This window comes from Dendronephthya gigantea, unplaced genomic scaffold, assembly GCF_004324835.1.
Source record: "Dendronephthya gigantea isolate DGI-Jeju-01 unplaced genomic scaffold, DenGig_1.0 000313F, whole genome shotgun sequence".
NCBI classification, from domain to species: domain Eukaryota; kingdom Metazoa; phylum Cnidaria; class Anthozoa; order Malacalcyonacea; family Nephtheidae; genus Dendronephthya; species Dendronephthya gigantea.
In genome coordinates, this window is record NW_021163323.1 from 60904 (window position 1) to 132134 (window position 71231).

At 37.5% G+C, this 71231-nt stretch overlaps 5 protein-coding genes and 2 long non-coding RNA genes across 16 annotated transcripts; all 7 read right to left on the minus strand.

The window, feature by feature from the left end:
• Positions 1 to 2153: 2153 nt before the first annotated feature.
• Positions 2154 to 2932, minus strand: LOC114541864 (leukocyte cell-derived chemotaxin-2-like). Its single transcript, XM_028561676.1, has 3 exons — positions 2759 to 2932; positions 2557 to 2662; positions 2154 to 2459 (listed from the first exon to the last, which is right to left on the minus strand). The coding sequence occupies exons 1-3, from the start codon at positions 2802 to 2804 to the stop codon at positions 2378 to 2380; spliced, it is 234 nt and encodes a 77-aa protein (XP_028417477.1). The 5' UTR covers positions 2805 to 2932; the 3' UTR covers positions 2154 to 2377.
• A 4200-nt stretch (positions 2933 to 7132) lies between these two features.
• LOC114541865 (leukocyte cell-derived chemotaxin-2-like) lies at positions 7133 to 13738 on the minus strand. Of its 2 annotated transcripts, none has more exons than XM_028561677.1 (3): positions 13401 to 13738; positions 13197 to 13302; positions 7133 to 7396 (listed from the first exon to the last, which is right to left on the minus strand). In XM_028561677.1, the coding sequence occupies exons 1-3, from the start codon at positions 13444 to 13446 to the stop codon at positions 7315 to 7317; spliced, it is 234 nt and encodes a 77-aa protein (XP_028417478.1). In that variant the 5' UTR covers positions 13447 to 13738; the 3' UTR covers positions 7133 to 7314. The 2 variants fall into 2 exon arrangements, with proteins under 2 accessions (XP_028417478.1, XP_028417479.1); XM_028561678.1 differs by lacking the exon at positions 7133 to 7396 and adding an exon at positions 12849 to 13099.
• A 4643-nt stretch (positions 13739 to 18381) lies between these two features.
• On the minus strand, positions 18382 to 41028 carry LOC114541859. 6 transcript variants are annotated; one of them, XM_028561667.1, is made up of 6 exons: positions 39666 to 41028; positions 37023 to 37953; positions 36819 to 36924; positions 31245 to 31404; positions 30065 to 30110; positions 29886 to 29959 (listed from the first exon to the last, which is right to left on the minus strand). In XM_028561667.1, exons 1-4 carry the CDS (start codon positions 39786 to 39788, stop codon positions 31374 to 31376), a joined length of 1191 nt encoding a protein of 396 aa, XP_028417468.1. In that variant the 5' UTR covers positions 39789 to 41028; the 3' UTR covers positions 29886 to 29959; positions 30065 to 30110; positions 31245 to 31373. The 6 variants fall into 6 exon arrangements, 5 of the variants coding, with proteins under 5 accessions (XP_028417467.1, XP_028417468.1, XP_028417464.1 ...); XM_028561666.1 differs by lacking the exons at positions 29886 to 29959; positions 30065 to 30110 and adding an exon at positions 18382 to 18560; XM_028561663.1 differs by having other exon boundaries at positions 36819 to 37953.
• LOC114541861 (E3 ubiquitin-protein ligase parkin-like) lies at positions 19524 to 26203 on the minus strand. The gene is made up of 6 exons (XM_028561673.1): positions 25945 to 26203; positions 24595 to 24742; positions 23570 to 23679; positions 23318 to 23404; positions 19765 to 19870; positions 19524 to 19667 (listed from the first exon to the last, which is right to left on the minus strand). Exons 1-5 carry the CDS (start codon positions 26116 to 26118, stop codon positions 19811 to 19813), a joined length of 579 nt encoding a protein of 192 aa, XP_028417474.1. The 5' UTR covers positions 26119 to 26203; the 3' UTR covers positions 19524 to 19667; positions 19765 to 19810.
• A 3652-nt stretch (positions 41029 to 44680) lies between the features above and the next one.
• Positions 44681 to 49809, minus strand: LOC114541862 (leukocyte cell-derived chemotaxin-2-like). 3 transcript variants are annotated; one of them, XR_003689376.1, is made up of 4 exons: positions 49788 to 49809; positions 49336 to 49446; positions 45023 to 45128; positions 44681 to 44925 (listed from the first exon to the last, which is right to left on the minus strand). XR_003689376.1 is itself a non-coding variant. In XM_028561674.1 (3 exons), the coding sequence occupies exons 1-3, from the start codon at positions 46021 to 46023 to the stop codon at positions 44844 to 44846; spliced, it is 240 nt and encodes a 79-aa protein (XP_028417475.1). In that variant the 5' UTR covers positions 46024 to 46179; the 3' UTR covers positions 44681 to 44843. The 3 variants fall into 3 exon arrangements, 2 of the variants coding, with proteins under 2 accessions (XP_028417475.1, XP_028417476.1); XM_028561674.1 differs by lacking the exons at positions 49336 to 49446; positions 49788 to 49809 and adding an exon at positions 45972 to 46179; XM_028561675.1 differs by lacking the exons at positions 49336 to 49446; positions 49788 to 49809 and adding an exon at positions 45227 to 45618.
• A 7207-nt stretch (positions 49810 to 57016) lies between these two features.
• On the minus strand, positions 57017 to 58751 carry LOC114541869. The gene is made up of 4 exons (XR_003689384.1): positions 58675 to 58751; positions 58417 to 58577; positions 57256 to 57301; positions 57017 to 57149 (listed from the first exon to the last, which is right to left on the minus strand). It is a non-coding gene; the product is annotated as an uncharacterized LOC114541869 (long non-coding RNA).
• Positions 58752 to 62490: 3739 nt separating this feature from the next.
• On the minus strand, positions 62491 to 65697 carry LOC114541866. Of its 2 annotated transcripts, XR_003689378.1 has the most exons (5): positions 65603 to 65697; positions 65032 to 65179; positions 63495 to 63604; positions 63245 to 63331; positions 62491 to 62749 (listed from the first exon to the last, which is right to left on the minus strand). It is a non-coding gene; the product is annotated as an uncharacterized LOC114541866 (long non-coding RNA). The 2 variants fall into 2 exon arrangements; XR_003689379.1 differs by lacking the exons at positions 63245 to 63331; positions 63495 to 63604.
• Between the last annotated feature and the right edge of the window lie 5534 nt (positions 65698 to 71231).

Genomic DNA, 71231 nt, shown 5'->3' on the forward strand with positions numbered 1-71231 from the left:
CTTTGGAATTCGCGCTTATATAGTTGTATTAAATCTTCGATCCTGTGCAAACTACGCGACGTGTCAACGCGCCCATACACGACCACATCATCTTGTTAAACGGCGAAATAGCAGCGATATTGTTAAAATAGGACCGAGTCTACATGTATTAAATATATTCTTACCCCAATTCAATCTAAACTTAATCGAACAGCATGAAAAGAACGGTTTATTTGTTCCTCTTGGAGGAATTGCCATATCATGCGAGCGAAATCGAATCGCGCATTGGAAAATTAGCCAAAGCTGTGCACCAAAACTCTTGGGAGATAAGACTGGGACGTAGATAAATACGGTCACATAAACATTTTAAATACTAGTATATTTCGCGCCATTACAGACTTGCGACGACGAAAAATAATAAAAAAAAAAAAAATAAAAAAAAAAAAACAAAAACAAAACAAAACCGGGGCGAATTTTCAACTCCGTCGCTGACGCCGGAGTAATAACAAATCTTTGAAATAGATTTTTTCATTGAGGAAGGTTTTAAATGAAACATGAAATAAAAAATTTGAAATAAGCTTTCTGCACCCCCTCCACCTAGGTTTTTTACCCCCCCCTACCACATAGGTTTTTCAGCTACAACCCCACCCTCCCCACCTGGGTTCTTCTGCCCCGGTCCCCCAGACCAAGAATCCTAACTGAGCCTCTGCCTCAAGAAATAGCTCAGTTACCAATTTTAAATATTAGCCTGTCTGTAAATGATGTCTGTGTCTGTCAGACTGCCACAGACCAAGTCATATTTTAAAATTTAACAATTAACAAGATTTGGAGAGATAGTTTTACTCTTTATTAAAACAAAACCCTGATTAACTAATATAAATTGGTTTGTCAACTAAAATAAAATTCTTGTTTCAAGTTTGCTCACAGATTGTTTTGTAATTTCACGTTTTCCATCGCGTCCTTGAAGGCTTTTAGTACAAGATTTACATTATCTTTTGTCCTGTTCAACGCCATCAGACCAACACGCCATATCTGAAAAATTTCACCACAAAAAGTAAGGTTTTTCACAGGGGAAAAAATTTACGATTATGGAGGGAATATCTGCGAATGTGGAGAAGAAAATTGTGAATATGGATACCTTTCCAGCAGATCTTCCAAGACCACCTGAAATATCCATATTATATCTGAAAAAGAAATTGATTATTCAATTCCCCCTCTTTACTGGACCTCTATGAATAACCCCCCTGCAAGTATTAAAAATATGACAGTTGGCAGAGGGGGATTTATTCCCAAGATTAACCACTCAGCAAGTACCGTAAATGAAAGAAATCACACCCCCTGCCCATATTAAAAATGAGGCTGTTAGCAGGGGGGTGATTGCCTCCATTTACAGTACTTGCTGAGTGAATGAACCACTTATGCAAAAAACTATGGAGTTGTTCTTCTGATAGGTATTCTGTGCCTACACTTTCTTTTACTTTTATTGTATTTTTATCTTCACTTGAAAGCACGACATGAAATTACCATTTAGACCAAACCCGGGGAGTGACAGGAGTCAATGACCAAATTCATTATTCATTCTGTTTCGAGAAATGCATTATAGTTTAAAATTTAGTTTAGCCGAATTCATATTAGAGGCGGGAAACTCGTCTTACAAGGTCAAGGAAAACAGGAAACTCGTCTTACAGGGGAAACTCCTCTTGGAAACTCATCTTAGACGGGAAACTCGTCTGATGTGAATCAGGCCACAGACGGGTTTCTCGTCAGAATTTTCCCGCCTAACTTTCCCGTCTAAACAAACGGTTAATTTGAACGGGAATCCCTTCTGGACGAGAAACTCGTCTTAAATTCGCATTTAGACGGATAAATCAGACGAGTTTCTGAAATATCAACACGGTCAAAGACAGAACAAGCGGGTAAAGCCCGCCGCACAAGAGAGCTATCAGCTGAGCTAACGACCTCGCGAGGCAGTTAACTCAGCCTGAAAACTATCCGCACACGATAGAAACTTGCCTCTCGACGCGAATTCCTCACGAAAAACTATCCGCACACGAGAGTAACTTGCTGAGCTAACAGCCTCGCGAGGTCTTTACCTCAGCTACCAGCTCTCGTGTGAGGCGCACTTAATTGAGAAAATAAACAAAATTATTATCGTAATAATCAGGATACCCTTTTTAGCATTACCCGACCCATTACACGTGTAAATTTTATATCCATTCCAAGTCATATTAAGACGGGTTTTTACAATCAACTTTCCTGTCTAAGATGAATTTCCCGTGCCTAATATGAATTTGGTTGTTAATGTGAGAGAGATGATACCTTCGGCTTCTCCGCTTCCTTGAATATACAATCCATTGTTATATGGTTTGTTGTTGTTTGAATAAGAACGTGATTTTCGTCAGATCTTCGCAGCAAATTGTGTCATGACAGAACTCCCTGGTTTGCAAATTATGTCGACACCATTGTGTGTACGAGAACCTCTGTATAATGATAAATTCACGTTAATTTAATTGTTTTGTAAGATTATAAGAATATTATCGATTTGCTGTGTTGTTACAAGGTTACATCTGGTCTTACCTTGGTGTTCCGAAATCACCACAACCCTGACTGTCACATTCACGGATTAAATTTCTACCATTTGAGCTGCAAAGCTGACCAAGTTTAAAACATTCAACCGCATTATCTAGAAAAAAATCCAGAAAAATACGATGAAGAATAACGAAGTGATACTTGAGAATTCTATGAACAAAGATATATATCACAATATGTATTCCAGTACCTGCAAAGACTAGGAATATAACAACGATCTTAACAACTCCAAACATCTTTGATCTGCTAAAATTTAATCTTCTAGCTTGAAATGGCTTTTCATCGATATAATGACCGCACTTATACAGGATGTTTAAAAAAACACAACACTTAATATTTATGAATATTTTGATACGCTATACGATCTTTTGTCATCAAAACGAAAGTGAATTTCATAAACACTTTGAAGTTGCGTTTTTCTTATTTACCACAGCTGTAGATCAATCCACAAGATATCCTGAACCATTTGTGTGTTGATGAAGACTCATTTAGATTGGAATATTATTGCACCGCAAAAATATTTAACTTGACTTAGACAGAGTAAAATACTAAAGTAGGTCACATCTGAGTGCATTGCAAGCTAATGGGTTAACAAAAGACACTGACAGATAGTTTTGTTAACTTATATTAACTGACTTTACTCTTCCACTGATGAGTAAAATCATCTGACACGATTAGGAAAAATCTAGGTTCATAATGCTGGACCATGCAGTTTGACCCATTCACTTGGCATACATAGCTCAGTGCGTTATACTCCAGTCCCAGTTCTCTCTCTCAGCTCGCGATATTTTTTAATTTATTTGTGGAAAACTGCAGCAAATTCCAGGAATTCCTGACAGCAAATGATGCATTTTATGCAAACACTTTATAAGGAAGAGATATTTGTCTTCATAAACTGATCATTTTGGAGAAGATTTCGAGAAAATACAAACACAGACATCTTCAAGAACGAACACTGTATCTATATTGAGTCTATACAGCGAGGTTTATACTACAGAGCGACAAACAACACAGAACTTGCTTTATTATTACGACACAAGAACGACGTGAAATATGGCTTTAGGTATACAAGGCTACGACGAAGAAAGGTTTGTGGACAAAATCAATCAAAATTTCCTCTGTCAGATTTGCTTCAACGTCTTGAAAGAGCCGGTTATGTGTTCGAGAAACCAGCATTCTTTTTGCCGTTGTTGTATTACGAAACATCTGGAAAATTCCCAAACATGTCCAACGTGTGCTGATGAACTGACCGTAGAGACTTTGGCCGAACCACAACGAATGATCAAAGATTATTTAAATGAGTCAAAAATTCGTTGCGTTTACATCGACAGAGGTTGTCAAGAGGTTGTAGAATTACAGCATCTTGACCGCCATGAAGATACATGTGGATATACACCAGCCGTTTGTACAAACCAAGGCTGTGGTTTAATTGTCAACAAGCGTGATCTTATTCACCATGAAAGTGAAGTCTGTGAATTCCGAAAGTTGAAGTGTCACTCGTGCGGAGAAATGACGAAAACTTTGGCAGATATGGAGGAAAGAATGGCGAATATCGAGAAGAATATGGCAACAAATAAAACAGTTGAAACTAAAATAACAAATTTACAGAAAAATATCACAAAAAATACCACAGGCACAGGCGCAGATATAAAAGCAGATATGGAAGGAAAACTCGAAGCGGTTAACAGCAAAGTCGATGGATTGAAAACAGCTTTGGTCAGAGCTTTTGATGAAATAAAGGACGTTCTTATAACGATGGAGGGCAAGATAGAAGAAAACACAAGAAAAGTAAGAAATAGACCAAGTGGTGATAAGAAAAATATTATTGTTGCTGGAGGTGATGGAACTAACACTGTAGAGATGTTTAACTGGCGCCAAAGAACATGGTTGCCATTACAATCAATGCCAAAGAGACGTTATGGAGCGACTTCATTTATTTATAACAATCATATGACTATAGCTGGGGGTGACTGTGATTGGTATGACATTGTTGATGATATGATTAGAATGAATATTGACCCAAACCCTGATCTCTCAACACACTGGAGCGACTGTCCTGTTAAACTACCTGATAAGTTGAAAAACCACAGCAGTGTGCTGTATAATGATCAGTTCATAGTCTCTGGAGGTGAAAAGAGAAATGTTTCATCTGACTTGATCAGATCAGTCCAGCTTGTTCCTCCCTATACTGTGAAGACCTTATCAAGAATGCCAGAACCAAGACAATATCACAGCATGGAAATATTTGATGATAATTTGTTGATAGTTGGTGGAACTACAACTCACAGATACAAAGACAACCTCAGCAGTGTTGCACTTTACGATATAAAGAAGAATGAGCTGAAACTGTTGTCACCACTGCCATATGAAGTAAGTGAGATGGCAACTGTAAGATGGGGAGACAACATTGTTGTTATTGGTGGCAAAGACAAACATGACAAGGCATTAGATACAGTTATCATTTACAATGTCAAGACAGAACAAAGTCACATGCTGCCATCAATGAGATGTAAGAGGTGGAGATGTACTGCAGTTGTTATTGAAAACAACATTGTAGTCCTGGGAGGGTGTGGTGGGCGAGGACCGCTGAAGTCAGTTGAAGGTTTCAACTTTGAAAGGTATTCTTGGGAAGAACTTCCAGAAATGTCTGAAGCAAGATACTCGCACACTGCTGTTGTTGTGTAAACAATATGTAAGGTATTAAGTGAAAACTCCTAACATATTACGAACATTTGAAATATTAAACTATAAGAGTTTCACAAAGTTATAGAAATAGATTGTAGCATTCTAAGTTGATTGTCAGACATATACTGATTTGTATTTTTGTGATTGAATTTAAACTGAGTCAGTTCTAGAATTATATATTAAGAACAATAACAAATCTTTGAAAAAGATTTTTTCATTGAGGAAGGCTTAAAATGAAACACAAAATAAAAGATTTGAAATAAGCTTTTCTGCACCCCCTCCACCTAGGTTTTTCACCCACCCCCCACCCCTCCCCACCTGGGTTCTTCTGCATTGGTCCCCCAGACCAAGAATCCTAACTGAGCCTCTGCCTAAAGAAATAGCTCAGTTACCTATTTTAAATATCAGCCTGTCTGTAAATGATGTCTGTGTCTGTCAGACTGCCACAGACCAAGTCATATTTTAAAATTTAACAATTAAAAAGATTTGGAGAGATAGTTTTACTCTTTATTAAAACAGAACCCAGATTAACTAATAAAAATTGGTTTGTCAACTAAAATAAAATTCTTGTTTCAAGTTTGCTCACAGATTGTTTTGTAATTTCACGTTTTCCATTGCATCCTTGAAGGCTTTTAGTACAAGATTTACATTATCTTTTGTACTGTTCAACCCCATCAGACCAACACGCCATATCTGAAAAATTTCACGACAAAAAGTAAGGTTTTTCACAGGGAAAAAAATTTACGATTATGGAGGGAATATCTGCGAATATGGAGAAGAAAATTGTGAATATGGATACCTTTCCAGCAGATCTTCCAAGACCACCCGAAATATCCATTTTATATCTGAAAATGAAATTGATTATTCAATTTTAACACTCTCCCTCTTTAGTGGGCCTCTATGAATCACCCCCCTGCAAGTGTTAAAAATGCGATGTTGGCAGGGGGGTAGTTCTTCCTAAGATTCATCACTCAGCAAGTACCGTAAATGGAAGGAATCACCCCCCTGCTCATATTAAAAAATGGGCTGTTGGCAGGGGGGTGATTGCCTTCATTTACAGTACTTGCTGAGTGAACGGAACCACTTATGCAAAAAACTATGGAGTTGTTCTTCTGATAGGTATTCTGTGCCTACACTTTCTTTTACTTTTATTGTATTTTTATCTTTACTTGAAAGCACGTCATGAAATTACCATTTAGACCTAACCCGGGGGGTGACGAGAGTCAATGACCAAATTCATTACTCATTCTGTTTCGAGAAATGCATTATAGTTTAAAATTTAGTTTAGCCGAATTCATATTAGAGGCGGGAAACTCGTCTTACAAGGTCAAGGAAAACAGGAAACTCGTCTTACAGGGGAAACTCCTCTTGGAAACTCATCTTAGACGGGAAACTCGTCTGATGTGAATCACGCCACAGACGGGTTTCTCGTCAGAATTTTCCCGCCTAACTTTCCCGTCTAAACAAACGGTTAATTTGAACGGGAATCCCTTCTGGACGAGAAACTCGTCTTAAATTCGCATTTAGACGGATAAATCAGACGAGTTTCTGAAATATCAACACGGTCAAGGACGGAACAAGGGTAAAGCCCGCCGCACAAGAGAGCTATCAGCTGAGCTAACGATCTCGCGAGGCAGTTAACTCAGCCTGAAAACTATCCGCACACGATAGAAACTTGCCTCTCGAGGCGAATTCCTCACGAAAAACTATCCGCACACGAGAGTAACTTGCTGAGCTAACAGCCTCGCGAAGTCTTTACCTCAGCTACTAGCTCTGGTGTGAGGCGCTAACTGAGAAAATAAACAAAATTATTATCGTAATAATCACGATACCCTTTTTAGCATTACCCGACCCATTACGCGTGTAAATTTTATATCCATTCCAAGTCATATTAAGACGGGTTTTTACAATCAACTTTCCTGTCTAAGATGAATTTCCCGTGCCTAATATGAATTTGGTTATTAATGTGAGAGAGATGATACCTTCGGCTTCTCCGCTTCCTTGAATATACAATCCATTGTTATATGGTTTGTTGTTGTTTGAATAAGAACGTGATTTTCGTCAGATCTTCGCAGCAAATGGTGTCATGACAGAACTCCCTGGTTTGCAAATTATGTCGACACCATTGTGTGTACGAGAACCTCTGTATAATGATAAATTCACGTTAATTTAATTGTTTTGTAAGATTATAAGAATATTATCGATTCGCTGTGTTGCTACAAGGTTACATCTGGTCTTACATTGGTGTTCAGAAATCACCACAACCCTGACTGTCACATTCACGGATTAAATTTCTACCATTTGAGCTGCAAAGCTGACCAAGTTTAAAACATTCAACCGCATTATCTAGAAAAATAAATCCAGAAAAATACGATGAAGAATAACGAAGTGATACTTGAGAATTCTTTGAACAAAGATATATATCACAATATGTATTCCAGTACCTGCAAAGACTAGGAATATAACAACGATCTTAACAACTCCAAACATCTTTGATCTGCTAAAATTTAATCTTCTAGCTTGAAATGGCTTTTCATCGATATAATGACCGCACTTATACTGGATGTTTAAAAAAACCCTACATTTAATATTTATGAATATTTTTATACGCTATACGATCTTTTGTGATCAAAACGAAAGTGAATTTCATAAACACTTTGAAGTTGCGTTTTTCTTATTCACCACAGCTGTAGATCAATCCACAAGATATCCTGAACCATTTGTGTGTTGATGAAAACTCATTTAGATTGGAATATTATTGCACCGCGAAAATATTCAACTTGACTTAGACAGAGTAAAATACTAAAGTAGGTCACATCTGGGTGTATTGCAAGCTAATGGGTTAACAAGAGACACTGACAGATAGTTTTGTAAACTTATTAACTGACAATACTCTTCCACTGATGAGTAAAATCATCTGGCATTAGACAGAGTAAAATACTAAAGTAGGTCACATCTGGGTGCATTGCAAGCTAATGGGTTAACAAGAGACACTGACAGATAGTTTTGTTAACTTATTAACTGACAGTATTCTTCCACTGATGAGTAAAATCATCTGACATTAGACAGAGTAAAATACTAAAGTAGGTCACATCTGGGTGCATTGCAAGTTAATGGGTTAACAAGAGACACTGACAGATAGTTTTGTTAACTTATTAACTGACAGTATTCTTCCACTGATGAGTAAAATCATGTGACATTAGACAGAGTAAAATACTAAAGTAGGTCAAATCTGGGTGCATTACAAGCTAATGGGTTAACAAGAGACACTGACAGATAGTTTTGTTAACTTATTAACTGACAGTATTCTTCCACTGATGAGTAAAATTCTGACATTAGACAGAGTAAAATACTAAAGTAGGTCACATCTGGGTGCATTGCAAGTTAATGGGTTAACAAGAGACACTGACAGATAGTTTTGTTAACTTATTAACTGACAGTATTCTTCCACTGATGAGTAAAATCATCTGACATTAGACAGAGTAAAATACTAAAGTAGGTCAAATCTGGGTGCATTACAAGCTAATGGGTTAACAAGAGACACTGACAGATAGTTTTGTTAACTTATTAACTGACAGTACTCTTCCACTGATGAGTAAAATCATCTGACACGATTAGGAAAAATCTAGGTTCATAATGCTGGACCATGCATTTTGACCCATTCACTTAGCATACATAGCTCAGTGCGTTATACTCCAGTCCCAGTTCTCTCTCTCAGCTCGCGATATTTTTTAATTTATTTGTGGAAACACGGCAGCAAATTCCAAGAATTCCTGACAGCAAATGATGCATTTTATGCAAACACTTTATAAGGAAGAGATATTTGTCTTCATAAACTAATCATTTTGGAGAAGATTTTGAGAAAATACAAACACAGACTTCTCCAAGAACGAACATTGTATCTATATTCAGTCTATACAGCGAGGTTTATACTACAGAGCGATAAACAACACAGAACTTGCTTTATTATTACGACACAAGAACGACGTGAAATATGGCTTCATATATACAAGGCTACGATGAAGAAAGGTTTGTGAACCAAATCGATCGAAATTTTCATTGCCAGATTTGCTTCAACGTTTTGAAAGAGCCGGTTATGTGTTCGAGAAACCAGCATTCTTTTTGCCGTTGTTGTATTACGAAACATCTGGAAAATTCTCAAACATGCCCAACGTGTGCTGATGAACTGACCGTAGAGACTTTGACCGAACCTTCACGAATGGTAAAAGATTTTTTAAAGGAATCGAAAATTCGTTGCGTTTACATCGACAGAGGTTGTCAAGAAGTTGTAGAATTGCAGCATCTTGACCGCCATGAAGATACATGTGGATATACACCAGCCGTTTGTACAAACCAAGGCTGTGGTTTAATTGTCAACAAGCGTGATCTTATTCACCATGAAAGTGAAGTCTGTGAATTCCGAAATTTGAAATGTCACTCGTGCGGAGAAATAACCAAAACTTTGGCAGATATGGAGGAAAGAATGGCGAATATCGAGAAGAATAATGTAACAATTAGAACAAAAATAACAAATTTGCAGAAAAATGTTGCCACTGTTGCAAATAATATGGAGAAAAACACGGCAGATTTAAAAGCAGATATGGAAGGAAAACACGAAGCGGTTAACAACAAAGTCGATGGATTGAAAACAGCTTTGGTCAGAGCTTTTGATGAAATGAAGGACGTTCTTATCACGATGGAGGGCAAGATAGAAGAAAACACAAGAAAAGTAAGAAATAGACCAAGTGGTGATAAGGAAAATATAATTGTTGCTGGAGGTGGACTAACTAATTCTGTAGAGATGTTTAACTGGCGTCAAAGAACATGGTCGCCATTACAATCAATACCAAAGTATCGTTATGGAGCGACTTCATTTATTTATAACAATCATATGACTATAGCTGGGGGTTGTGATGGGTCTGACATTGTTGATGATATGATTAGAATGAATATTCACCCAAACCCTGATCTCTCAACACACTGGAGTGACTGTCCTGTTAAACTACCTGATAAGTTGAAATTCCACAACAGTGTGCTGTATAATGATCAGTTGATAGTCTCTGGAGGTGATAATGGAAATGGTTTATCTGACTTGATCAGATCAGTCCAGCTTGTTCCTCCCTATACTGATAAGACCTTATCAAGAATGCCAGAACCAAGACAATATCACAGCATGGAAATATTTGATGATAATTTGTTGATAGTTGGTGGAAGTACAACTCGCAATTACAAAGACAACCTCAGCAGTGTCGTACTGTACAATATAAAGAAGAATGAGCTGAAACAGTTGTCCCCACTGCCGTATGAAGTGAGTGATATGGCAACTGTGAGATGGGGAGAGAACATTGTTGTTATTGGTGGCTTTGACAAACATTGCAAGACATTAGATACAGTTATCATTTACAATGTCAAGACAGAACAAAGTCACATGATGCCATCAATGAGATGTAAGAGGAGGGGATTTACTGCAGTTGTTATTGAAAACAACATTGTAGTCCTGGGAGGGTGGGGTGAGGATGAATACCTGAAGTCAGTTGAAGATTTCAACTTTGAAAGGTATTCTTGGGAAGAACTTCCAGAAACATCTGAAAGAAGGTGGCTGCACACTGCTGTTGTTGTGTGAACAATATGTAAGATATTCAGTGAAAACTCCTAACATATTATGAACAATTGAAATGAACTATAAGATTTTGACAAAGTTATAGAAATAGATTGTAGCATTCTAAGTTGATTGTCAGACATATACTGATTTGTATTTTTGTGATTGAATTTAAATTGAGCCAGTTCTTAGAATTATATATTAAAGAACAATAACAAATCTATAAAATAAATATTTTCATTGGGGAGGATTTAAAAAGAAACACCAAATAAAACATTTGAAAAAAGCTTTCTGCACCCCCTCCACCTAGGATTTTTCACCCCCTCCCACATAGGTTTTTCATACCCACACCCCATCCCACCCAGGTTTTTTCACCCCCACAACCACATACGTTTTTTCAGCCACAACCCCACCCCTCCCAACCTGGCTTCTTCTGCCCTGGTCCCCCAGACCAAGAATCCTAACTGAGCCTCTGCCTCAAGAAATAGCTCAGTTACCTATTTTAAATATCAGCCTGTCTGTAAATGATGTCTGTGTCTGTCAGACTGCCACAGACCAAGTATTTTTGAAATTTAACAATTAACAAGATTTGGAGAGATAGTTTTACTCTTTATTAAAACAGAACCCAGATTAACTAATAAAAATTGGTTTGTCAACTAAAATAAAATTCTTGTTTCAAGTTTCCTCACAGATTGTTTTGTAATTTCACGTTTTCCATTGCATCCTTGAAGGCTTTTAGTACAAGATTTACATTATCTTTTGTACTGTTCAACCCCATCAGACCAACACGCCATATCTGAAAAATTTCACGACAAAAAGTAAGGTTTTTCACAGGGAAAAAAATTTACGATTATGGAGGGAATATCTGCGAATATGGAGAAGAAAATTGTGAATATGGATACCTTTCCAGCAGATCTTCCAAGACCACCCGAAATATCCATTTTATATCTGAAAATGAAATTGATTATTCAATTTTAACACTCTCCCTCTTTAGTGGGCCTCTATGAATCACCCCCCTGCAAGTGTTAAAAATGCGATGTTGGCAGGGGGGTAGTTCTTCCTAAGATTCATCACTCAGCAAGTACCGTAAATGGAAGGAATCACCCCCCTGCTCATATAAAAAATGGGGCTGTTGGCAGGGGGGGTGATTGCCTTCATTTACAGTACTTGCTGGGTAACGGAACCACTTATGCAAAAAACTATGGAGTTGTTCTTCTGATAGGTATTCTGTGCCTACACTTTCTTTTACTTTTATTGTATTTTTATCTTTACTTGAAAGCACGTCATGAAATTACCATTTAGACCTAACCCGGGGGGTGACGAGAGTCAATGACCAAATTCATTACTCATTCTGTTTCGAGAAATGCATTATAGTTTAAAATTTAGTTTAGCCGAATTCATATTAGAGGCGGGAAACTCGTCTTACAAGGTCAAGGAAAACAGGAAACTCGTCTTACAGGGGAAACTCCTCTTGGAAACTCATCTTAGACGGGAAACTCGTCTGATGTGAATCACGCCACAGACGGGTTTCTCGTCAGAATTTTCCCGCCTAACTTTCCCGTCTAAACAAACGGTTAATTTGAACGGGAATCCCTTCTGGACGAGAAACTCGTCTTAAATTCGCATTTAGACGGATAAATCAGACGAGTTTCTGAAATATCAACACGGTCAAGGACGGAACAAGGGTAAAGCCCGCCGCACAAGAGAGCTATCGGCTGAGCTAACGACCTCGCGAGGCAGTTAACTCAGCCTGAAAACTATCCGCACACGATAGAAACTTGCCTCTCGAGGCGAATTCCTCACGAAAAACTATCCGCACACGAGAGTAACTTGTTGAGCTAACAGCCTCGCGAGGTCTTTACCTCAGCTAGCAGCTCTCGTGTGAGGCGCTTAACTGAGAAAATAAACAAAATTATTATCGTAATATTCACGATACCCTTTTTAGCATTACCCGACCCATTACACGTGTAAATTTTACATCAATTCCAAGTCATATTAAGACGGGTTTTTACAATCAACTTTCCTGTCTAAGATGAATTTCCCGTGCCTAATATGAATTTGGTTGTTAATGTGAGAGAGATGATACCTTCGGCTTCTCCGCTTCCTTGAATATACAATCCATTGTTATATGGTTTGTTGTTGTTTGAATAAGAACGTGATTTTCGTCAGATCTTCGCAGCAAATGGTGTTATGACAGAACTGCCTGGTTTGCAAATTATGTCGACACCATTGTGTGTACGAGAACCTCTGTATAATGATAAATTCACGTTAATTTAATTGTTTTGTAAGATTATAAGAATATTATCGATTCGCTGTGTTGTTACAAGGTTACATCTGGTCTTACCTTGGTGTTCCGAAATCACCACAACCCTGACTGTCACATTCACGGATTGAATTTCTGCCATTTGAGCTGCAAAGCTGACCAAGTTTAAAACATTCAACCGCATTATCTAGAAAAATAAACACAGAAAAATACGATGAAGAATAACGAAGTGATACTTGAGAATTCTATGAGCAAAGATATATATCACAATATGTATTCCAGTACCTGCAAAGACTAGGAATATAACAACGATCTTAACAACTCCAAACATCTTTGATCTGCTAAAATTTAATCTTCTAGCTTGAAATGGCTTTTCATCGATATAATGACCGCACTTATACAGGATGTTTAAAAAAACACAACACTTAATATTTATGAATATTTTGATACGCTATACGATCTTTTGTGATCAAAACGAAAGTGAATTTCATGAACACTTTGAAGTTGCGTTTTTCTTATTCACCACAGCTGTAGATCAATCCACAAGATATCCTGAACCATTTGTGTGTTGATGAAAACTCATTTAGATTGGAATATTATTGCACCGCGAAAATATTCAACTTGACTTAAACAGAGTAAAATACTAAAGTAGGTCACATCTGGGCGCATTGCAAGCTAATGGGTTAACAAGAGACACTGACAGATAGTTTTGTTAACTTATTAACTGACAGTACTCTTCCAATGATGAGTAAAATCATCTGACATTAGACAGAGAAAAAAACTAAAGTAGGTCACATCTGGGTGCATTGCAAGCTAATGGGTTAACAAGGGACACTGACAGATAGTTTTGTTAACTTATTAACTGACAGTATTCTTCCACTGATGAGTAAAATCATCTGATATTAGACAGAGTAAAATACTAAAGTAGGTCACATCTGGGTGCATTGCAAGCTAATGGGTTAACAAGAGACACTGACAGATAGTTTTGTTAACTCGTAAACTGACAGTACTCTTCCACTGATGAGTAAAATCATCTGACACGATTACGAAAAATCTAGGTTCATAATGCTGCACCATGCAGTTTAACCCATTCACTTAGCATACATAGCTCAGTGCGTTATACTCCAGTTCCAGTTCTCTCTCTCAGCTCGCGATATTTTTAATTTTATTTGTCGAAACTCCGCAGGAAATCAGTTCCAAGAATTCCTGACAGCAAATGATGCATTTTATGCAAACCCTTTATAAGGAAGAGATATTTGTCTTCATAAACTGATCATTTCGGAGAAGATTTCGAGAAAATACAAACACAGAGTTCTCCAAGAACGAACACTGTATCTATATTCAGTCTATACAGCGAGGTTTATACTACAGAGCGACAAACAACACAGAACTTGCTTTATTATTACGACACAAAAACAATCTGGAATATATGGAAGAAAACCTTGAAGTGGTTAACAACGAGGTTATCCTAACTGAACCTTGATATCCACACCTCCTAGCGATAAGCTCTGTCTATAAACTATTTGTTATGATTGATTTTTCTTGGTATAAAGTATCATTTTCTTCGAACTCATTTCCATATAATGAAATAAGAAATTCCTAGCAACATTAACACAACCAATTGCAAGTCAGTATTTGAATAGGAGATGCTGAGCTTTTGTTAGGAGACAATAATAATAATATAATTTTTTATACAACAAATTCCTGTCCACTAAACACTCTTTAAACACTTACGGAAGAGATATTTCTCTGCTGATCTAAACAGATAATTTTGCCGTAACGATTTAAGAAAATACAAATACAGACTTCTCCAAGAACGAACACTGTATCTATATTCAGTCTATACAGCGAGGTTTATACTACAGAGCGACAAACAACACAGAACTTGCTTTATTATTACGACACAAGAACGACGTGAAATATGGCTTCATATATACAAGGCTACGATGAAGAAAGGTTTGTGAACCAAATCGATCGAAATTTTCATTGTCAGATTTGCTTCAACGTCTTGAAAGAGCCGGTTATGTGTTCGAGGAACCAGCATTCTTTTTGCCGTTGTTGTATTACGAAACATCTGGAAAATTCTCAAACATGTCCAACGTGTGCTGATGAACTGACCGTAGAGACTTTGATCGAACCACCGCGAATGGTTAAAGATTTTTTGAATGAATCAAAAATTCGTTGCGTTTACATCGACAGAGGTTGTCAAGAAGTTGTAGAATTACAGCATCTTGACCGCCATGAAGATACATGTGGACATACACCAGCCGTTTGTTCAAACCAAGGCTGTGGTTTAATTGTCAACAAGCGTGATCTTATTCACCATGAAAATGAAGTTTGTGAATTTCGAAAGTTGAAGTGTCACTCGTGCGGAGAAATTACGAAAACTTTGGCAGAAATGGAGGAAAGAATCGCGAATATGGAGAAGAACATGGGGAAGAATAGTGTAACAATTGAAACTAAAATAACAAATTTAGAGAGAAAAATAGACAAAAATACCGCGGATTTAAAAGCAGATATAAAAGCAGATATGGAAGGAAAACACGAAGCGGTTAACAACGAAGTCAATGGATTGAAAATAGCTTTGGTCAGAGCTTTTGATGAAATGAAGGACGTTCTTATCACGATGGAGGGCAAGATAGAAGAAAATACAAGAAAAGTAAGAAATAGACCAAGTGGTGATAAGGAAAATATAATTGTTGCTGGAGGTGGAGGAACTAACTCTGTAGAGATGTTTAACTGGCGTCAAAGAACATGGTCGCCATTACAATCAATGCCAAAGAATCGTTTTGGAGCGCCTTCATTTATTTATAACAATCATATGACTATAGCTGGGGGTAGCTGTGCTGGGTGTGGCATTGTTGATGATATCATTAGAATGAATATTGACCCAAACCCTGATCTCTCAACACACTGGAGTGACTCTCCTGTTAAACTACCTGATAAGTTGGAAAGCCACAGCAGTGTGCTGTATAATGATCAGTTGATAGTCTCTGGAGGTCATAATAGAAATGGTTTATCTGACTTGATCAGATCAGTCCAGCTTGTTCCTCCCTATACCGTGAAGACCTTATCAAGAATGCCAGAACCAAGACAAGGTCACAGCATGGAAATATTTGATGATAATTTGTTGATAGTTGGTGGAAGAACAACTCACAGATACACAGACAACCTCAGCAGTGTCGTACTGTACGATATAAAGAAGAATGAGCTGAAACAGTTGTCACCACTGCCATATGAAGTGAGTGATATGGCAACTGTGAGATGCGGAGACAACATTGTTGTTATTGGTGGCTCTGACAAACATGGCAAGATTCTAGATACAGTTATCATTTACAATGTCAAGACAGAACAAAGTCACATGCTGCCATCAATGAGATGTAAGAGGAGGGGATGTACTGCAGTTGTTCTTGAAAAGAACATTGTAGTCCTGGGAGGATCTGGTGAGCAAGGAAAGCTAAAGTCAGTTGAAGGTTTCAACTTTGAAAGGTATTCTTGGGAAGAACTTCCAGAAATGTCTAAAGCAAAATCGTGGCACACTGCTGCTGTTGTGTGAACAATATCTAAGGTATTAAGTGAAAACTCCTAACATATTATGAACATATGAAATGAACTAGTTATAAGATTTTCACAAAATTATAGAAATAGATGGTAGCATTCTAAGTTGATTGTCAGACATATACTGATTTGTATTTTTGTGATTAATTTAAATTAAGTCAGTTCTTAGAACAATAATAAATTAAGTCAGTTCTTAGAACAATAATAAATTGATGAAAATTCATTGAGGAAGGTTTAAAATGAGACACCTAATAAAACATTTGAAATAAGCTTTCTGCACCCCCTCCACCTGGGTCTTTCCTACCCCCCTACCACCTAGGTTTTTCAGCCACAACCCCACCCCTCCCCACCTGGGTTCCTCTGCCCCGGTCCCCCAGACCAACAATCCGAACTGAGCCTCTGCCTCAAGAAAGAGCTCAGTTACCTATTTTAAATATCAGCCTGTCTGTAAATGATGTCTGTGTCTGTCAGACTGCCACAGACCAAGTCATATTGTAAAATTTAACAATTAACAAGATTTGAAAAGATAGTTTTACCCTTTATTAAAACAAAACCCTGATTAACTAATATAAATTGGTTTGTCAACTAAAATAAAATTCTTGTTTCAAGTTTGCTCACAGATTGTTTTGTAATTTCACGTTTTCCATCGCATCCTTGAAGGCTTTTAGTACAAGATTTACATTATCTTTTGTACTGTTCAACCCCATCAGACCAACACGCCATATCTGAAAAATTTCATGACAAAAAGTACGGTTTTTCACAGGGAAAAAAATTTACGATTATGGAGGGAATATCTGCGAATATGGAGAAGAAAATTGTGAATATGGATACCTTTCCAGCAGATCTTCCAAGACAACCTGAAATATCCATTTTATATCTGAAAATTAAATCAATTACTCCATTTTAACACTCTCCCTCTTTTATACTGGTTCCCTATGAATCACCCCCCTGCAAGTAATAAAAATTGTCGTGTTGCTAGGGGGGTAATCTTCCCAAAATTGAGCACTCAGTAAGTACCATTAATGGAAGAAATCAGACCCCCTGTTCATATTAAAAATGGGGCAGTTCGCAGGGGGGTGATTTCCTTCATATACCGGTACTTACACTTTCTTTTATTTTTATTGTATTTTTATCTTTACTTGAAAGCACGACATAAAATTACCATTTAGACCTAACGCGGGGGGTGAAGGAAGTATAATCATCAAATTCATTTATAATGGTAGTATAGACCAATTGCGAAACTTAGTAACCCGAAACTTACTAACCCGAAACTTAGTAATGGAAACGAGGCTTATTATGCAAAAACCAAAGAACCTTTGTTTCCTTTGCCAAAAATTTTCAACGTGATTCGCCGAGTGTTTGAGCAGTTTTATGGTAGTTTTCTGAATTTTCTATGTATTTGTTTACCTTAATTACAAAAATCAATATCACAGTTAGTCGAATACCAGATTTTATTTTGATTTGGCGTCTTTTCGCGGAGTTTTCCCGTTTTTTTCCTGGTCTACGCAATTGAGAAAAACATGGAAAAGGTCACAGCAAATTCAGGTAAGTCAACGTTTCTTCCAAATTATAATTTCACCAAGTTTTTGCACCTATAATAACAATTACAATTAAATTGACTTTTGCAAAATACAATGACATTTTCGTGCAAATAAAACCAAATACGGTAGAAATAACTACAAAACCGTGCTCTAATTTACCAATACAACAACTATTATTACAAATAGTCTTTTGGGTTTACGATTAAACCATTCTTATAAAGTTGTAAATGCAAATGCTGTGTTATTCCTGAGTAAGCAACTTCCTGCGATTTTCCTAACACTGAGCCTTCATCAGCGAACCCTGAAGACTTCGAAGGCGTGAAATAAAATATCTTTGCACTAAAACCTATAAAAAATGAATGAAGTGAATTACTCTAGTGCAATACACGGGTCTACGAGGTTGTCCTCAAGTCATGCAACAATAAACCTTCCATATTTCATTTTAATATTTATAGTTTTATTGTGGAAGATAATGAAAGCGAAAGAGAGAAATTGTGTACAAGTGAAATAGTCTGATTGTCTTTTAAATTGCCGTGGAAAACTCGTTTTCTTTCGAGAAATGCATTATAGTTTAAAATTTAGTTTAGCCGAATTCATATTAGAGGCGGGAAACTCGTCTTACAAGGTCAAGGAAAACAGGAAACTCGTCTTACAGGGGAAACTCCTCTTCGAAACTCATCTTAGCCGGGAAACTCGTCTGATGTGAATCAGGCCACAGACGGGTTTCTCGTCAGAATTTTCCCGCCTAACTTTCCCGTCTAAACAAACGGTTAATTTGAACGGGAATCCCTTCTGGACGAGAAACTCGTTTTAAATTCGCATTTAGAGTTTTAGACGGATAAATCAGACGAGTTTCTGAAATATCAACACGGTCAAGGACGGAACAAGGGTAAAGCCCGCCGCACAAGAGAGCTATCAGCTGAACAAACGACCTCGCGAGGCAGTTAACTCAGCCTGAAAACTATCCGCACACGATAGAAACTTGCCTCTCGAGGCGAATTCCTCACGAAAAACTATCCGCACACGAGAGTAACTTGCTGAGCTAACAACCTCGCGAGGTCTTTACCTCAGCTACCAGCTCTCGTGTGAGGCGCGCTTAACTGAGAAAATAAACAAAATTATTATCGTAATAATCACGATACCCTTTTTAGCATTACCCGACCCATCACACGTGTAAATTTTATATCCATTCCAAGTCATATCAAGACGGGTTTTTACAATCAACTTTCCTGTCTAAGATGAATTTCCCGTGCCTAATATGAATTTGGTTATTAATGTGAGAGAGATGATACCTTCGGCTTCCCCGCTTCCTTGAATATACAATCCATTGTTATATGGTTTGTTGTTGTTTGAATAAGAACGTGATTTTCGTCAGATCTTCGCAGCAAATGGTGTCATGACAGAACTCCCTGGTTTGCAAATTATGTCGACACCATTGTGTGTACGAGAACCTCTGTATAATGATAAATTCACTTTAATTTAATTGTTTTGTAAGATTATAAGAACATTATTTATTCGCTGTGTTGTTACAAGGTTACATCTGGTCTTACCTTGGTGTTCCGAAATCACCACAACCCTGACTGTCACATTCACGGATTAAATTTCTACCATTTGAGCTGAAAAGCTGACCAAGTTTAAAACATTCAACCGCATTATCTAGAAAAATAAATCCAGAAAAATACGATGAAAAATAACGAAGTGATACTTGAGAATTCTATGAACAAGGATATATATCACAATATGTATTCCAGTACCTGCAAAGACTAGGAATATAACAACGATCTTAACAACTCCAAACATCTTTGATCTGCTAAAATTTAATCTTCTAGCTTGAAATGGCTTTTCATCGACATAATGACCGCACTTATACAGGATGTTTAAAAAACGCAACACTTAATATTTATGAATATTTTGATACGCTATACGATCTTTTGTGATCAAAACGAAAGTGAATTTCATAAACAGTTTGAAGTTGCGTTTTTCTTATTCACCTCAGCTGTAGATCAATCCACAAGATATCCTGAACCATTTGTGTGTTGATGAAAACTCATTTAGATTGGAATATTATTGCACCGGGAAAATATTCAACTTGACTTAGACAGAGTAAAATACTAAAGTAGGTCACATCTGGGTGCATTGCAAGCTAATGGGTTAACAAGAGACACTGACAGATAGTTTTGTTAACTTATTAACTGACAGTGTTCTTCCACTGATGAGTAAAATCATCTGACATTAGACAGAGTAAAATGCTAAATTAGGTCACATCTGGGTGCATTGCAAGCTAATGGGTTAACAAGAGACACTGACAGATAGTTTTGTTAACTTATTAACTGACAGTGTTCTTCCACTGATGAGTAAAATCATCTGACATTAGACAGAGTAAAATACTAAAGTAGGTCACATTTGCTTGCATTGCAAGCTAATGGTTAACAAGAGACACTGACAAATAGTTTTGTTAACTTATTAACTGACAGTACTCTTCCACTGATGAGTAAAATCATCTGACACGATTAGGAAAAATCTAGGTTCATAATGCTGGACCATGCAGTTTGACCCATTCACTTGGCATACATAGCTCAGTGCGTTATACTCCAGTCCCAGGTCTCTCTCTCAGCTCGCGATATTTTTAAATTTATTTGTGGAAACACCGCAGCAAATTCCAGGAATTCCTGACAGCAAATGATGCATTTTATGCAAACACTTTATAAGGAAGAGATATTTGTCTTCATAAACTGATCATTTTGGAGAAGATTTCGAGAAAATACAAACACAGACATCTTCATGAACAAACATTGTATCTATATTCAGTCTATACAGCGAGGTTTATACTACAGAGCGACAAACAACACAGAACTTGCTTTATTATTACGACACAAGAACGACGTGAAATATGGCTTCATATATACAAGGCTACGATGAAGAAAGGTTTGTGGACAAAATCAATCAAAATTTTCATTGTCAGATTTGCTTCAACGTCTTGAAAGAGCCGGTTATGTGTTCGAGAAACCAGCATTCTTTTTGCCGTTGTTGTATTACGAAACATCTGGAAAATTCTCAAACATGCCCAACGTGTGCTGATGAACTGACCGTAGAGACTTTGGCCGAAGCACCGCGAATGGTAAAAGATTTCCTGAATGAATCAAAAATTCGTTGCGTTTACATCGACAGAGGTTGTCAAGAAGTTGTAGAATTACAGCATCTTGACCGCCATGAAGATACATGTGGATATACACCAACCGTTTGTACAAACCAAGGCTGTGGTTTAATTGTCAACAAGCGTGATCTTATTCACCATGAAAGTGAAGTCTGTGAATTCTGAAAGTTGAAGTGTCACTCGTGCGGAGAAATAACGAAAACTTTAGCAGATATGGAGGAAAGAATGGCGAATATCGAGAAGAATATCGAGAAGAATAATACAACAGTTGAAATTAAAATAAGAAATTTAGACAGAAAAATAGACAAAAACACGGCAGATATAAAAGCAGATATGGAAGGAAAACACGAAGCGGTTAACAACGAAGTCAGAGGATTGAAAACAGCTTTGGTCAGAGCTTTTGATGAAATGAAGGACGTTCTTATCACGATGGAGGCCAAGAAAAAAGAAAACATAGCAAAGGTAATAAATAGACCAAGTGGTGATAAGGAAAATATAATTGTTGCTGGAGGTATAGGAATTAACTCTGTAGAGATGTTTAACTGGCGTCAAAGAACATGGTCGCCATTACAATCAATGCCAGAGGGTCGTTATGCAGCGACTTCATTTATTTATAACAATCATATGACTATAGCTGGGGGTAGCTGTCGTGGTTTTTCTGGCATTGTTGATGATATGATTAGAATGAATATTGACCCAAACCCTGATCTCTCAACACACTGGAGTGACTGTCCTGTTAAACTACCTGATAAGTTGAATAACCACAGGAGTGTGCTGTATAATGATCAGTTGATAGTCTCTGGAGGTGATAATGAAAATGGTTCATCTGACTTGATCAGTTCAGTCCAGCTTGTTCCTCCCTATACTGTGAAGACCTTATCAAGAATGCCAGAACCAAGAAAATATTACAGCATGGAAATATTTGATGATAATTTGTTGATACTTGGTGGAAGAACAACTCACAGCCACAAAGATAACCTCAGCAGTGTCGTACTGTACGATATAAAGAAGAATGAGCTGAAACAGTTGTCACCACTGCCGTATGAAGTGAGTCACATGGCAACTGTGAGATGGGGAGACAACATCGTTGTTATTGGTGGTGCTGACAAACATGGCCAGTTCTTAAATACAGTTATCATTTACAATTTCAAGACAGAACAAAGTCACATGCTGCCATTAATGATATGTAAGAGAAGTGCATGTACCGCAGTTGTTATTGAAAACAACATTGTAGTCCTGGGAGGGTGTGGTGAGCAAGGAGAGCTGAAGTCAGTTCAAGGTTTCAACTTTGAAAGGTATTCTTGGGAAGAACTTCCAGAAATGTCTAAAGCACGATACTGGCACACTGCTGTTGTTGTGTGAACAATATGTAAGGTATTAAGTGAAAACTCCTAACATATTATGAACAATTGAAATGAACTATAAGATTTTCACAAAGTTATAGAAATAGATTGTAGCATTCTAAGTTGATTGTCAGACATATACTGATTTGTATTTTTGTGATTAAATTTAAATTGAGTCAGTTCTTGGAATTATATATTAAAGAACAATAGCAAATCTTTAAAATAGATATTTTCATTGAGGAAGGTTTAAAATGAAACTTCAAACAAAACAGTTCAACCTGGTTGGATCAGAGTTATTAGTTTCTATTAACTGTGGTTTGGATTAAAAAATTCAACTTTCCCAGAAGGATAAATAATTCTGAGAGACATAAAATGAAAGGGTAAACTTACGATGTTTCAGAGCATTTGATGCAGGGAATATTTCTGATGTTAGATTTCAACATTGATAACGGTGCCTACGACCTACTTTAGTATTTTACTCTGTCTAATGCCAGATGATTTTAATCATCAGTGGAAGAGTCAGTGTCTCTTGTTAGCCTATTAGCTTGCAATGCACCCAGATGTGGCCCACTATTGTATTTTAGGTCTGATAGGTGAATAACTTACAGCTGTTTTTCCCTGACAGTTTGTATTGGATTCACATTGTCCCTGCATGTGGCCTTTCGTCAATACATCATCCCAACCATTTGGACCCTTGCAAGAAACCATAAATATTGTGTAAACAAGATGTTTGTAGACATTCAAAAACTTTCACAGCAAGCTTGTAAACAAGTTGTAACAATGTCAACATTTTATAAAGTCTAAATATAAATCTGCTGGAGATTTTTTACAAATTGTTTATAAGGAAACAGTAAATACCTGTGATAGAACAAAGCTTCCTTCCTTGCAATTTGAACATCGACATCGCAATTTTCCTTGTGTTAGTTTCTTGCAAGTTTTACAATAAACAAAGAAGAAACTTTGCTTGCCTGAGATGAGAGAGTATGAAAAATATTGATTATTAAACGAACCCTGGTGTTAGAAAGAGCAGGGTTTTGTATTGATGGAGTATAATATAAGATTAGGAGGGTAAGATATATTAAAAGACATGTAGGGAAGGGTCAAGGGTGTATGGAAGGGGGGACTATACAGGAGGTTAAATTGATAGAAGGTCTATTAGAGAAGAGGTATAAAGGGAAGGTTATATTAGGAAGGGAGTATGGGGGAAGGGTTAGTTTAGAGAGTTATTTTAGAGGTGTATTATAGTCATGAGGGACATTCTACTAGGGAGGGGTATAAAGAGGGGGTTATTTTGGAGTTTTATTTAGAGACTGGAGTATTAGAGAAGTATATTAGAGAGGGGTATACTTACAGGGTGGGGTATAAAGAGTGGGTTATTTTAAGAGTATTATTTAGAGACTGGAATATTAGAGAAGTATATATTAGAGAGAGGTATACTTATAGGGAGAGGTGCAGGAAAGGAGTTGTTAGAGTGTTAATTGGAGAAGGATATTAGAGAATAGGTGTAAGGGCACATTAATTGGGAGGGGCATGAAGGGGGAGTTGTTATAGGGGGTTAATCAGAGAGAGGGTTATTCCGTAAGAGAGAAATCCTACAAAGGAGGGGTATGTGGAAGGAATTGTTATAGATATAGAGTTAGTTCAAGAGAGGGTGGGAGCGAGATAAAGAAGGGTTAATTTAGAGTCAGGCACTTGGAGAGAGGGGTTTTTAAAGAAGATTGAGGTGTATTTGTGAGGGATATACTACGGAAAGGTATAAAGAAATAGTTATCACAGTGGGGATGGATTGGAGGTATTTATTGATGGTGTGTATTAAACCAGGAAGAACACTAAAAAGAGAATGGTCACATCATTGAGAGGTTTATGAAAGATCTTGTCACCACCTGATTGTTGAGATTCACCATCTTCACCTTCGTCATCCTGTGTCAGTTTCACTTTCGTCAAACCATCATTCGCATTGTAAGTTGCATCAACTGAGATCTGACCAGATTTCTGAACAGCATGAATGACGCTGTGGTTCATCTCTGCATTCTATAAAAAAACACAGTTTCAGATCTCTGAATGCCAGACTGATTGTCAACTGACGGCAATTTAAAGACTGCTTTCCATTATGTTAACTTTGTCTGCATGGGTGAAACAGCCTTCAGAAAAATCTGCAGGTGCAGTTGTGACACGCCTCAAGAAAGAGAAGACAGCGCTATACCTAGAAGCTTAATTGACCTTTTTCATAATGACGTCAAATGCGGAAAGTCTGATGTTATATGAAGTTTCATTGGTTTGATAGTTTTGTGGAGCCAATCAAATTTCGTGTAACATCAGGTTTTCAGTGGTTGAGGTCAGTATAAGAAAGGTCTATTGTGGGCGTACATTCATATATTTGTTTATGCCCAACTTATTTCTTTTGTATGCTATTGTTCCTATCATATGTAAATATGAATGTACGAATATACACCCTTCAATTAAGCCCTCCAGCCACGGCACTGAGGCAAAGTTAATGTAATGAAAACCACCTTCAGGAATACAAATATTTCATGTTCTGAAACTTCACTTTCTGATGCAAGTTTAGAAAGCCAAGCAATTGAAAAATGGTAAAAATTTGTAGATCTTTCACTCAAACTTGCTTTAAAATCACTGGCTACCATAAAAAAGCCAACCAGATTTCTCTCTTTTTTTTGAAAGCCTAGCTGTGAACAGATCATCTATTGCAGTCAACTATCCAGTATTTGCAAAGAAATTTAAAAAGATTTCACTGATGAGGTTATAGTGCTAAATAATCTCAAATCTCAGTGAATTATTTTGTAAATACATTCACAATGCTAGTTGGTTCACTTTTGAACCATATTCCAAGACACCTGAAGCCTGGCTACAATCTGAGAATTTTGAGAATCATCTGAAAAATCCTGGAAACTGTCCATGAGTGAGAATTCACATAAGTTTGGGTCAGGTTTTAGTGGAGAAAGATGGTTTTGAAAAATGTCTTAAAGGATCATTTTATCAAGATTCAGACACTGTGATATTCTGAGATGGACTGACTCAAGCAAGACAAGCTGTATCATAATCTATATCTGATTTACTATAACGAAGATGGTCGCTTTAAACATCAAAATCCCGAACTAAAAAAAACCTCATTTATGAAATCATTTCAACATTTCACAGTAAAGCTTTCGTTATTTCTTTGAAAATTGTTATATAAATCACATTAAAAGCTTGATATTTTCCTAAAAATCACTCACCCCGAGTGTTAATTCATCGGGTAATTCTCGACCGGCAAAAATGATTTTAATTCCAGCAGTTTTGACATTTTTCTTGCGAGCAATTTCGTGTTTTAGTTGAGCGATTGTCCAGGATGGTTGAAAACGAAGGTTAAATGATTTGCCGTTGAAGTTTACGGTCACGTCGTGCGACATATTTCGCTAGAAAAGCTCGTGTATTTCCTTGCAATTGAGAGAAAATAATTCAAAATATTTTGCTTCAAAACGAAAGTTTGGAAACTGAAATGTTTGAAAATTGAAAGTTTAAAACGACGGTTGCTTCCACTTACCAAAACAAACTTCCTCTTTTTCCCTTGAAATTTCACTCCCTAGCAGTTTTCTGATCTCTTGGCACACTGGAATGTTCCGCGTTTTCTATGTTGGCAATCAATATAATTCCAGAGATTAGGTTAGGATTAGGGTTAAATTTAGGATTAGGTTTAACCCTATTTAACAATAAACATAGGACCTAATCTTAACCCAAATCGTAACATAATCTCAAATAACAATATTATTGTCTGACGGATAGTTTTTTTAACTCATTAACTGCCAAAACAAACTTCCTCTTTTTTCCTTGAAATTTCACTCCCTTGCAGTTTTCTGATCTCTTGGAACACTGGAATGTTTAGCGTTTTCGAAGTTGACAATATATGCGCAGAACGGACTTTACCTCATCTTTAAGATTAGGTTAGGATTAGGGTTAAAATTAGGAATGAGTCTCACCCTATTAAACTATAAACCTAAAACATAATCTTAACCCAATTCCTAAGATAATCCCAAAGATTAAATTCGTGTATTTAGGATTTAGTGAACATGGAGTTTTATATTAAAAACTATCGCAGCATCGTCAGCACTTTTGAAAGGTAAATTCGCATTTTAATAGAACAAGTTAAAGCTTTTAGAGTCGACTTAAATTACTGCAAAATAACATTTCTCTAAAATCTACTGAAAATATCAGAAAAAGGTTTCATTTGGCTCCAGCTCTCTCCGTCAGCTCGTAACATTTTCAAATTCATTTTTGGAAACACCGCATCAAATTCCAGGAATTCCTGAGTCCTGACAGGAGAGCAGCGTTCTCACTTTTAAGGAAATTTTTGTCTTATTTCACCAAGAGGAAATTTTGATCTTATTTCACCTTTTTAAGGAATTGTTTGAGGGTTTTTAAGGAATTGTTTGAGTTTTAACTAATATAAAACCAAAACAATTTTCCCGCCTTTTTAGTAAACTACACAAACTACACTAGGTCCCAGGCTTCATATCTGGGAACCCGGAGATTTAAGGAAATTTTACTCAATCTGAGGAATTTTTGTCCTTAGTCTAAGGATTTCTAAACAATAGGATGTGAGAGCCCTGCAGGAGAGGACGCGTCTTATGCAAATACTTTATAAGGAAAAGATATTTGTCTTCATAAACTGATCATTTTGGAGAAGATTTCGAGAAAATACAAACACCGACTTCTCCAAGAACGAACACTGTATCTATATTCAGTCTATACAGCGAGGTTTATACTACAGAGCGACAAACAACACAGAACTTGCTTTATTATTACGACACAAGAACGACGTGAAATATGGCTTCATATATACAAGGTTACGATGAAGAAAGGTTTGTGGACAAAATAAATCAAAATTTTCATTGTCAGATTTGCTTCAACGTCTTGAAAGAGCCGGTTATGTGTTCGAGAAACCAGCATTCTTTTTGCCGTTGTTGTATTACGAAACATCTGGAAAATTCTCAAACATGCCCAACGTGTGCTGATAAACTGACCGTAGAGACTTTGGCCGAACCTTCACGAATGGTAAAAGATTTTTTAAATGAATCAAAAATTCGTTGCGTTTACATCGACAGAGGTTGTCAAGAAGTTGTAGAAGTGCAGCATCTTGACCGCCATGAAGATACATGTGGATATACACCAGCCGTTTGTACAAACCAAGGCTGTGGTTTAATTGTCAACAAGCGTGATCTTATTCACCATGAAAGTGAAGTCTGTGAATTCCGAAAGTTGAAGTGTCACTCCTGCGGAGAAATAACGAAAACCTTGGCAGATATGGACGAAAGAATGGCGAATATGGAAAAGAACATAGGGAAGAATAGTATAACAATTGAAACTAAAATAACAAATTTAGAGCGAAATGTTGCACGGAATATCGAGAAAAACACGGCAGATATAAAAGCAGATATGGAAGGAAAACACGAAGCGGTTAACAACAAAGTCGATGGATTGAAAACAGCTTTGGTCAGAGCTTTTGATGAAATGAAGGACGTTTTTATCACGATGGAGGGCAAGAAAGAAGAAAACACAAGAAAAGTAGGAAATAGACCAAGTGGTGATAAGGAAAATATAATTGTTGCTGGTGGAGGTTTTTTGAATGAGTCTGTAGAGATGTTTAACTGGCGTCAAAGAACATGGTCGCCATTACAATCAATGCCAAAGGATCGTTGGGGAGCGACTTCATTTATTTATAACAATGATATGACTATAGCTGGGGGTTTCTGTGGTTTGTCTGGCATTGTTGATGATATGATTAGAATGAATATTGACCCAAACCCTGATCTCTCAACACACTGGAGTGACTGTCCTGTTAAACTACCTGATAAGTTGAAATACCACAGCAGTGTGCTGTATAATGATCAGTTGATAGTCTCTGGAGGTGATAATGAAAATGTTTCATCTGACCTGATCAGAGCAGTCCAGCTTGTTCCTCCCTATACTGTGAAGACCTTATCAAGAATGCCAGAACCAAGACAAGATCACAGCATGGAAATATTTGATGATAAATTGTTCATAGTTGGTGGAAGAACAACTGGTAGACACAAAGACAACCTCAGCAGTGTTGTACTGTACGATATAAAGAAGAATGAGCTGAAACAGTTGTCACCACTGCCGTATGAAGTGAATCACATGGCAACTGTGAGATGGGGAAACAACATTGTTGTTATTGGTGGCGTTGACAAACATGGCAAGACATTAGATACAGTTATCATTTACAATGTCAAGACAGAACAAAGTCACATGCTGCCATCAATGAGATGTGAGAGGTATGGATGTACTGCAGTTGTTATTGAAAACAACATTGTAGTCCTGGGAGGGCGTGGTGAAGATGGATACCTGAAATCAGTTGAATGTTTCAACTTTGAAAGGTATTCTTGGGAAGAACTTCCAGAAATGTCTAAAGCAAGATGCTCGCACACTGCTGTTGTTGTGTGAACAATATGTAAGGTATTAAGTGAAAACTCCTATCATATTATGAACATTTGAAATGAACTATAAGATTTTCACAAAGTAATAGAAATAGATTGTAGCATTCTAAGTTGATTGTCAGACATATACTGATTTGTATTTTTGTGATTAAATTTAAATTGAGTCAGTTCTTAGAACAATAATAAATCTTTGAAATAGATATTTTCATTGAGGAAGGTTTAAAATGAAACACCAAATAAAACATTTATAATAAGCTTTTCTGTTTCTCCCACCTGGGTCCCCCCCCCCTCCAAGCTAGGTTTTTTCACCCTCCTCCCACTTAGGTTTTTTCAGCCACAACCTCACCCATCCCACCTGCATTCTTCTGCCCCAGCCCCCCTACCACATAGGTTTTTCAGCCACAACCCAATGCCTCCCCACCTGGGTTCTTCTGCCATGGTCCCCCAGACCAAGAATCCTAACTGAGCCTCTGCCTCAAGAAATAGCTCAGTTACCTATTTTAAATATCAGCCTGTCTGTAAATGATGTCTGTGTCTGTCAGACTGCCACAAACCAAGTCATATTTTAAAATTTAACAATTAACAAGATTTGGAGAGATAGTTTTACTCTTTATTAAAACAAAACCCTGATTAACTAATATAAATTGGTTTGTCAACTAAAATAAAATTCTTGTTTCAAGTTTGCTCACAGATTGTTTTGTAATTTCACGTTTTTTATGGTATCCTTGAAGGCTTTTAGTACAAGATTTACATTATCTTTTGTACTGTTCAACCCCATCAGACCAACACGCCATATCTGAAAAATTTCACGACAAAAAGTAAGGTTTTTCACAGGGAAAAAATTTACGATTATGAAGGGAATATCTGCGAATATGGAGAAGAAAATTGTGAATATGGATACCTTTCCAGCAGATCTTCCAAGACCACCTGAAATATCCATTTTATATCTGAAAAAGAAATTGATTATTCAATTTTAACACTTTCCTCTTTACTGGACCTCTAATAATCACCCCCCTGTAAGTATTAAAAATGGGGTTGTTAGCAGGGGGGGACTCTTTCCCAAGATTCATCACTCAGCAAGTACCGTTAATGGAATTTCCACCCCCCTGCCCATATTAAAAATGACGCTAGTAGCAGGGGGGTGATTGCCTCCATTTACAGTACTTGCTGAGTGGATGAACCACTTATGCAAAAAACTATGGAGTTGTTCTTGTGATAGGTATTCTGTGCCTACACTTTCTTTTATTTTTATTGTATTTTTATGTTTACTTGAAAGCACGACATGAAATTACCATTTAGACCTAACCCGGGGGGTGACGGGAGTCAATGACCAAATTCATTACTCATTCTGTTTCGAGAAATGCATTATAGTTTAAAATTAAGTTTAGCCGAATTCATATTAGAGGCGGGAAACTTGTCTTACAAGGTCAGGAAAACAGGAAACTCGTTTTACAGGGGAAACTCCTCTTGGAAACTTATCTTAGACGGGAAACTCGTCTGATGTGAATCAGGCCACAGACGGGTTTCTCGTCAGAATTTTCCCGCCTAACTTTCCCGTCTAAACAAACGGTTAATTTGAACGGGAATCCTTCTGGACGAAACTCGTCTTAAATTCGCATTTAGACGGATAAATCAGACGAGTTTCTGAAATATCAACACGGTCAAGGACGGAACAAGGGTAAAGCCCGCCGCACAAGAGAGCTATCAGCTGAGCTAACGACCTCGCGAGGCAGTTAACTCAGCCTGAAAACTATCCGCACACGATAGAAACTTGCCTCTCGAGGCGAATTCCTCACGAAAAACTATCCGCACACGAGAGTAACTTGCTGAGCTAACAGCCTCGCGAGGTCTTTACCTCAGCTACCAGCTCTCGTGTGAGGCGTGCTTAACTGAGAAAATAAACAAAATTATTATCGTAATAATCACGATACCCTTTTTAGCATTACCCGACCCATCACACGTGTAAATTTTATATCCATTCCAAGTCATATTAAGACGGGTTTTTACCATCAACTTTCCTGTCTAAGATGAATTTCCCGTGCCTAATATGAATTTGGTTGTTAATGTGAGAGAGATGATACCTTCGGCTTCTCCGCTTCCTTGAATATACAATCCATTGTTATATGGTTTGTTGTTGTTTGAATAAGAACGTGATTTTCGTCAAATCTTCGCAGCAAATGGTGTGATGACAGAACTCTCTGGTGTGCAAATTATGTCGACATCATTGTGTGTACGAGAACTCTGTATAATGATAAATTCACGTTAATTTAATTGTTTTGTAAGATTATAAGAATATTATCGATTCGCTGTGTTGCTACTAGGTTACATCTGGTCTTACCTTGGTGTTCCGAAATCACCACTAGCCTGACTGTCACATTCACGGATTAAATTTCTACCATTTGAGCTGCAAAGCTGAGCAAGTTTAAAACATTCAACCGCAATATCTAGAAAAATAAATCCAGAAAAATACGATGAGGAATAACGAAGTGATACTTGAGAATTCTATGAACAAAGATATATATCACAATATGTATTCCAGTACCTGCAAAGACTAGGAATATAACAACGATCTTAACAACTCCAAACATCTTTGATCTGCTAAAATTTAATCTTCTAGATTGAAATGGCTTTTCATCAATATAATGACCGCACTTATACAGGATGTTTAAAAAAACGCAAAACTTAATATTTATGAATATTTTGATACGCTATACGATCTTTTGTGATCAAAACGAAAGTGAATTTCATGAACACTTTGAAGTTGCGTTTTTCTTATTCACCACAGCTGTAGATCAATCCACAAGATATCCTGAACCATTTGTGTGTTGATGAAGATTCATTTAGATTGGAATACTATTGCACCGCGAAAATATTCAACTTGACTTAGACAGAGTAAAATACTAAAGTAGGTCACATCTGGGTGCATTGCAAGCTAATGGGTTAACAAGAGACACTCACAGATGGTTTTCTTAACTTATTAACTGACAGTATTCTTCCACTGATGAGTAAAATCATCTGACACGATTAGGAAAAATCTAGGTTCATAATGCTGGACCATGCAGTTTGACCCATTCACTTGGCATACATAGCTCAGTATGTTATACTCCAGTTCCAGTTCACTCTCTCAGCTTGCGATATTTTTTAATTTATCTGTGGAAACACCGCAGCAAATTCCAAGAATTCCTGACAGCAAATGATGCATTTTATGCCAACACTTTATAAGGAAGAGATATTTGTCTTCATAAACTGATCATTTTGGAGAAGATTTTGAGAAAATATTAACACAGATATCCTCAAAAACGAACACTGTATGTATATTCAGTCTATACAGCGAGGTTTATACTACAGAGCGACAAACAACACAGAACTTGCTTTATTATTACGACACAAGAACGACGTGAAATATGGCTTCATATATACAAGGCTACGATGAAGAACGCTTCGAGACCAAAGTCAGTCAAAATTTCCTTTGTCAGATTTGCTTCAATGTCTTGAAAGAGCCTGTCCTGTGTCCGACAAACCAACATTGTTTTTGCCGTTGTTGTATTACGAAACATCTGGAAAATTCTCTAACATGTCCAACGTGTGCTGATGAACTGACCGTAGAGACTTTGACCGAACCAAATAGAATGGTAAAAGATGTGATAAATGAGTTAAAAATTCGTTGCAATTACATCGACAGAGGTTGTCAAGAAGTTGTAGAATTACAGCATCTTCACCGCCATGAAGATACATGTGGATATACACCAGCCGTTTGTACAAACCAAGGCTGTGGTTTAATTGTCAACAAGCGTGATCTTATTCACCATGAAAGTGAAGTCTGTGAATTCCGAAAGTTGAAGTGTCACTCGTGCGGAGAAATGACGAAAACTTTGGCAGATATCGAGGAAAGAATGGCGAATATCGAGAATAATAATAAAACAATTGAAACTAATATTACAAATTTAGAAAAAATATGGCGAAAATACCACAGTCGCAGATTTAAAAGCAGATATGGAAGAAAAACACGAAGCGGTTAACAACAAAGTCGATGGATTGAAAACAGCTTTGGTCAGAGCTTTTGATGAAATGAAGGACGTTCTTATCACGATGGAGGGCAAGATAGAAGAAAACACAAGAAAAGTAATAAATAGACCAAGTGGTGATAAGGAAAATATAATTGTTGCTGGAGGTTTATTCAATGAGTCTGTAAAGATGTTTAACTGGCGTCAAAGAACATGGTCGCCATTACAATCAATGCCAAAGTATCGTTATGGAGCGACTTCATTTATTTATAACAATCATATGACTATAGCTGGGGGTTGCTGTGGTGGGTCTGGCAATGTTGATGATATGATTAGAATAAATATTGACCCAAACCCTGATCTCTCAACACACTGGAGTGACTGTCCTGTTAAACTACCTGATAAATTAATTTCCACAGCAGTGTGCTGTATAATGATCAGTTGATAGTCTCTGGAGGTGATAATGGAAATGGTTCATCTGACTTGATCAGAGCAGTCCAGCTTGTTCTTCCCTATACTGTGAAGACCTTATCAAGAATGCTAGGACCAAGACAACGTCACAGCATGGAAATATTTGATGATAATTTGTTGATAGTTGGTGGAAGTACAACTGGCTATCACAAAGACAACCTCAGCAGTGTCGTACTGTACGATATAAAGAAGAATGAGCTGAAACAGTTGTCACCACTGCCGTATGAAGTGAGTGATACGGCAACTGTGAGATGGGGAGACAACATTGTTGTTATTGGTGGTGCTGACAAACATCGCAAGCCATTAGATAAAGTTATCATTTACAATGTCAAGACAGAACAAAGTCACATGCTGCCATCAATGAGATGTAAGAGGAAGGGATGTACTGCAGTTGTTATTGAAAACAACATTGTAGTCCTGGGAGGAACTGGTGGGCAAGGAGACCTAAAATCAGTTGAAGGTTTCAACTTTGAAAGGTATTCTTGGGAAGAACTTCCAGAAATGTCTAAAGCAAGATGGCAGCACACTGCTGTTGTTGTGTGAACAATATGTAAGGTATTAAGTGAAAACTCGTGACATATTATGAACAATTGAAATGAACTATAAGATTTTCACAAAGTTATAGAAATAGATTGTAGCATTCTAAGTTGATTGTCAGACATATACTGATTTGTGTTTTTGTGACTGAATTTAAATTGAGTCAGTTCTTAGAATTATATATTAAAGAGCAATAACAAATCTTTAAAATAGATATTTTCACTGAGGAAGGTTTAAAATGAATCACCAAATAAAACATTTGAAATAAGCTTTCTGCACCCCTCCCACCTAGGTCTTTCAGCCACAACCCACCCCTCCCCACCTGGGTTCTTCTGCCCAGGTTCCCCAGACCACAGAGCATACAGAGGTTTGACTTGGCATTAATTATGCGTTCCTAGCGGCCATGTTGTTAGCCAGTGCGCTAAAGAGAGGCCCTATCCCCCCCGAACATTATAAATAGCCATCGCTATATAAATAAACAGATCGTTCCCACTTGTATACTCTTCTATACTCTTCTAAAGGATAAGAACTAACAAAATCTGGTTTTGAGAAAAAAATTGAGCAACGTTTTTGTCAAAAATACGATTTTCCAGATAGTTCTGTCTCGGCTGTTTATATTCCATTATGTGTTCAAGCCGCTATATGCATGATTTCCCGGGGGGAGAAGGCCTCTCTTGAGCGCACTGGCTAAGCGAGGGGTACGCAAAATTAACGGCAGTGAAACCTCTGTATGCTCTGTGCCCAGACCAAGAATCCTAACTGAACCTCTGCCTGAAGAAATAGCTCAGTTACCTATTTTAAATATCAGCCTGTCTGTAAATGATGTCTGTGTCTGTCAGACTGCCACAGACCAAGTCATATTTTAAAATTTAACAATTAACAAGATTTGGGGAGATAGTTTTACTCTTTATTAAAACAGAACCCCGATTAACTAATATAAATTGGTTTGTCAACTAAAATAAAATTCTTGTTTCAAGTTTGCTCACAGTTTGTTTTGTAATTTCACGTTTTCCATCGCGTCCTTGAAGGCTTTTAATACAAGATTTACATTATCTTTTGTACTGTTCAACCCAATCAGACCAACACGCCATATTTGAAAAATTTCATGACAAAAAGTAAGGTTTTTCACAGGGAAAAAATTTACGATTATGGAGCGAATATCTGCGAATATGGAGAAGAAAATTGTGAATATGGATACCTTTCCAGCAGATCTTCCAAGACCACCTGAAATATCCATTTTATATCTGAAAAAGAAATTGATTATTCAATTTTAACACTCTCCCTCTTTACTGGACTTCGATGAATCACCCCCCTGCAAGTATTCAAAATGGGGTTGTTGGCAGGGGGTAGTCCTTCCCAAAATTCATCACTCAGCAAGTACCGTTAATAAAACGAACTACCCCCCTACCCATATTTAAAATAGCGCAGTTGGCAGGGGGGTGATTCCCTTCACTTACGGGTACTTGCTGAGTGACGGAACCACTTATGCAAATAACTATGGAGTTGTTCTTCTGATAGATATTCTGTGCCTACACTTTCTTTTATTTTTCTTGTATTTTTATCTTTACTTGAAAGCACGACATGAAATTACCATTTAGACCTAACCCGGGGGTGACGGGAGTCAATGACCAAATTCATTACTCCTTCTGTTTCGAGAAATGCATTATAGTTTAAAATTTAGTTTAGCCGAATTCATATTAGAGGCGGGAAACTCGTCTTACAAGGTCAAGGAAAACAGGAAACTCGTCTTACAGGGGAAACTCCTCTTGGAAACTCATCTTAGACGGGAAACTCGTCTGATGTGAATCAGGCCACAGACGGGTTTCTCGTCAGAATTTTCCCGCCTAACTTTCCCGCGTCTAAACAAACGGTTAATTTGAACGGGAATCCCTTCTGGACGAGAAACTTGTCTTAAATTCGCATTTAGACGGATAAATCAGACGAGTTTCTGAAATATCAACACGGTCAAGGACGGAACAAGGGTAAAGCCCGCCGCACAAGAGAGCTATCAGCTGAACTAACGACCTCGCGAGGCAGTTAACTCAGCCTGAAAACTATCCGCACACGATAGAAACTTGCCTCTCGAGGCGAATTCCTCACGAAAAACTATCCGCACACGAGAGTAACTTGCTGAGCTAACAGCCTCGCGAGGTCTTTACCTCAGCTACCAGCTCTCGTGTGAGGCGCGCTTAACTGAGAAAATAAACAAAATTATTATCGTAATAATCACGATACCCTTTTTAGCATTACCCGACCCATCACACGTGTAAATTTTATATCCGTTCCAAGTCATATTAAAACGGGTTTTTACAATCAACTTTCCTGTCTAAGATGAATTTCCCGTGCCTAATATGAATTTGGTTATTAATGTGAGAGAGATGATACCTTCGGCTTCTCCGCTTCCTTGAATATACAATCCATTGTTATATGGTTTGTTGTTGTTTGAATAAGAACGTGATTTTCGTCAGATCTTCGCAGCAAATGGTGTCATGACAGAACTCCCTGGTTTGCAAATTATGTCGACACCATTGTGTGTACGAGAGCCTCTGTATAATGATAAATTCACGTTAATTTAATTGTTTTGTAAGATTAAAAGTATATTATCGATTCGCTGTGTTGCTACAAGGTTACATCTGGTCTTACCTTGGTGTTCCGAAATCACCACAACCCTGACTGTCACATTCACGGATTGAATTTCTACCATTTGAGCTGCAAAGCTGATCAAGTTTGAAACATTGAACCGCATTATCTAGAAAAATAAATCCAGAAAAATACGATGAAGAATAACAAAGTGATACTTGAGAATTCTATGAACAAAGATATATATCACAATATGTATTCCAGTACCTGCAAAGACTAGGAATATAACAACGATCTTAACAACTCCAAATATCTTTGATCTGCTAAAATTTAATCTTCTAGCTTGAAATGGCTTAAAATCATCTGACATTAGACAGAATAAAATACTAAAGTAGGTCACTAGGTGACTCGTGGGTTTGGAAGTTTTGAGGAGAGACTTAACTGTGAAAACGCATTTTGTTGAACTGAGGACCATTCCATCGGCTAGCGTTAGGGCGTGTAATGTCTGGCACCTCTGGCCGGATAGTAGGGCCAGTAACATTATCAGCTTGTAAGAACAGTTTTTAAGGCTGATGTCTGGCAGTGGAATGGTAGATAGATATGATAACACAAGGTTGACATCCCATATCCCATTGTACTTGGGAAGGGATGGTCGTTTAGTATATACACCTTTAACCAAACGGCAAACCAGGAGATGAGATCCAAATGATGTTCCACCAGGTAACGTAATAACCGAAGCTAAGGCGGAGCGAGCAGTGTTTATTGCACTATAACCCAAGCCACCATCAAATAGTTGTCGTAGAAACTCTAGACCCTCTGCTAAAGGTGGTGAAATTGGATCAATCCCTCGTTGATGACAAAATTTGCTCCATTTCCTGAGGTAAGAGCCATACTGTCTTCGGGTCCCAACCTTCCATGACGACATGATAAGCTCACAAGTTTCTTGTGAAATGCCTTGGTTAGTGATGACCGCCCTGACAAGTGGCATATCATTAGTGTCAGAGTTTGGTGAAGAGGATGTACTGTCTCTGGCTGGCTTGGTAATGTTAAGGTTAATGGGTCCTTTGGTAGTAAAACCGGATGTTGTATCAGCATTCTCAACAACTGAGGGTACCAGGTCTGTGTGGGCCAATTTGGAACTATGAGAAGCCCTGTTGCCTGGTCCTCTCTGATTTTGCAAAGGGTTTGTTGAACTATGCTAAAGGGCGGAAAGGCATAGAAAATAACATTAGACCAATCAAAGTGAAATGCATTTACAGCATGTGCCTCAGGGTCTGGGTGGTAGGAAATATAGGGCTTTAATTGATAATTGATGCGTGATGCAAACAGGTCAATTTGGGGTGTGACACCTAGCTTAGCGACACTCTGGGTAAACAACTCTTTAGAGAGCATCCACTCTGTGTGGTGGTTATTTTGCCTTGAGGCCTTGTCTGCTTCTATGTTATCTATGCCTGGAATGTGAGCAATGCTCAGCCAAACAGAATGTTGGATGCACCAGCACCATATTTCAAATGTAATCTGGTTGCAAGCATGGGAGTGGGATGTGCCCATATTTTTAATGCACGAGACTGCAGTTGTATTATCTACCATTAGTTGAACATGTTTCCCTGAAACATTCATTTGGAACGATTGTAAAGTAAGATACACAGCTTTAAGCTCAAGGTAATTAATGTGTTCAGATGCTTCAGCAGGTAGCCAGGAGCCACTACAGGAGGTCTCATTAAGTACTCCCCCCCAGCCCACCATAGATGCATCTGTGTGAATGACACAATCTGGTTTCCCATGACTTATGTTACTGTATGATTGCTGAACATTGGCAATCCACCAGTTCAGCTCATTTATAGCTGGGACAGATAGATGCATCTTCTTGTCAAAATTCCCTTTTGAAGCCTTCAATGACCCAGTTTTATCCCACTCAATGTGTCGGTAATAAAGTGGGCCAAATTGGACCCCTGGGAAGCTTGAAATCAAGAGCCCGATCACTCTAGCCACTTCTCTGATAGGTACACCCTTAATATTAGAGTTTTTAAGACCTAGGCAAGCATTCTGTATCTTACAGGCTTGTTCACTGGTAAGCTTTACAGTCATAGTAATAGAGTTCAACAGGAAACCAAGAAAAACAATTTCCTGGGCTGGGACAAACACTGATTTCTTAGGGTGAGTCACAAACCCTACTGTGTCTAAAATAGATACTGTATCTATGACATTGTGTGTACAATCCTCATAAGTGTCGCCTTGAAGATAAGAGTCGTCTATATAGGCTGATGACTCGTGCCCCTGAGCACGAAGTGTTGCATATACAGGCTTGAGAAGTTTGGTAAATTTACGGGGGCAAACTGCTAGTCCATTTGGAAAACACACAAATTTATAAATTGTATTTTTCCATATGAATTTTAAGAACTTTTGATCAGGCTCTGCAATGGGTACAGTATAGTAAGCATCCTTGATGTCGATGGATGCCATAAAGCACTTGGGCTTCATCATGTTTATAACAGTTTTAATATTATCCATTTTAAAATGATGATATTCTACATCTCTATTAAGCCCCTTTAAATTTAGTATCATCCGGTAAGAACCGTCTTTTTTCTTTCGAACAAAAACATTAGAGAAATATTCGCCTGGTTCATGACAGGAGGTGGTGATAACACCCTTAGATAGCAATTTAGTAATCTCATCATCAATAACAGACTGTTCAAAACCCGATAGCGCGTAAGGTCTAGGACAGTCATTTTGAGTTGGCTGGTTCACAAAGTCTATGGATAAACCACTTACAGTATTAAGTATCTCAGAGTCTGAGGTTAGCTTCACCCACTCGTTATAGTAGTGCTTGAGTTGCCCTCCTCGAAAGGACTGTAATTTCTGTTCCAGATAAACACACAACATGGGACAAAATGTGTCAAACTCAGTTACCTGTTGTTTATAAGTTTGAAGCTTTGCGATGACGTCATTCACTTTTGTGGCCGTTTTTCCCGCTCTTTCTTTCTGTACTGTGGCTGCCTGTTGTTGTTGTAATTTGGGCGTCGGCCTTTCCATAAAAAATGTTTGCCCGTAGAGTATGCGGGTTGCGAATGTTGAGATCTAGCGCCTCTTTTGTCATATTGCGCCTTGTAATGGCGCGAGTGACTGCCGTCCACTGACTGAGCAATTCGATTAGTTGTTTTAATATTAGCTAGGCGTGACGGAAGGTCGTCGCCAAACAAAAGGCTCGTCGGTGGATGTTGCGTCGAGCAGAGTGTAGAATACTCTTGATTTAAACAAGGGCGTAAGTATTCACGTCTGCGGAGTGACAAATCGACGTTTGCGTGCCCCAAAAGTGCCAGGGCATCTGTGGCAGTTTTAATAAGCTCGTCCACCGATAAAGGCGTACTTTTTTGGCGTGTCTCGAGCAAGTTCTCAATACACTTTGTCACAGCTGTGCCAGCTTTAGTGATGGCATGTTGTACATTTGCGAGTCGCAAGTCTTGTTGTTTTTTTGCATGGCTTATTTGTCCCCAGATTTCTGGGTTAACTTTAGGAACAGCCAATTTTTCACAGTTAGGCGGGCGACCGTATTTGTCAAGTTTGTCTTTCAGTTTTGTGTCCGACATCTTCTCGGACCATCGTTTATTTACAATGTCCGCCAGCTGAGTCGGGAGAGGTGAGCCTAACGTCTCATCAGCATTAAACTCGTTCGCAATATCGTTCAAAAGGTCATCTTGAGCCTCTGGCGAGTCGCACTTTGTATCGCCCGTGGCGGGCTGGTCCTTCGAGGCCGATTGTATAAGTTTTTCAGCGTCATTGTCTACGCTAGGGCTAGGAGAGCCTCTGTCTTCGCTCTTAGAGCGTTTACGTTTCTTGGCGTGTCGCCGTTCGTTTCCTGAGGGGGAAGAAGAGCGCGACGAGCTGGAGTCACTTGATGACGACCTACGTCTAGAACGCCTTCCTTTCACAACTGCTTCAAAGTTGTCCATTCTTTTGTCCATACGAGCCATATTCGAGGACACTTGTTGCAAAATCTCAGCCAAATTAGGTAAATTCGCCTCCTTCGGACGTTCGTACTCGAGAAGTTTTTCTGTTTCTTCCTCTGAAGGTTGCTTGTTGTCAAGCACATCGTCCCTGGCATCGACCTCTGAGTCAGAGGATTTTGGCCTTTTTTCGCGGCGATCCGAGTCGTCTACGTCCTTGGAAGTTGGCATAGTCAATAGAGTATACTTACAACACGGTTTTCTCGGCGGGGTCCGCGAAGAAATCGATTATTTTAGTCGCAAGTACAAAAGACGTGCTGATCGTTAGAAAACGGTTTGTGCACTGACGTTAGAAATGGCGCGCGCCATCTCACGTGATTCCGTCATGACGTAACCAATGACGAAATAGAATGATGCATTTTATGCAAACACTTTATTAGGAAGAGATATTTGTCTTCAAAAACTGATCATTTTGCAGACGATTTCGAGAAAATACAAACACAGACTTCTCCAAGAACGAACACTGTATCTATATTCAGTCTATACAGCGAGGTTTATACTACAGAGCGACAAACAACACAGAACTTGCTTTATTATTACGACACAAGAACGACGTGAAATATGGCTTCATATATACAAGGCTACGATGAAGAAAGGTTTGTGAACCAAATCGATCGAAATTTTCATTGCCAGATTTGCTTCAACGTCTTGAAAGAGCCGGTTATGTGTTCGAGAAACCAGCATTCTTTTTGCCGTTGTTGTATTACGAAACATCTGGAAAATTCTGAAACATGTCCAACGTGTGCTGATGAACTGTCCGAAGAGACTTTGGCCGAACCAAACAGAATGGTAAAAGATTTTTTGAATGAATCAAAAATTCGTTGCGTTTACGTCGACAGAGGTTGTCAAGAAGTTGTAGAATTACAGCATCTTGACCGCCATGAAGATACATGTGGATATACACCAGCCGTTTGTACAAACCAAGGCTGTGGTTTAATTGTCAACAAGCGTGATCTTATTCACCATGAAAGTGAAGTCTGTGAATTCCGAAAGTTGAAGTGTCACTCGTGCGGAGAAATGACCAAAACTTTGGCAGATATGGAGGAAAGAATAGCGAATATCGAGAAGAATATCGACAAGAATAATGTAACGATTGAAACTAAAATCACAAATTTAGAGAGAAACGTTGAAAAAAACACGGCAGATATAAAAGCAGATATGGAAGGAAAACACGAAGCGGTTAACAACAAAGTCGATGGATTGAAAACAGCTTTGGTCAGAGCTTTTGATGAAATGAAGAACGTTCTTATCACGATGGAAGGCAAGAAAGTAGAAAACACAAGTAAAGACAGAAATAGACCAAGTGGTGATAAGGAAAATATAATTGTTGCTGGAGGTCTTTGGATTAACTCTGTAGAGATGTTTAACTGGCGTCAAAGAACATGGTCGCCATTACAATCAATGCCAAAGTATCGTTATGGAGCGACTTCATTTATTTATAACAATCATATGACTATAGCTGGGGGTTGCTGTGCTGGGTCTGGCATTGTTGATGATATGATTAGAATGAATATTGACCAAAACTCTGATCTCTCAACACACTGGACTGACTGGAGTCACTGTCCTGTTAAACTACCTGATAAGTTGAGATACCACAGCAGTCTGCTGTATAATGATCAGTTGATAGTCTCTGGAGGTGGTAATGAAAATGGTTCATCTGACTTGATCAGAGCAGTCCAGCTTGTTCCTCCCTATACTGTGAAGACCTTATCAAGAATGCCAGAACCAAGACAATGTCACAGCATGGAAATATTTGATGATAATTTGTTGATAGTTGGTGGAAGAACAACTGTCGAATGCAAAGACAACCTCAGCAGTGTCGTACTGTACGATATAAAGAAGAATGAGCTGAAACAGTTGTCACCACTGCCATATGAAGTGAGTGAGATGGCAACTGTGAGATGGGGAGACAACATTGTTGTTATTGGTGGCGCTGACAAACATGGCAAGAGATTAGATACAGTTATCATTTACAATGTAAAGACAGGACAAATTCACATGCTGCCATCAATGAAATGTAAGAGGAGGGGATGTACTGCAGTTGTTATTGAAAACAACATTGTAGTCCTGGGAGGGTGGGGTGAGGACAAAGACCTGAAGTCAGTTGAAAGTTTCAACTTTGAAAGGTATTCTTGGGAAGAACTTCCAGAAATGTCTGAAGCAAGATGCTGGCCCACTGCTGTTGTTGTGTGAACAATATGTAAGGTATTAAGTGAAAACTCCTAACATATTATGAACAATTGAAATGAACTATAAGATTTTCACAAAGTTATAGAAATAGATTGTAGCATTTTAAGTTGATTGTCAGACATATACTGATTTATATTTTTTGTGATTAAATTTAAACTGAGTCAGTTCTTAGAATTATATATAAAAGAACAATAACAAATCTAGGAAATAGATATTTTCATTGAGGAAGGTTTAATGAAAATGAAATACCAAATAAAACATTTGAAATAAGCTTTTCTGCCACTCCCCCTCCCACCTATGTTTTTTCCACTTTATGATATGATATGCAAAAACCTATAGGGTTGTTATTGTGATAGGTATTGTGTGTCTACACTTTCTTTTATTTTTATTGTATTTTTATCTTTACTTGAGAGCACGACATGAAATTACCATTTAGACCTAACCCGGGGGGTGATATGAGTGAATGACCAAATTCATTAGGATGTGTGCATACATACAATTAAATTAAATTAAATTCAAAGTCAATCATGTGACTACGAATGAACCAATCACATTTAAAAAAACACAGCACCTATATTGCACCAGTATTAACAATTACAATTAAATTGACTTTTGCAAAATACCATGACATTTTCGTGCAAATAAAACCAAATACGGTAGAAATAACTACAAAACCGTGCTCCATTTTACCAATACAACAACTATTATTACAAATAGTGTTTTGGGTTTACGATTAAACCATTCTTATAAAGTTGTAAATGCAAATGCTGTGTTATTCCTGAGTAAGGAAGTTCCTGCGATTTTTCCAAAACTGAACCTTCATCAGCGAACCCCGAAGACTTCAAAGGCGTGAAATAAAATATCTTTGCACTAAAACCTATCAAAAATGAATGAAGTGAATTACTCTAGTGCAATACACGGGTCTACGAGGTTGTTCTCAAGTCATGCAACGATGAACCTTCCATATTTCATTTTAAAATTTATGGCTTTATTGTTGAAAATAATGAAAGCGAAAGAGAGAAATTGTGTACAAGTGAAATAGTCTGATTGTCTTTTAAATTGTCGTGGAAAACTCATTCTGTTTCGCGAAATGCATTATAGTTTAAAATTTAGTTTAGCCAAATTCATATTAGAGGCGGGAAACTCGTCTTACAAGGTCAAGGAAAACGGGAAACTCGTCTTACAGGGGAAACTCCTCTTGGAAACTCATCTTAGACGGGAAACTCGTCTGATGTGAATCAGGCTACAGACGGGTTTCTCGTCAGAATTTTCCCGCCTAACTTTCCCGTCTAAACAAACGGTTAATTTGAACGAGAATCCCTTCTGGACGAGAAACTCGTCTCAAATTCGCATTTAGACAGATAAATCAGACGAGTTTCTGAAATATCAACACGGTCAAGGACGGAACAAGGGTAAAGCCCGCCGCACAAGAGAGCTATCAGCTGAACTAACGACCTCGCGAGGCAGTTAACTCAGCCTGAAAACTATCCGCACACGATAGAAACTTGCCTCTCGAGGCGAATTCCTCACGAAAAACTATCCGCACACGAGAGTAACTTGCTGAGCTAACAGCCTCGCGAGGTCTTTACCTCAGCTACCAGCTCTCGTGTGAGGCGCGCTTAACTGAGAAAATAAACAAAATTATTATCGTAATAATCACGATACCCTTTTTAGCATTACCCGACCCATTACACGTGTAAATTTTTAATCCATTTCAAATCATATTAAGACGGGTTTTTACAATCAACTTTCCTGTCTAAGATGAATTTCCCGTGCCTAATATGAATTTGGTTATTAATGTGAGAGAGATGATACCTTCGGCTTCTCCGCTTCCTTGAATATACAATCCATTGTTATATGGTTTGTTGTTGTTTGAATAAGAACGTGATTTTCGTCAGATCTTCGCAGCAAATGGTGTCATGACAGAACTCCCTGGTTTGCAAATTATGTCGACACCATTGTGTGTACGAGAACCTCTGTATAATGATAAATTCACGTTAATTTAATTGTTTTGTAAGATTATAAGAATATTATCGATTCGCTGTGTTGTTACAAGCTTACATCTGGTCTTACCTTGGTGTTCCGAAATCACCACAACCCTGACTGTCACATTCACGGATTGAATTTCTACCATATGAGCTGCAAAGCTGACCAAGTTTAAAACATTCAACCGCATTATCTAGAAAAATAAATCCGGAAAAATACGATGAAGAATAACGAAGTGATACTTAAGAATTCTATGAACAAAGATATATATCACAATATGTATCCCAGTACCTGCAAAGACTAGGAATATAACAACGATCTTAACAACTCCAAACATCTTTGATCTGCTAAAATTTAATCTTCTAGCTTGAAATGGCTTTTCATCGATATAATGACCGCACTTATACAGGATGTTTAAAAAAACACAACACTTAATATTTATGAATATTTTGATACGCTATACGATCTTTTGTGATCAAAACGAAAGTGAATTTCATGAACACTTTGAAGTTGCGTTTTTCTTATTCACCCCAGCTGTAGATCAATCCACAAGATATCCTGAACCATTTGTGAGTTGATGAAAACTCATTTAGATTGGAATATTATTGCACCGCGAAAATATTCAACTTGACTTAGACAGAGTAAAATACTAAAGTAGGTCACATCTGGGTGCATTGCAAGCTAATGGGTTAACAAGAGACACTGACAGATAGTTTTGTTAACTTATTAACTGACAGTATTCTTCCACTGATGAGTAAAATCATCTGACATTAGACAGAGTAAAATACTAAAGTATAGGTCACATCTGGGTGCATTGCAAGCTAATGGGTTAACAAGAGACACTGACAGATAGTTTTGTTAACTTATTAACTGACAGTATTCTTCCACTGATGAGTAAAATCATCTGACACGATTAGGAAAAATCTAGGTTCATAATGCTGGACCATGCAGTTTGACTTCACATAGAATACATAGCTCAGTGCAAGGCTATTCAGGATTTAGTAAACATGAAATTATTTCCATTACACCAGATAACCTTTCACGGCTCCAGAGTCCAGATTCCAAACCGACGATTCCGTGTTTTCCATAGGATCATTTGTAAACAAATACCAGCCCTTGTGAAAGACGTTTGAAATTTATTTCAGCCAAGAGATTATTGTCTGTTGCTTTAAACATATAACAAGACGCCTGTTCTCGCGTTAACTCCGGCGCACGTGCCAGTCTTCAATATAGAGCTTCTGAACATAAACAATACAGTTCATATTCGCCGCATTTAGATGCCTTGCGAACCAAAATGTTCGATCGCGAAATTCAGAAGCACATCGTACTTTAAAAAGTATAGAAGTTAAATCGTTCAAGAATGTAAATAAACGATATGATACATTCGCTTTGTCTTACACTTTGCCTTTGGAATTCGCGCTTACATAGTTATATTAAATCTTCAATCCTGTGCAAACTACGACGAGTCAAAGCGCCCATACACGACCACATCATCTTGTTAAACGGCGAAATAGCAGCGATATTACTAAAATAGGACCAGAATCTACACGTATTAAATATATTCTTACCCCAATTCAGTCTAAACTTAATCGAAAAGCATGAAAAGAACGGTTTATTTGTTCCTCTTGGAGGAATTGCCGTATCATGCGAGCGAAATCGAATCGCGCATCGGAAAATTAGCCAAAGCTGTGCACCACAACTCTTGGGAGACAAGACTGGGACATAGATAAATCCAATCACATACACGTTTTAAATGCTAGAATGTTTCGCGCCATTACAGACTTGCGACGACGAAAAATAATAAAAATAAAAATAAAAAAACAAAAAAAACAAAACAAAACCGAGGCGAATTTTCAACTCCATCGCTGACGCCGGAGTAATTAGTCGAAAGATTCGAAATAAATTTTAATGCAGACTTTATCCGCATCGATCATAATATACTTAGTCTAAATATTTCATTATTATGATTGATTTTTCTTGGTATAAAGTAATAAAAGTATCATTTTCTCAGAACTCATTTCCATATAATGAAATAAGAAATTCCTACAACATAAACACAACCAATTGCAAGTGAGTATTTCAATAGGAGGTCAATGACCTTTTGTCACAAGACCATACAAGACATGATAATAATATCATATTTTCATAGCAACAAATTCCTGTCAACAACACTCCTTAAATATATTTGTCTTCGTAAATTTATCATTTTTGGGAAGACTTCGAGAAAATACAAACACAGACATCTCCAAGAACGAACACTGTATCTATATTCAGTCTATACAGCGAGGTTTATACTACAGAGCGACAAACAACACAGAACTTGTTTTATTATTACGACACAAGAACAACGTGAAATATGGCTTCATATATACAAGGCTACGATGAAGAAAGGTTTGTGGACAAAATCAATAAAAATTTCCTCTGTCAGATTTGCTTCAACGTCTTGAAAGAGCCGGTTATGTGTTCGAGAAACCAGCATTCTTTTTGCCGTTGTTGTATTACGAAACATCTGGAAAATTCCCAAACATGCCCAACGTGTGCTGATGAACTGACCGTAGAGACTTTGGCCGAACCAAATAGAATGGTAAAAGATTTCTTGAATGAATCGAAAATTCGCTGCGTTTACACCGACAGAGGTTGTCAAGAAGTTGTAGAATTACAGCATCTTGACCGCCATGAAGATACAATGTGGATATACACCAGCCGTTTGTTCAAACCAAGGCTGTGGTTTAATTGTCAACAAGCGTGATCTTATTCACCATGAAAGTGAAGTCTGTGAATTCCGAAAGTTGAAGTGTCACTCGTGCGGAGAAATGACGAAAACTTTGGCAGATATGGAGGAAAGAATCGCGAATATCGAGAAGAATATCGAGAAGTTTAATACAACAGTTGAAATTAAAATAACAAATTTAGACAGAAAAATAGACAAAAACACGGCAGATATAAAAGCAGATATAGAAGGAAAACACGAAGCGGTTAACAACAAAGTCGATGGATTGAAAACAGCTTTGGTCAGAGCTTTTGATGAAATTAAGGACGTTCTTATCACGATGGAGGGCAAGATAGAAGAAAACACAAGAAAAGTAAGAAATAGACCAAGTGGTGATAAGGAAAATATAATCGTTGCTGGAGGTGATTGGACTAACTCTGTAGAGATGTTTAACTGGCGTCAAAGAACATGGTCGCCATTACAATCAATGCCAGAGAATCGTTGGGCAGCAACTTCATTTATTTATAACAATCATATGACTATAGCTGGGGGTGAATGTCGTTGGTCTGGCATTGTTGATGATATGATTAGAATGAATATTGACCCAAACCCTGATCTCTCAACACACTGGAGTGACTGTCCTGTTAAACTACCTGATAAGTTGAAATACCACAGCAGTGTGCTGTATAATGATCAGTTGATAGTCTCTGGAGGTTATAAAGGAAATGGTTCATCTGATTTGATCAGATCACTCCAGCTTGTTCCTCCCTATACTGTGATGACCTTATCAAGAATGCCAGAACGAAGACAAAATCACAGCATGGAAATATTTGATGATCATTTGTTGATGGTTGGTGGAAGTACAACTGGCTATAACAAAGACAACCTCAGCAGTGTTGTACTGTACGATATAAAGAAGAATGAGCTGAAACAGTTGTCACCACTGCCGTATGAAGTGAGTGCTATGGCAACTGTGAGATGGGGAGACAACATTGTTGTTATTGGTGGCATTGACAAACATGGCAAGTTATTAGATAAAGTTATCATTTACAATGTCAAGACAAAACAAAGTCACATGCTGCCATCAATGAGATGTAAGAGGAGGGGATGTACTGCAGTTTTTATTGAAAACAACATTGTAGTCCTGGGAGGGGAGAGTGAGCAAGCACTGCTAACGTCAGTTGAAGGTTTCAACTTTGAAAGGTATTCTTGGGAAGAACTTCCAGAAATGTCTGAAGCAAGATACTTGCACACTGCTGTTGTTGCGTGAACAATATGTAAGGTATTAAGTGAAAACTCTCTAACACATTATGAACAATTAAAATTAACTATAAGATTTTCACAAAGTTATAGAAATAGATTGTAGCATTCTAAGTTGATTGTCAGACACATACTGATTTGTATTTTTGTGATTGAATTTAAATTGAGTCAGTTTTTAGAATTATATATTAAAGAACAATAACAAATCTGTGAAATAAATATTTTCATTGAGGAAGGTTTAAAATGAAACATCAAATAAAAGAATTCAAACAATAGGTAGGTGCATGAGTGAAAAAAATTTGATTAAATATTGACCATGTTGGATCAAAGTTATTAGTTTCTATTAACTGCGGTTTGGATTAAAAAATTCAACTTTTCTAGAAGCATAAATATTTCTGAGAGGAAACGTAAAATGAAAGGGTAAACTTACGATGTTTCAGAGCATGTGATGCAGGGAATATTTTTGATGTTAGATTTCAACATTGATAACAGCATTTGTTTATCTCTACCATGATGTTCCCCGCATTTGAAATAACAATTGCTGCGAAATAACAAGAAGTTTGTGACCTACTTTAGTAATTTACTCTGTCTAATGCCAGATAATTTTACACATCAGTGGAAGAGTACTGTCAGTTAATGAGTTGACAAAACTATCTGTCAGTGTCTCTTGTTAACCCATTAGCTAGGAATGCACCCAGATGTGACCTACTTTAGTATTTTACTCTGTCTAATGTCAAATGATTTTACTCATCAGTGGAAGAGTACTGTCAGTTAATAAGTTAACAAAATTATCTGTCAGTGTCTCTTGTTAACCCATTAGCTTGCAATGCACCCAGATGTGGCCCACTATTGTATTTTAGGTCTGATAGGTGAATAACTTACAGCTGTTGTTCCCTGACAGTTTTATCGGATTCACATGGTCCCTGCATGCGGCCTTTGATCAATACATCGTCCCAACCATTTGGACCCTTGCAAGAAACCATAAATATGTTTAAACAAGCTGTTTGTTGACATTCAAAAGCTTTCACAGCAAGCTTGTAAACAAGTTGTAACAATGTCGACATTTTACAAAGTTGCATATAAATCTGCTGCAGTTTTTTACAAGTTGTTTATAAGGAAACAGTAAATACCTGTGATAGAACAAAGCTTCCTTCCTTGCAATTTGAACATCGACATCGCAATTTTCCTCGTGTTAGTTTCTTGCAAGTTTTACAATAAACAAAGAAGAAACTTTGCTTGCCTGAGATGAGAGAGTATGAAAAATATGGATTATTAAAGAAACCCTAGTGTTAGAAAGAGCAGGGTTTTATATTGATGGAGTATAATATAAGATTAGGAGGGTAAGATATATTAAAAGACATGTAGGGAAGGGTCAAGGGTGTATGGAAGGGGGACTATACAGGAGGTTAAATTGATAGAGGGTCTATTAGAGAAGAAGTATAAAGGGAAGGCTATATAAGGGAGGGAATATGGGGGAGGGGTTATTTTAGAGAGTTATTCTAGAGGTGTATTATAGTCATGAGGGACACTCTACTAGGGAGGGGTGTAAAAAGGGGGTTATTTTGGAGTATTATTTAGAGACTGGAGTATTAGAGAAGTATATTAGAGAAGGGTATACTTACAGGGTGGGGTTAAAGAGCGGGTTATTTTAAGAGTATTTAGAGACTAGAATATTAGAGAAGTATACATTAGAGAGAGGTATACTTATAGGGAGGGGTACAGGAAAGGGGTTGTTAGAGTGTTAATTGGAGAGAGGTATTAGAGAATAGGTGTAAGGGCACATTAATTGGGAGGGGCATGAAGAGGGAGTTGTTATAGGGGGTTAATCAGAGAGAGGGTTATTCCGTAAGAGAGAAATCCTACAAGGGAGGGGTATGTGGAAGGAATTGTTATAGATGGAGAGTTAGTTGAAGAGAGGGTGGGAGGGAGATACAGAAGGGTTTAGAGTCAGACAATTGGAGAGAGGGGTTTTTAAAGAAGATTGAGGTGTATTTGTGAGGGATATACTACGGAAAGGTATAAAGAAATGGTTATCACAGTGGAGATGGATTGGAGGTATTTATTGAGGGTGTGTATTAAACCAGAAAGAACACTAAAAAGAGAGTGGTCACATCATTGAGCGGTTTATGAAAGATCTCGTCACCACCTGATTGTTGAGATTCACCATCTTCATCTTCGTCATCCTGTGTCAGTTTCACTTTCGTCAAACCATCATTCGCATTGTAAGTTGCATCAACTGAGATCTGACCAGATTTCTGAACAGCATGAATGACGCTGTGGTTCATCTCTGCATTCTAGAAAAAAAGAAAAAAAAATCTGAATTTCAGACTCATTGTTGACTGATGGCAATTCAAAGACTGAGAATTCTGAGAATCATCTGAAAAATCCTGGAAACTGTCCATTAGTGAGAATTCACATAAGTTTGGGTCAGGTTTTAGTGGAGAAAGATGGCTTTGAAAAATGTCTTAAAAGATCATTTTATCAAGATTCAGACACTGTGATATTCTGAGATGGAGTGACTCAAGCAAGACAAGCTGTATCATAATCTATCTCAGATTTAGGGCCTGTTTATATGATCCCGCCTAGCCGGGACGGGACAGTTTCCGAGATCCCGCTTGTAATACAAACACTAATTAGTGTTTATATGACCGCTTTTCCATCCCGCCTAGGCGGGATCCCGGCACTTCTTGCCGGGATCCCGCTTAGACGGGACGAGAAATTGCCATATAAACACTCCATCCCGCTTGCCCGGGATGATTCGCAATTAACATACATTAAGAGCATGGGTATATATTGGCATATTCGTTTTCTACAATAAAACATGCCGTCGAAGGAACCTGCACTACAAAATGAACTGCATATAAACACGCCATCCCGCCTAGGCGAGTTTCCCGGCTAAGCGAGATGAAAACATCCCTTCTCGGCTAGACGGGATCATATAAACAGGCCCTTACTATAACGAAGATGGTCGCTTTAAACATCAAAATCCCGAACTAAAAAAAAACCTCATTTATGAAATCATTTAAACATTTCACAGTAAAGCTTTCGTTATTTCTTTGAAAATTGTTATATAAATCACATTAAAAGCTTGATATTTTCCTAAAAATCACTCACCCCGAGTGTTAATTCATCGGGTAATTCTCGACCGGCAAAAATGATTTTAATTCCAGCAGTTTTGACGGGTCCTACTAAAAACCGCCCGACCGCCCGAGACCGCCCGAGAGTATAGAAAAACCGCCCGAGACCGCCCGAGAGTATAGAAAAACCGCCCGAGAGTATAGAAAAACCGCCCGAGACTTTAAAAAAGCGGCTGACAGAAATCTGAAGTTATTTTGTGTTTTTAAATTAAATACCAGTAAATATGAAATGTCCTAAGAACCCGTATGCTTAGACAAGAACATTTGACACTAACTAGCACAGATTAGCGGGCTGAATTGTAATTGTGCATGGAAATTCTCCTGGCTCTGTTGTTTTACTCAACATGATCCTTATGTTTTCCTTTGCCCGGCCTGCATTTAAAACAGTGTCTTAATCAGGATACCAGATGTCAGGATACCAGTTTAATCATACCAGTTTAATCATAGAATACATTGAGATCAAGGAGACAATAATCGTAACTAAAGTTATGACATCATTTATTATTCAGCCGGCTTCTGCGCATTGGTTCTGCTCATAACATTAGGGATTTAGAAAGTGAAATAGTAATAATATTTTGACAGGACCGTCGAAGTCCTGCTCTCTGACCGTCGAAGGCGGTTTACTATACTCTCGGGCGGTTTTTCTATACTCTCGGGCGGTCTCGGGCGGTTTTTCTATACTCTCGGGCGGTCTCGGGCGGTCTCGGGCGGTTTTTAGTAGGACCGGTTTTGACATTTTTCTTGCGAGCAATTTCGTGTTTTAGTTGAGCGATTGTCCAGGATGGTTGAAAACGAAGGTTAAATGATTTGCCGTTGAAGTTTACGGTCACGTCGTGCGACATACTTCGCTAGAAAAGCTCGTGTATTTCCTTGCAATTGAGAGAAAATAATTCAAAATATTTTGCTTCAAAACGAAAGTTTGGAAAAGAAATGTTTGAAAATTGAAAGTTTAAAACGAAGGTTGCTTCCACTTACCAAAACAAACTTCATCTTTTTTCCTTGAAATTTCACTCCTTGCCAGTTTTCTGATCTCTTGGAAACACTGGAATGTTTAGCGTTTTCTATGTTGGCAATCAATATAATTCCAGAGATTAGGTTAGGATTAGGGTTAAATTTAGGATTAGGTTTTACTCTAATTAACAATAAACCTAAAACCAAATCTTAACCCAAATCGTAACATAATCTCAAATAGTAAATAAGTCTGAGGGATAGTTTTTTTAACTCATTAACTGCCAAAACAAACTTCCTCTTTGCCTTGAAATTTCACTCCCTGACAGTTTTCTGATATCACGATAAACTGGATGTTTAGCGTCTTCTATGTTGGCAGTATTATTCCATTTAATCCTTGAGATTAGGTTAGGATAAAGGTTAAATTTAGGATACGTTTTAACCCTATTAAACTATAAACCTAAAACATAATCTTAACCTAATTCCTAACATAATCCGAAAGATAAAATTCGTGTATTTAGGATTTAGTGAACATGGAGTTTTATATTAAAAACTATCGCAGCATCGTCAGCACTTTTGAAAGTGTAAAATCGCATTTTAATAGAACAAGTTAAAGCTTTTAAAGTCGACTTTAATTACTGCAAAATAATATTTCTCTAAAATCTACTGGAAATATCAGAAAAATGTTTAATTTAGCTCCAGCTCACTCCGTTCTCTCCGTCAGCTCGTAACATTTTCAAATTCATTTCTGCAAAAACAGCAGCAAATTCCAGGAATTCCTGAGTCCAGACCAGTCCTGACAGGAAAGGACGCGTCTTATGCAAACACTTTATAATGAAGAGATATTTGTCTTCATAAACTGATCATTTTGGAGAAGATTTCCAGAAAATACAAACACAGACAACTTCAAGAACGAACACTGGATCTATATTCAGTCTGCACAGCGAGGTTTATACTAAATAGCGACAAACAACACAGAACTTGGTCAAGAACGACGTGAAATATGGCTTCATGTATACAAGGCTACGATGAAGAAAGGTTTGCGAACCAAATCGATCGAAATTTTCATTGTCAGATTTGCTTCAACGTCTTGAAAGAGCCCGTTATGTGTTCGAGAAACCAGCATTCTTTTTGCCGTTGTTGTATTACGAAACATCTGGAAAAATCTCAAACATGTCCAACGTGTGCTGATGAACTGACTGTAGAGACTTTGGCCGAACCACCGCGAATGGTAAAAGATTTTTTAAATGAATCGAAAATTCGTTGCGTTTACATCGACAGAGGTTGTCAAGAAATTGTAGAAGTGCAACATCTTGACCGCCATGAAGATACATGTGGATATACACCAGCCGTTTGTACAAACCAAGGCTGTGGTTTAATTGTCAACAAGCGTGATCTTATTCGCCATGAAAGTGAAGTCTGTGAATTCCGAAAGTTGAAGTGTCACTCGTGCGGAGAAATGACGAAAACTTTGGCAGATATCGAGGAAAGAATGGCGAATATCGAGAAGAATAATCTAACAATTGAAACTAAAATAACAAATTTAGACAGAAAAATAGACAAAAATACCGCAGATTTAAAAGCAGATATGGAAGGAAAACACGAAGCGGTTAACAACAAAGTCGATGGATTGAAAACAGCTTTGGTCAGAGCTTTTGATGAAATAAAGGACGTTCTTATCACGATGGAGGGCAAGATAGAAGAAAACACAAGAAAAGTAATAAATAGACCAAGTGGTGATAAGGAGAATACAATTGTTGCTGGAGGTTTATTGACTAACTCTGTAGAGATGTTTAACTGGCGTCAAAGAACATGGTCGCCATTACAATCAATGCCAAGGAAACGTTACGGAGCGACTTCATTTATTTATAAGAATCATATGACTATAGCTGGGGGTGGCTGTGGCGGGTCTGACATTGTTGATGATATGATTAGAATGAGTATTGACCCAAACCCTGATCTCACAACACACTGGAGTGACTGTCCTGTTAAACTACCTGATAAGTTGAGATACCACAGCAGTGTGCTGTATAATGATCAGTTGATGGTCTCTGGAGGTGAAAAGAGAAATTGTTCATCTAAGTTGATCAGAGCAGTCCAGCTTGTTCCTCCCTATACTGTGAAGACCTTATCAAGAATCCCAGAACCAAGACAAGGTCACAGCATGGAAATATTTGATGATAATTTGTTGATAGTTGGTGGAAGAACAACTGGCGGATACAAAGACAACCTCAGCAGCGTCGTACTGTACGATATAAAGAAGAATGAGCTGAAACAGTTGTCACCACTTCCATATGAAGTGAGTGTTATGGCAACTGTGAGATGGGGAGACAACATTCTTGTTATTGGTGGTGAAGACAGACATGGCAAGACATTAGATACAGTTATCATCTACAATGTCAAGACAGAACAAAGTCACATGCTGCCATCAATGAGATGTAAGAGGAGGGGATGTACTGCAGTTGTTATTGAAAACAACATTGTAGTCCTGGGAGGGAGGGGTGAGCAAGGACACCTGAAGTCAGTTGAAGGTTTCAACTTTGAAAGGTATTCTTGGGAAGAACTTCCAGAAATGTCTAAAGCAAGATCGTGGCACACTGCTGTTGTTGTGTGAACAATATGTAAAGTATTAATTGAAAACTCCTAACATATTATGAACAATTGAAATGAACAATAAGATTTTCACAAAGTTATAGAAATAGATTGCAGCATTCTAAGTTGATTGTCGGACATATACTGATTTGTATTTTTGTGATTAAATTTAAATTGTGTCAGTTCTTAGAATTATATATTAAAGAACAATAACAAATCTATGAAATAGATTTTTTCATTGGGGAAGGTTTAAAGTGAAACACCAAATAAAACATTTGAAATTATATTTTCTGCACCCCCTCCACATAGGTTTTTCACCACCACCCCCCTCCCTCCTTAGCTTTTCACCCCCTCCCTCCCACAGGTTTTTTCACACCCCTCCTACCACCTAGGTTTTTTCATCCACAACCCCCCCTCCCACCTAGGTTTTTTCAGCCACAACCTGACCCCTCCCCACCTGGGTTCTTCTGCCCCAGCCCCTAGACCAAGAATCCTAACTGAGCCTCTGGCTCCATAGGAAGCCCAGACAAATGAGTCGGCCATTTACTATACAACTAGTGACGTAACTTACCATATTATTGGGAAGGAAGAAAACTCTCGCCTCATTTTTCAAACTGTTGACAAATTAAAACACAAATTAGTGAAATTACTATAGTAAAACGGCACGTCGACTGCTAAATGCCTACCGTAGGTTTAAGTTGAATAATCAAACTATACTTTCATAATAAAAATAGTGCTGAATTCAAAGGAAAGCGCTGGAAAAACGTACACAAGCTTTGTAAATTTGACGAAATTTTCATGAATACATGCGGGATGTAAGTACGTACCCAAAATGGTGGCTGGCAGAAGAATCTGATTGGTCGATCATTCTTTGTTTACCTTTCACGACCAATCAGATTGGTTGATCATACTTTGTTTACGTTTTTCGACCAATCAGATTATTCTGCCGTCGCCGATTTGGGTACGTACTTACATCCCGCATGTATTCACGAAAATTTCGTCAAATTTACAAAGTTTGTGTACGTTTTTCCAGCGCTTTGCTTTGAATTCAGCACTATTTTTATTACGAAAGTATAGTTTGATTATTCAACTTAAACCTACGGTAGGCATTTAGCAGCCGACGTGCCGTTTTACTATAGTAATTTGTGTTTTAATTTGTGGATATGTTGAAAAATGAGGCGAGAGTTTCCTTCCTTCCCAATAATATAGTAAGTTACGTCGTAGATTTGTCTGGGCTTCCTATGCTGGCTCAAGAAATAGCTCAGTTACCTATTTTAAATATCAGCCTGTCTGTAAATGTCTGTGTCTGTCAGACTGCCACAGACCAAGTCATATTTTAAAATTTAACAATTAACAAGATTTGGAGAGATAGTTTTACTCTTTATTAAAACAAAACCCTGATTAACTAATATAAATTAGTTTGTAAAATAAAATAAAATTCTTGTTTCAAGTTTGCTCACAGATTGTTTTGTAATTTCACGTTTTCCATCGCGTCCTTGAAGGCTTTTAGTACAAGATTTACATTATCTTTTGTACTGTTCAACCCCATCAGACCAACACGCCATATCTGAAAAATTTCACGACAAAAAGTAAGGTTTTTCACAGGGAAAAAAATTTACGATTATGAAGGGAATATCTGCGAATATGGAGAAGAAAATTGTGAATATGGATACCTTTCCAGCAGATCTTCCAAGACCTCCTGAAATATCCATTTTATATCTGAAAAATAAATTGATTATTCAATTTTAACACTCTCCCTCTTTACTGAACTTCAATGAATCCCCCCCCTGCAAGTATTAAAAATAGGGTTTTTGGCAGGGGGGTAGCTTCCCAAGATTCATCACTCAGCAAGTACCGTTAATAAAACGAACTACCCCCTGCCCATATTAAAAATGGCGCAGTTGGCAGGGGGGTGATTGCCTTCATTTACAGTACTTGCTGAGTGAATGAACCACTTATGCAAAAAACTATGGAGTTGTTCTTCTGATAGGTATTCTGTGCCTACACTTTCTTTTATTTTTATTGTATTTTTATCTTTACTTGAAAGCACGACATGAAATAACCATTTAGACCTAACCCTGGGAGCGACGGGAGTCAATGACCAAATCATTACTCATTCTGTTTCGAGAAATGCATTATAGTTTAAAATTTAGTTTAGCCGAATTCATATTAGAGGCGGGAAACTCGTCTTACAAGGTCAAGGAAAACAGGAAACTCGTCTTACAGGGGAAACTCCTCTTGGAAACTCATCTTAGACGGGAAACTCCTCTGATGTGAATCATGCTACAGACGGGTTTCTCGTCAGAATTTTCCCGCCTAACTTTCCCGTCTAAACAAACGGTTAATTTGAACGGGAATCCCTTCTGGACGAGAAACTCGTCTTAAATTCGCATTTAGACGGATAAATCAGACGAGTTTCTGAAATATCAACACGGTCAAGGACGGAACAAGGGTAAAGCCCGCCGCACAAGAGAGCTATCAGCTGAGCTAACGACCTCGCGAGGAAGTTAACTCAGCCTGAAAACTATCCGCACACCATAGAAACTTGCCTCTCGAGGCGAATTCCTCACGAAAACTATCCGCACACGAGAGTAACTTGCTGAGCTAACAGCCTCGCGAGGTCTTTACCTCAGCTACCAGCTCTCGTGTGAGGCGCGCTTAACTGAGAAAATAAACAAAATTATTATCGTAACAATCACGATACCCTTTTTAGCATTACCCGACCCATCACACGTGTAAATTTTATATCCATTCCAAGACATATTAAGACGGGTTTTTACAATCAACTTTCCTGTCTAAGATGAATTTGGTTATTAATGTGAGAGAGATGATACCTTCGGCTTCTCCGCTTCCTTGAATATACAATCCATTGTTATATGGTTTGTTGTTGTTTGAATAAGAACGTGATTTTCGTCACATCTTCGCAGCAAATGGTGTCATGACAGAACTCCCTGGTTTGCAAATTATGTCGACACCATTGTGTGTACGAGAGCCTCTGTATAATGATAAATTCACGTTAATTTAATTGTTTTGTAAGATTATAAGAATATTATCGATTCGCTGTGTTGCTACAAGGTTACATCTGGTCTTACCTTGGTGTTCCGAAATCACCACAACCCTGACTGTCACATTCACGGATTAAATTTCTGACATTTGAGCTGCAAAGCTGACCAAGTTTAAAATATTCAACCGCATTATCTAGAAAAATAAATCCAGAAAAATACGATGAAGAATAACGAAGTGATACTTGAGCATTCTATGAACAAAGATATATATCACAATATGTATTCCAGTACCTGCAAAGACTAGGAATATAACAACGATCTTAACAACTCCAAACATCTTTGATCTGCTAAAATTTAATCTTCTAGCTTGAAATGGCTTTTCATCGATTTAATGACCGCACTTATACAGGATGTTAAAAAAACACAACACTTAATATTTATGAATATTTTGATACGCTATACGATCTTTTGTGATCAAAACGAAAGTGAATTTCATGAACACTTTGAAGTTGCGTTTTTCTTATTCACCACAGCTGTAGATCAATCCACAAGATATCCTGAACCATTTGTGTGTTGATGAAAACTCATTTAGATTGGAATATTATTGCACCGCGAAAATATTCAACTTGACTTAGATAGAGTAAAATACTAAAGTAGGTCACATCTGGGTGCATTGCAAGCTAATGAGTTTAACAAGAGACACTGAAAGATAGTTTTGTTAACTTATTATCTGACAGTATTCTTCCACTGATGAGTAAAATCATCTGACTTTAGACACAGTAAAATACTAAAGTAGGTCACATCTGGGTGCATTGCAAGCTAATGGGTTAACAAGAGACAATGACAGATAGTTTTGTTAACTTATTAACTGACAATACTCTTCCACTGATGAGTAAAATCATCTGACATTAGACAGAGTAAAATACTAAAGTAGACCACATCTGGGTGCATTGCAAGCTAATGGGTTAACAAGAGACACTGACAGATAGTTTTGTTAACTTATTAATTGACAATACTCTTCCACTGATGAGTAAAATCATCTGACATTAGACAGAGTAAAATACTAAAGTAGGTCACATCTGGGTGCATTGCAAGCTAATGGGTTAACAAGAGACACTGACAGATAGTTTTGTTAACTTATTAACTGACAGTATTCTTCCACTGATGAGTAAAATCATCTGACATTAGACAGAGTAAAATACTAAAGTAAGTCACATCTGGGTGCATTGCAAGTTAATGGGTTAACAAGAGACACTGACAGATAGTTTTGTTAACTTATTAACTGACAGTACTCTTCCACTGATGAGTAAAATCATCTGACACAATTAGGAAAAATCTAGGTTCATAATGCTGGACCATGCAGTTTGACCCATTCACTTGGCATACATAGTTCAGTGATTATACTCCAAGGCTATTCAGGATTTAGTAAACATGAAATTATTTCCATTACACCAGATAACCTTTCACGGCTCCAGAGTCCAGATTCCAAACCTACGATTCCGTGTTTTCCATGGGATCATTTGTAAACAAATACCAGCCCTTATGAAAGACGCTTGAAATATATTTCAGCCAAGAGATTATTTTTTGTTTCTTTAACATATAATTAGTCGAAAGATTCGAAATAAATTCTAATGCAGACTTAATCCGCATCGATCATAAGATACTTAGTCTAAATATTTCATTGTTATGATTGATTTTTCTTGGTATAAAGTATCGTTATCCATATAATGAAATAAGAAATTCCTACCAACATAAACACAACCAATTGCAAGTCAGTATTTCAACAATAGGTCAATGACCTTTTGTCACAAGACATGAAAATAATATCATATTTTCATACAAGCAAATTCCTGTCTACAAAACACTCCTTAAATATATTTGTCTTCATAAACTGATCATTTTGGAGAAGATTTTGAGAAAATACAAACACAGATTTCCCAAGAACGAACACTGTATCTATATTCAGTCTATACAGCGAGGTTTATACTACAGAGCGACAAACAACACAGAACTTGCTTTATTATTACGACAAAGAACGACGTGAAATATGGCTTCATATATACAAGGCTACGATGAAGAACGCTTCGAGACCAAAGTCAGTCAAAATTTCCTTTGTCAGATTTGCTTCAACGTCTTGAAAGAGCCTGTCCTGTGTCCGACAAACCAACATTGTTTTTGCCGTTGTTGTATTACGAAACATCTGGAAAATTCTCAAACATGTCCAACGTGTGCTGATGAACTGACCGTAGAAACTTTAGCCGAACCTTCACGAATGGTAAAAGATTTTTTAAATGAGTTAAAAATTCGTTGCGTTTACATCGACAGAGGTTGTCAAGAAATTGTAGAAGTGCAGCATCTTGACCGCCATGAAGATACATGTGGATATACACCAGCCGTTTGTACAAACCAAGGCTGTGGTTTAATTGTCAACAAGCGTGATCTTATTCACCATGAAAGTGAAGTCTGTGAATTCCGAAAGTTGAAGTGTCACTCGTGCGGAGAAATAACCAAAACTTTGGCAGATATGGAGGAAAGAATGGCGAAGAATAATATAATATATGAAACTAAAATAACAAATTTAGAAAAAAAATATGGCGAGAAATACCACAGTCGCAGATTTAAAAGCAGATATGGAAGGAAAACAGGAAACGGTTAACATCGAAATCAAAGGATTGAAAACAGCTTTGGTCAAAGCTTTTGATGAAATAAAGGACGTTCTTATCACGATGGAGGGCAAGATAGAAGAAAACACAAGAAAAGTAAGAAAAAGACCAAGTGGTGATAAGGAAAATATAATTGTTGCTGGAGGTTATAGAACTAACTCTGTAGAGATGTTTAACTGGCGTCAAAGAACATGGTCGCCATTACAATCAATGCCAGAGGATCGTTTTGGAGCGACTTCATTTATTTATAACAATCATATGACTCTGCTGGGGGTTGTGTCAGTCTGACATTGTTGATGATATGATTAGAATGAATATTGACCCAAACCCTGATCTCTCAACACACTGGAGTGACTGTCCTGTTAAACTACCTGATAAGTTGTGTTACCACCACAGTGTGTATAATGATCAGTTGATAGTCTCTGGAGGTAATAATGGACATGGTTCATCTGACTTGATCAGAGCAGTCCAGCTTGTTCCTCCCTACTGTGAAGACCTTATCAAGAATGCCAGAACCAAGACAACGTCACAGCATGGATATATTTGATGATAATTTGTTGATAGTTGGTGGGAACAACTGGCAAAGACAAAGACAGCCTCAGCAGTGTCGTACTGTATGATATAAAGAAGAATGAACTGAAACAATTGTCACCACTGCCAATGAAGTGAATCTCATGGCAACTGTGATGGGGAGACAACATTGTTGTTATTGGTGGCGTCGACAAACATGGCAAGAGATTAGATACAGTTTCATTTACAATGTCAAGACAGAACAAAGTCACATGCTGCCATCAATGAGATGTGCAGGTGGGGATGTACCGCATTGTTATTGAAAATAATATTGTAGTCCTGGGAGGGTGTGGTCAATTTTGCTCCCCGAAGTCAGTTGAAGGTTTCAACTTTGAAAGGTATTCTTGGGAAGAACTTCCAGAAATGTCTGAGGCAAGATTCTGGCACACTGCTGTTGTTGTGTGAACAATATGTAAGGTTTAAGTGAAAACTCCTAACATATTATGAACAGTTGAAATGAACTATAAGATTTTCACCAAAGTTATAGAAATAAATTGCAGCATCTAAGTGATTGTCAGAATATACTGATTTGTTTTTTTGTGATTGAATTTAAATTGAGTCAGTTCTTGGAATTATATATTAAAGAACAATAACAAATCTTTAAAATAGATATTTTCATTGAGGAAGGTTTAAAATGAAACATGAAAAAAACAGTTCAAACAATAGGTAGGTGGATGAGTGAAAAAAATTGATTAAATATTGACCATGTTGGATCAGAGTTATTAGTTTCTATTAACTGTGGTTTGGATTAAAAAATTCAACTTTCCCAGAAGGATAAATATTTCTGGGAGGAGACATAAAATGAAAGGGTAAACTTACGATATTTTAGAGCATGTGATGCAGGGAATATTTCTGATGTTAGATTTCAACATTGATAATAGGGCCTGTTCATCTCTACCATGATGTTCCCCACATTTGAAATAAAATTCCTTTGAAAGAATGAGATGTTTTTAATTTTTTTCAACAATCTGGTATGAATTGTCTGTATTTTGTGCAATGCCAGATGATTTTACTCATCAGTGGAAGAGTACTGTCAGTTTATAAGTTAACAAAACTATCTGTCAGTGTCTCTTGTTAACCCATTAGCTTGCAATACACCCAGATGTCATCTTTAGTATTTTACTCTGTCTAATGCCAGATGATTTTACTCATCAGTGGAAGAGTACTGTCAGTTAATAAGTTAACAAAACTATCTGTCAGTGTCTCTTGTTAACCCATTAGCTTGCAATGCACCCAGATGTGGCCTACTTTAGTATTTTACTCTAGTGTCTAATGTCAGATGATTTTACTCATCAGTGGAAGAATACTGTCAGTTAATAAGTTAACAAAACTATCTGTCAGTGTCTCTTGTTAACTTATTAGCTTGCAATGCACCCAGATTATGGCCACTATTGTATTTTAGGTGTGATAAGTAAATAACTTACAGCTGTTTTTCCCTGATAGTTTGTATTGGATTCACATTGTCCCTGCATGCAGCCTTTGATCAATACATCATCTCAACCATTTGGACCCTTGCAAGAAACCATAAATATTGTGTAAACAAGATGTTTGTTGACATTCAAAAGCTTTCACAGCAACTTTGTAAACAAACTGTAACAATGTCAACACTTTATAAAGTTGTCTATAAATCTGCTGGAGATTTTTACAAGTTGTTTATAAGAAAACAGTAAATACCTGTGATAGAACAAAGCTTCCTTCCTTGCAATTTGAACATCGACATCGCAATTTTCCTCGTGTTAGTTTCTTGCAAGTTTTACAATAAACAAAGAAGAAACTTTGCTTGCCTGAGATGAGAGAGGACGAAAAGTATGGATTATTAAACAAACCCTGGTGTTAAAAAGAGGAGGGTTTTGTATTGATGGGGTATAATATAAGATTAGGAGCGTAAGATATATTATTATATGACTAGTGTTTGTTTTTGTAAATCCTGCAATTTGATTGGCTGCTGAGGAGGCGGCATTTTCCCATATTGCCCACGGGCAATACGCTCAATTTTTATTGACTGGATGTAATGGAAATAAATTATTATTCGTGCTTATGGTTTTCCCAAATTAAGTCATATAATAAATAACTTACTGACTTTGATTGTTCGGTCTGTACAGTAAAATATCAAACCTCGATACCGAGTGATAGCGAGGTCAATACGGCACGACCTCGGTTTGATATTTTACCGTACAGACCTCACTCTCAGTCAGTAACTTCTTATTAAAAGACATATAAGGAAGGGTCAAGGGTGTAGGGAAGGGTCAAGGGTGTATGGAAGGGGGGACTATACAGGAGGTTAAATTGATAGAGGGTCTATTAGAGAAGAGGTATATAAAGGGAAGGCCATATTAGGGAGGGAGTATGGGGGAGGGGTTATTTTAGAGAGTTATTTTAGAGGTGTATTATAGTCATGAGGGACATTCTACTAGGGAGGGGTATAAAGAGAGGGTTATTTTGGAGTACTATTTAGAGACTGGAGTATTAGAGAAGTATATTAAAGAAGGGTATACTTACAGGGTGGGGTATAAAGAGCAGGTTATTTTAAGAGTATTATTTAGAGACTAGAGTATTAGAGAAGTATATATTAGAGAGAGGTATACTTATAGGGTGGGGGGTATAAAGAGGGGGTTATTTTGGAGTATTATTTAGAGACTGGAATATTACAAAAGTATATATTAGAGTGAGGTATACTTATAGGGTGGGGTATAAAGAGGGGGTTATTTTAAGAGTATTATTTAGAGACTGGAAGATTAGAGAAGTATATGTTAGAGAGAGGTATACTTATAGGAGGGGTACAGGAAAGGAGTTGTTAGAGTGTTAATTGGAAAGGGACATTACAGAATAGGTATGAAGGCACATTAATTGGGAGGGGCATGAAGAGGGAATTGTTATAGGGGGTTAATCAGAGAGAGGGTTTTTCTGTAAGAGAGAAATCCTGCAAAGGAGGGGTATGTGGAAGGAATTGTTATAGATGGAGAGTTAGTTGAAGAGAGGGTGGGAGGGAGAAATATACAGAAGGGTTTAGAGTCAGACAACTGGAGAGAGGGGTTTTTAAAGAAGATTGAGGTGTATTTGTGAGGGATATACTATGGAAAGGTATAAAGAAATGGTTATCACAGTGGGGATGGATTGGAGGTATTTATTGAGGGTGTGTATTAAACCAGGAAGAACACTAAAAAGAGAGTGGTCACATCATTGAGAGGTTTATGAAAGATCTCGTCACCACCTGATTGTTCAGATTCACCATCTTCATCTTCGTCATCCTGTGTCAGTTTCACTTTCGTCAAACCATCATTCGCATTGTAAGTTGCATCAACTGAGATCTGACCAGATTTCTGAACAGCATGAATGACGCTGTGGTTCATCTCTGCATTCTAAAAAAAGTTTCAGATCTCTGAATGTCAGACTGATTGTCGACTGATGGCAATTTAAACACTGAGAATTCTGAGAATCATCTGAAAAATCCTGGAAACTGTCCATGAGTGAGAATTCACGTAAGTTTGGGTCAGGTTTTAGTGGAGAAAGATGGCTTTGAAAAATGTCTTAAAATATCATTTATCAAGATTCAGACACTGTGATATTCTGAGATGAACTGACTCAAGCAAGACAAGCTGTATCATAATCTATCTCAGATTTACTATAACGAAGATGGGTCGCTTTAACATCAAAACCCGAACTTAAAAAAAACCTCATTTATAAAATCATTTAAACATTTCACAGTAAAGCTTTCGTTATTTCTTTGAAAATTGTTATATAAATCACATTAAAAGCTTGATATTTTCCTAAAAATCACTCACCCCGAGTGTTAATTCATCGGGTAATTCTCGACCGGCAAAAATGATTTTAATTCCAGCAGTTTTGACATTTTTCTTGCGAGCGATTTCGTGTTTTAGTTGAGCGATTGTCCAGGATGGTTGAAACGAAGGTTAAATGATTTGCCGTTGAAGTTTACGGTCACGTCGTGCGACATATTTCGCTAGAAAAGCTCGTGTATTTCCTTGCAATTGAGAGAAAATAATTCAAAATATTTTGCTTCAAAACGAAAGTTTGGAAAAGAAATGTTTGAAAATTGAAAGTTTAAAACGACGGTTGCTTCCACTTACCAAAACAAACTTCCTCCTTTTTTCTTGAAATTTCACTCCCTTGCAGTTTTCTGATCTCTTGGACACTGGAATGTTTAGCGTTTTCTATCTTGGCAATCAATATAATTCCACAGATTAGGTTAGGATTAGGTTTAAATTTAGGATTAGGTTAACCCTCTTTAACAATAAACCTAAAACCTAATCTTAACCCAAATCGTAACATAATCTCAAATAATAAATAAGTCTGAGGATAGTTTTTTTAACTCATTAACTGCCAAAACAAACTTCCTCTTTAATTCCTTGAAATTTCACTCCCTGACAGTTTTCTGATCTTTCGATACACTGGATGTTTAGCATTTTCTATGTTGGCAGTATTATTCCATTTAATCCTTCAGATTAGGTTAGGATTAGGGTTAAAATTAGGAATAAGTTTAACCGTATTAAACTATAAACCTAAAACATAATCTTAAACCCAATTCCTAACATAATCCCACAGATTAAATTCGTGTATTTAGGATTTAGAACATGGAGTTTTATATTAAAAACTATCGCAGCATCGTCAGCACTTTTGAAAGTGTAAATTCGCATTTTAATAAACAAGTTAAAGCTTTTAGAGTCGACTTAAATTACTGCAAAATAACATTTCTCAAAAATCTCTGAAAATATCAGAAAAATGTTTAATTCGCTCCAGTTCTCTCCTCAGCTCGCGATATTTTGAAATTTTTGGAAACACCGCAGCAAATTCCAGGAATTCCTAAGTCCTGACAGGAAAGGACGCGTCTTATGCAAACACTTTATAAGGAAGAGATATTTGTCTTATAAACTGATCATTTTGGAGAAGATTTCGAGAAAATACAAACACAGACTTCTCCAAGAACGAACACTGTATCTATATTCAGTCTATACAGCGAGGTTTATACTACAGAGCGACAAACAACACAGAACTTGCTTTATTATTACGACACAAGAACGACGTGAAATAATATGGCTTCATATATACAAGGCTATGATGAAGAAAGGTTTGTGGACAAAATCAATCAAAATTTTCATTGCCAGATTTGCTTAATGTCTTGAAAGAGCCGGTTATGTGTTCGAGAAACCAGCATTCTTTTTGCCGTTGTTGTATTACGAAACATCTGGAAAATTCTCAAACATGTCCAACGTGTGCTGATGAACTGACCGTAGAGACTTTATCCGAACCGAATAGAATGGTAAAGATTTTTTGAATGAATCAAAAATTCGTTGCGTTTACATCGACAGAGGTTGTCAAGAAGTTGTAGAATTACAGCATCTTGACCGCCATGAAGATACATGTGGATATACACCAGCCGTTTGTACAAACCAAGGCTGTGGTTTAATTGTCAACAAGCGTGATCTTATTCACCATGAAAGTGAAGTCTGTGAATTCCGAAAGTTGAAGTGTCACTCGTGCGAGAAATGACGAAAACTTTCGCAGATATGGAGGAAAGAATGGCGAATATCGAGAAGAATATGGTAACAAATAAAACAGTTGAAACTAAAATAACAATTTAGAAAATATTGCCACTGTTGCGAATAATATGGAGAAAAACACGCAGATATAAAAGCAGATATGGAAGGAAAACACGAAGCGGTTAACAACAAAGTCGATGGATTGAAAACAGCTTTGGTCAGAGCTTTTGATGAATGAAGGACGTTCTTATCACGATGGAGGGCAAGAAAGTAGAAAACACAAGAAAAGTAATAAATAGACCAAGTGGTGATAAGGAAAATATAATTGTTGCTGGAGGTTTATTGACTAGCTCTGTAGAGATGTTTAACTGGCGTCAAAGAACATGGTCGCCATTACAATCAATGCCAAAGAAACGTTGGAGCAACTTCATTTATTTATAACAATCATATGACTATAGCTGGGGGTTGCTGTGGTGGGTCTGTCATTGTTGATGATATGATTAGAATGAATATTGACCCAAACCCTGATCTCACAACACACTGGAGTGACTGTCCTGTTAAACTACCTGATAAGTTGAATACCACAGCAGTGTGCTGTATAATGATCAGTTGATAGTCTCTGGAGGTGTAATAAAATGTTTCATCTGACTTGATGAGAGCAGTCCAGCTTGTTCCTCTATACTGTGAAGACCTTATCAAGAATGCCAGAACCAAGACAAGGTCACAGCATGGAAATATTTGATGATAATTTGTTGATAGTTGGTGGAAGTACAACTGACAATTACAAAGACAGCCTCAGCAGTGTCGTACTGTACGATATAAAGAAGAATCAGCTGAAACAGTTGTCACCACTGCCGTATGAAGTGAGGCACATGGCAACTGTGAGATGGGGAGAAACATTGTTGTTATTGGTGGCGTTGACAAACATGGCAAGCATTAGATACAGTTATCATTTACAATGTCAAGACAGAACAAAGTCACATGCTGCCATCAATGAGATGTAAGAGGTGTGGATGTACTGCAGTTGTTATTGCAAACAACATTGTAGTCCTGGGAGGGAACGGTGAGCGAACAACACTGAAGTCAGTTGAAGGTTTCAACTTTGAAAGGTATTCTTGGGAAGAACTTCCAGAAATGTCTGAAGCAAGATACTTGCACACTGCTGTTGTTTGTGAACAATATGTAAGGTATTAAGTGAAAACTCCTAACATATTATGAACAATTAAAATTAACTATAAGATTTTCACAAAGTTATAGAAATAGATTGTAGCATTCTAAGTTGATTGTCAGACATATACTGATTTGTATTTTTGTGATTGAATTTAAATTGAGTCAGTTTTTAGAATTATATATTAAAGAACAATAACAAATCTGTGAAATAAATATTTTCATTGAGGAAGGTTTAAAATGAAACATCAAATAAAAGAATTCAAACAATAGGTAGGTGCATGAGTGAAAAAAATTTGATTAAATATTGACCATGTTGGATCAAAGTTATTAGTTTCTATTAACTGCGGTTTGGATTAAAAAATTCAACTTTTCTAGAAGCATAAATATTTCTGAGAGGAAACGTAAAATGAAAGGGTAAACTTACGATGTTTCAGAGCATGTGATGATGGGAATATTTCTGATGTTAGATTTCAACATTGATAACGGTGCCTGTTCATCTCTTCCATGATGTTCCCCACATTTGAAATAAAATTCCTATGAAAGAACAAGAAGTTTGTGATCGACCTACTTTAGTATTTTACCCCGTATAATGTCAGATAATTTTACTCATCAGTGGAAGAGTACTGTCAGTTAATAAGTTAACAAACTAATATCTGTCAGTGTCTCTTGTTAACCCATTAGCTTGCAATGCACCTAGATGTGACCCAATATTGTATTTTAGGTCTGATAGGTGGATAACTTACAGCTGTTGTTCCCTGACAGTTTGTATTGGATTCACATTGTCCCTGCATTCGGCCTTTGATCAATACATCGTCCCAACCATTTGGACCCTTGCAAGAAACCATAAATATTGTGTAAACAAGATGTTTGTTGGCATTCAAAAGCTTTCACAGGAAGCTTGTAAACAAGTTGTAACAATGTCAACATTTTATAAAGTCTAAATATAAATCTGCTGCAGATTTTTTACAAGTTGTTTATAAGGAAACAGTAAATACCTGTGATAGAACAAAGCTTCCTTCCTTGCAATTTGAACATCGACATCGCAATTTTCCTTGTGTTAGTTTCTTGCAAGTTTTACAATAAACAAAGAAGAAACTTTGCTTGCCTGAGATGAAAGAGTACAAAAAGTTTGGATTATTAAAGGAGCCCTGGTGTTAGAGAGATGAGCTTATTAGAAAGAGAGAGGCCTAATATTAGAGAGAGAGGGGCTTATTAGAGAGAGAGAGGGGCTTATTAGAGAGAGAGGGGCTTTTTAGAGAGAGAGGGGCTTATTAGAGAGAGAGGGGCTTTTTAGAGAGAGAGGGGCTTATTAAAGAGAGAGGGGCTTATTTGAGAGAGAGTGGTTTATTAGGGAGAGAGGGTGGGTCTTCATGGATGAAGTATAATATGATTAGGGGGGAAGGCAGGGTAGAGAACCCTCTACCCAGGGTTTCTCCATGAGGAAAATGCAAGGGTATCAAGCTGGGGATAGGAGTTTATTGGAGATAGACAATTAGAGAAGTGGTACAGTACTGTGTTAGAGGACATCCAGGTAAGGGGGTATGGGCAAGGGTGGGTTGGGTTAATTGGAAAAAGGGGTTTTAGAGAGGAGGCATATTAGAAAGGGCATGCTAGTAGGGAAGGGTATAGGGGATTGGCTAGAGAGGGTTAATTAGAGAGGGAAATAAGGAAAGAGGTACATTAGGGAGGGGCATACTATTAGGGAAGAGAATAGAGAATAATTTGAGGGTTAATTAGAGAGGAATATTGGAGAAGAGGTACATTAGGGAAGGGCATAATCATGACAGAGGGGAATAGAGTGATTTGAGGGTTATTTAGAGATGGCTATTGAAAGGATATTTTATAGAGAACAAACCAGAGAAAGGGTTATTGGAAAAGAGGTGTATTAGACAGGATTGCAATACAAGGAACAGAAATTATTATAGTGGATTAACTAGAGAGAGGTTTATCAGGAAAGAGGTTTATCAAATCAGGTCATATCAGAGAGGGAGAGGAACGAGGGTGAACATAGCGGGAACATATTGGAGGTATTTATTGAGGGTGTAAAATTAGGAGGGGGATTAAACAGGGTGGGGTCACATTATTATCTAGAGGTTTATGAAAGATCTCGTCACAACCTGATTGTTCAGATTCACCGTCTTCATCCTCGTCATCCTGTGTCAGTTTACTTTCGTCAAACCATCATTCGCATTGTAAGTTGCATCAACTGAGATCTGACCAGATTTCTGAACAGCATGAATGACGCTGTGGTTCATCTCTGCATTCTAAAAAAAACAGTTTCAGATCTCGAATGTCAGACTCATTGTCGACTGATGGTAATTGAAAGACTGAGAATTTGAGAATCCTCTGAAAAATCCTGGAAACTGTCCATGAGTGAGAATTCACATAAGTTTGGTCAGGTTTTAGTGAAAAAGATGGCTTTGAAAAATGTCTTAAAAATATTTTATAAATTCAGACACTGTGATATTCTGAGATGGACTGACTCAAGCAAGACAAGCTGTATCATAATCTATCTCAGATTTACTATAACGAAGATGGTCGCTTTAAACATCAAAATCCCGAACTAAAAAAACCTCATTTATGAAATCATTTCAACATTTCACAGTAAATCTTTCGTTATTTCTTTGAAAATTGTTATATAAATCACATTAAAAGCTTGATATTTTCCTAAAAATCACTCACCCCGAGTGTTAATTATCGGGTAATTCTCGACCGGCAAAAATGATTTTAATTCCAGCAGTTT

Coding starts and splice junctions, on each gene's coding strand:
- LOC114541864 (XM_028561676.1), bottom strand. CDS start 2,804: ATGTTTGGAGTTGTTAAGATCGTTGTTATATTCCTAGTCTTTGCAG. Junction 2,663..2,758: donor TATATTCCTAGTCTTTGCAG/GTACTGGAATAC, acceptor ATTTTTTTCTAG/ATAATGCGGTTGAATGTTTT. Junction 2,460..2,556: donor GGTGATTTCGGAACACCAAG/GTAAGACCAGAT, acceptor ATCATTATACAG/AGGTTCTCGTACACACAATG.
- LOC114541865 (XM_028561677.1), bottom strand. CDS start 13,446: ATGTTTGGAGTTGTTAAGATCGTTGTTATATTCCTAGTCTTTGCAG. Junction 13,303..13,400: donor TATATTCCTAGTCTTTGCAG/GTACTGGAATAC, acceptor TTATTTTTCTAG/ATAATGCGGTTGAATGTTTT. Junction 7,397..13,196: donor GGTGATTTCGGAACACCAAG/GTAAGACCAGAT, acceptor ATCATTATACAG/AGGTTCTCGTACACACAATG.
- LOC114541861 (XM_028561673.1), bottom strand. CDS start 26,118: ATGTCGCACGACGTGACCGTAAACTTCAACGGCAAATCATTTAACCTT. Junction 24,743..25,944: donor CCGATGAATTAACACTCGGG/GTGAGTGATTTT, acceptor GTTTTTTTATAG/AATGCAGAGATGAACCACAG. Junction 23,405..23,569: donor GAAGCTTTGTTCTATCACAG/GTATTTACTGTT, acceptor GTTTCTTGCAAG/GGTCCAAATGGTTGGGATGA.
- LOC114541859 (XM_028561662.1), bottom strand. CDS start 39,788: ATGGAAAGGCCGACGCCCAAATTACAACAACAACAGGCAGCCACAGTA. Junction 37,954..39,665: donor TTCAAACTTATAAACAACAG/GTAACTGAGTTT, acceptor TCCGCCCTTTAG/CATAGTTCAACAAACCCTTT. Junction 36,722..36,818: donor GGTGATTTCGGAACACCAAG/GTAAGACCAGAT, acceptor ATCATTATACAG/AGGCTCTCGTACACACAATG.
- LOC114541862 (XM_028561674.1), bottom strand. CDS start 46,023: ATGGAAAACACGGAATCGTCGGTTTGGAATCTGGACTCTGGAGCCGTG. Junction 45,129..45,971: donor GGACTCTGGAGCCGTGAAAG/GTTATCTGGTGT, acceptor TTATTTTTCTAG/ATAATGCGGTTGAATGTTTT. Junction 44,926..45,022: donor GGTGATTTCGGAACACCAAG/GTAAGACCAGAT, acceptor ATCATTATACAG/AGGTTCTCGTACACACAATG.